Genomic DNA, 72089 nt, shown 5'->3' with positions numbered 1-72089 from the left:
AGAACAAACCAATTTACAAACTGTTAAAATATGTTAGAGAGCTTCATGCTAACCAGTATTCATCAATGACCCAACTTAATCATAACAACAGCAGTGACCAAAATCAAATGAATGAAAACCAAGATTGTTTGATATACAATCACGCAACCTGCTCATAAGACAATGTTTGGGATTTCAAATTTATGACAATTGTGATTGCCTTGCGGTCCAAAGGACATTCACACTAATGATAGTTTGGAAATAAAAGGAGAGCAACCCAAGCATATACAAAGGTTTCACATAAAACATTTGCATGAAAGCAATTCAAAAGTTTCTGAACTCAACCCCATGATCAACGAAGATTGCCTGGTGATCTAAACAGAAAAGAAGTCGCAGGAAAGATAATAAGAAGCTCACCCAAAGAGAAGTCAACCAGATTAGCAGCTACAGCCACAGCAGCGCCACTACTGGATCCACCTGGTACTCGTGCAGGCTCAACAGGATTGGTAGGTGTACCATAATGCTTGTTTTCTCCAGTGATACTGAAAACAAACAGCACGCAAAGCAAACATCATCATCATCATCATCATACAAAAGAAAGCATAAACTCATAGTATGCCCTAAGTTTGCAATCTGTAGAAATTTGAAACGAACAATAACACACCTATAAGCAAGCTCATCAATAACAGTTTTACCGACACAAGTAGCACCTCCTTCAACAAGAGTCGAAACGACAACAGATGTTCGAGAAGCCGCCTCGTGTGTCTTTGCCCAGTCTGGATGACCAAATCCAGTCACATATCCTTCAATATCAAATCTGACAATCCCAATATATTAGCCATTCACCCAGAAAAAAAATGTAAATTGAAAAATTAAAAACCACAAAGTTAAAACCCTAAAAAGAATATTGAACTCAAGACTAATCGCCAAATAAAGTTTATTTCAGTTACTCTCCAATAACTGATTCAAACAAAAATAATTAATGAAAGGAAGTGAAGGGACATACAAGTCGGAGACGGCGAAGGTGAGGCCGGTGAGAGGATGAGGAGCTTTAGGAGGAGCAGGCTGCGGCGGAGGAAGCAACTGAAGCTTGTGGATAAAAGCGCCAAAATCTTCTCTGAGAACTTTCTTAAACTTTTTAGTGAATAAAAAAATACCAGCTAGTCCTAGTCCTAACAACACCCATAGATTTGCAGGATTCGACGCCATCTCACCCTCTCCCTCTCTTCTCTACCAGTACTAATCTTTACCTACCACTGCTTTGTTTATTAAAAAAAATAGAGTGGATACATTAAAGGAAAAAGGAAAAACCCTAGCAGAGGAGCAAGCCAAAGAGGAGATAAGGGGGAGAGAGAGAGAGAGAGAGATTTGTATTTATGTGTAGTGTAGACGGAATTTTGGATTTTTCTTGGTGTTGATGTGCATTTCTTCCCTATCTTTTTCTTCACAAAAGCTGTGAAATGTGAACAGTTTTTCTATATAATACCGTAATGAGTAATTTTTAGTTTTTCTGGTTTTTGGTCCATTCATTTTACCTATTGTTGTATTTTGGTCCTTTTATTCACATTTACAGCCAATGTCGGATAGTTTTACGGTGGAGTTTGGTATGTTTTTGCATTTTAAAAGTGTTTTTAAAAAAATTTAAAAATTTTTTATTTTTTTATTTGCTTTAAATTAATATTTTTTGGTGTTTTTAAATTATTTTGATGCGTTGATATCAAAAATAATTTTTTAAAAAAAAAACATTATTTTAATATATTTATGAATAAAAAATAATTTGAAAAACAACTGAAACTGTAATTTCAAACAAACAAAATATGAAAAGCCAAAATCCCTTCTCTTCTCCTATATATTTTTGGAGAAAAAGTCATAAAATAATAGAGAAATTTTAACTGTTTTTTTCACTTTAAACTATTTTTTTTCTTTTCTCATCCTATATAAAATACAAAAAGATTTGTTAAAATATTATTTTTCATTGGAGTGCCCCATAAGAAAAAGGCTAAGTTACAGTGTTAAAATAGTTACATTGAAAAATTTAACTCTTTCAAATGATTTTTGGCATAAAGGGAAAGAGAGAATATGATATTTGGACCAAAAAATAAAATTAGATAATATTATATTAGTTTATTGTCTATACCTCCTAATGTTCACCATCTCACAGTTAACTCTGAAATGTAATAGTGTTTTTTTAATAAATTTTTATTTTGATTTATTTAAAAAGTATATTTTAATCTGCTGCAAAAATACCAAATTAAATGGAGCCTATATGTATCCTGGAATTCATGGATCCCTTTGTAGCAGGGATAGAATAATATAAACATACTTGAAATTGTGAATATAATTATTTTTTAAATTATTTTTTATATAAAAATATATAAAATAATATTTTTTTTTTATTAAAAATTATTTTTAACATCATATCATCAAAATAATCTAAAAACATTAAAAAAAATTTAATAAAAAAACCATAATAAAAAAAATTTTAATTTTTTCAAAAACATTTTTAAAATAAAAAAACAACCATATTAAATTCCAAGCTCTGAGTTGCTTCTCCAATGATAAAATGAAGATTTTTACTTGAGACAACGTAAATATGGAGGTGTTATTCAGCACACTACCTGTTCAATTCACCATCCATAATCCAAGCCAAGAAACGAAGAAACGTAAAAACAAAAATGTCCAGTCATAAATCCCAAGCTCTAAGTAGCTTCTCCGATGATAAAATGAAGATTTTTACTTGAGACAACGTAAATATGGAGGTGTTATTCAGCACACATACCTGTTCAATTCACCATCCATAATCCAAGCACACATACGAGAAAAGATTCATCTTGGTTAATTCTTTCTTTGCATACTAAAGTGTAGCTATCAATGATGAGCAAAACTCTCTAAAGCTTTGTTGCCAACAAACAGCACAATCAATGAGAGCATGAGGATGCTAAAATTGGGATCAAAATCTTGTATCCTCAATCCTCAACAGAGCAGGATAGAACTATTGGCTGGCTGAGCTCATCATGTTCATTAAAGTTAAAAAGGCAGGAACAAATAGCAATTCTCAGACTAGGTGATCCAAGGAAAAACACAACAGTGAGATCACGTTTTTTATATTAACCGACGAATTCAACTGAGGTCAATGTTATTAGGTGCTTCCATTTCATGGGGTTGAACCTATGTCTGCGCTATGCTAGTTTCGGACTTCTTGGTTCCAGCATAAGGTATACAATTCCAATCATGCAATGATTCATGCCTAGTTAATCAACTTTCAACATACATTGACCCTACCTTCCAAGTTCAAATATTGTAACATAACTTCAGCATTCTTAGTAGAAAAGGAAGCTGATATCATCATTTAACCTTCTCCGGAAAATACCAGAGTGGAAACCACTTCTTTTTGCGGTGGGGCCAACAAAATAAAACTTAAAACAGAAACAAAATGAAACAAAGTAGTAGAGTTGAATACCAAACAAGCAAGCAAGCACAGCAGTATCGAGCTCAAGCTTCAATAGAGAAATGACGGTGATAGAAGCCAAAAGGTGGCAGATAACGCAGAAATTTAGATTGATTTGCCCTTGGAGCTGCATTACAGAATCATGGTATGTTCTTGTATCCAACAAAATGGAGTAACACAACAAGAAGTTAAACCATCATGGAGTCGTAAACTGAAAAGTTTTCAACTATTAGATTTCCATGTCAATTTGAAAGACTAATTTTTCTCTATATAGCTTGAATAGCTGACGAGCTTCATCAAAACAATTACAAACTTCTCAAGGAGCTTCTAAAAATATTTAAACAGAACAACCAATTAGGGAAGCTCGTCAATCAAACTACTTGGTAACAGAAATGGTACTAACGAAGCCCTAGGTACAAGTCTCACCTCTTAGCTCAACAGCTATAACAATTGAATTCACCATCAAAAGCACACATGCTAGAAAATCTCGTCAAGTTAGATTTTCTTTTACAACGTTTCAACTTGAAGCCAAGCCATTGATGACGAAGAAACCTCAGCATGGGTTACTGCAAGAATACAGTCAACGAGCACAAGAGGCATTAAAAATTAAGATTAAATTTCTATATGCTTGCTCCTTCAAACAATATTCAACCAAACAGAAACATTCTTTGGAAAGAAAAAAAAAAGGGAAAATTTCATTACAGCCATATCATAAATAGAACTATGACTAGATGGTTGTAGCGGTGAAAACTCTCACCCTTTTCTTTCTTCACGAATTTGGAGAAAAGCTGAATATCTGATTCTCATTCCATCAAAAAGAAAAACAGAACAAATTCCAAGTATTTAAGTGGTAGAGACTGGTGCAAATTGATAGGATGGAAATACAAAAATGCGCATGTCCATCTGCCTGTGCACACAATAACAGCCAACGACAATTTATCTATACTTTAAACATCCAAAAGGAAGACTGCAGCAGGTACATATTGAAATTGCTATAATGCTTTTAATGTGAAAATAGTTGCCAGGTCTCATTTTTCAAACATGTTAAATTCAGTAACAACCAGTTAAAATTTTCAAACTAGGTGATATATTTGAAAAGAAAGGAATAAAAACAGTGAGGTTGAGTTTTAGATATGGACCAATGAATTCAACCACCGACTGAAATGTTGTAAGGTGTTTCCATATCAGAATATTTAACAAACCTGCACTATTCTTGATTCAGAAGCCTAGGTCTATCTCTAGCATATGGAATCTATCATACAATCATTCAAGCCTATTAAATAAAACTTCAATGTAAAGTGACTCGGTTGTCCCTTCCAACCATCAAATTTCGCTGTTCCAACATAACTTCAGCATTCTAAGTGGAAGAGGAAGATGACCTCATCATTAAATGGACCCATATGCCGGCTTAAGAAAACACCAGATAATAGAAATAGCTGCCTTTTGCTTTGTGACAGGCAAACAGAAATCACATGTGCAAACTATGTGAAACAAAGTAGTAGATTGCATACAAAACAACAAAGCAATGTTTGACCTCCGATCAAGAAAATAAAGAAGAGAGAAGCCAAAATTGCAGATAACAAGGAAATTTAAATTGCATTCCATGCATCAGAGTACAGCTTGGAAGAAAGCATCTAATAAAATCAAGTACAACAACAGGAAGGAATACCAAAATGGACCAATGATCTTAACAATTTTCAACTATTACGTTACCTCTCATTTTTGAAAGATTTGATTTCTTTTGTTATACAGCTTCAATAGCTGTGGGGCTTCATCAAAACAATTCACGAACTTCTCAAGGAACAACTTCTCAGAACACAAAAACAGAGTAACCAAGTTAGGCTTCCTTTTAATCAACTGTTTCGATAACAAAAACTGAGCAACTGAAGCTCTTGGTATAAATGTTGTCTTCAAGCCTGGCTTCAAAAGATAGGGGTTTTTCACAATAAATGAAGGCTCACAATCCATGTTATTAACCAAAAAATCCATCACTGCCATAATCTTATCATCCGATGTCATCATGCACCAAGGCTCCTTTATGAAAGCAGCAAGAACGTCTTCCTCGGACCAACCCCAACTCTTATAAACACCCAGCCTCCTTTCCCACCCAGATTTGCTCAATAGACCCATCACCATCACTGCCGTAGCAAAATGCGGCTTAAGAGGATCACATCCCATTTCTCTCACCGTCTCAGCGATGCTTCTCAAATGATTCGGAGACATCATGACAGACCTAGGAGAACGGTGAACCAATGTAGCAATATGCCTTTTGGGGACTCCATACTCTTCCAAAATGTCGATACAAGGTTTCAAATATGTATCGATTTTATGATAGAGAATAGGCGAGTATCTTTTAACAGCAGCAATTGTCTTTTCATTAGATTGAAGCAAATTGCCAAGGAAGTTGAAATTAAGAATTATTTGGTTTTCCAAGCTTCGATTCAAAATACAAGGATGTGCACATAAAATGTGGGCAATGTCATTGCCTGACATGCCTTTAGAGTGAAAAAACTTGAGTTTCGGCAAAAGGGTTTTCTCAGGTTTGCACGAAAGCACTCGTGGGTATTTTTTAACGAGTTTAAAGATTTGATCTTGAGAGAGACCATAGTGCTGGAACATGCGAATCACTGAGTCAGGGTTATCTGGGGTTTTAAAACTGAGATGTTTAGAAGCTGAAAGAGCAGATTCAGGAGAGAACACAAATTTGTTTATGAGATAAGAGGCTGCAAATGACTGTTTATTTGGGCTTTCGAGGGTTGAGATGAAGAATCTAAGAGTAATAATCGAAGGTGAGTGTTGAAATGAAAAGAGCTTGTGGCTGGGTGAAAGTGTGGCAGCGTGTCTCCCATGTTGGAGAAGGGATTTGTAGAGGAAATAAAACATGGGAATTGAGGGATGCAAGAAAGTTTAACTCTTTCTCTTCGTCAAGAGAATCTACAAGGAGGTTGATTCGCAGAGCGAATCTTGAACTTGCACCGAAGAAACCCTAATGTTTTAATTGCCCGTCAAATCACTGCTTCAGAAAGAGCTGGCCCGTTTAGCTGTTGTTATGTTTTAAAAGTATGTTTAAAAAAAGTTAAAATTTTTAATTTAAATTAATATTTTTTTTATATTTTTAGAATATTTTAATGAATTAATGTTAAAATTAATTTTTTTTAAATAAAAATATATATTATTTTTATACATTTTTAAATAAAAAATATTTTAAAAAACAATCTTAACCATACTTTTAAATATCCTCTTAAAAATATAATATTGTTGATGTAAAAAATACTAATAAAATATTATTTTAATATATTTTTCATTAAAAATACTTGTATAAAAACAGTTATTTTTAACTTTTAATTCTTGTAATTTTTTAATTTTAATTTTTATTATTTATTTTCAATTAATTATTATTATTATTATTATATATTTGAAGTTGTGAAAATTTCAGATGAACTTGGGCTTTTTAATGCTATTTAATAAGCTGAAATATCTAGTTTAAATTTTTCTCTTAGAATCTTCTACATGAATAGGAGATTTTTTGATATTTAATTTAGTAAAATAAAAATATATAGCAATGAATACTGGTGAATAGTGAAAAATATTGGAGGATGATTTTGAAAAGTTATATATATATGGATCTATTTCTTTATATCTAGTACTTGATAATCTTCAAGTATTTATACACCCTTGGATCATCTAGACCATATGATTTTAAGATAAGCTTGTTGTATACTCTAAGGAATCATAAAAGACATTTGTTTTATTATGGAGACTATGCAGCTCATAAATAAAATGAATTGTTTACATGACCAAACAATAACTTTTGGTTTGCTAGCTGATCAAATATCAATGGTAAGCTATTTAATTTTGGAGGTGTAACTTAATTGATTAAGTCCTGAATTTATTTTTTAAAGATCACTAGTTCGAGTCCCACAAATCTTAAAGCTACTAATTGATCAAATATCAATTGTCAAGCTATTCAATCTTGAGGGGTGTAACTCAACTGGTCAGATCCTGAGTTTGCTCTCTAGAGGTTACCAGTTCAAATCCCACAAACCTCGGGACTACTGAAGACTTACATAGTCGTTAACTTCAAGGCTCGTGAGATTAGTCAAGGTGCGCGCAAGCTGACCCGAACACCTACATTAATAAAAAAAAACAAATTGTCAAGCTATTAAGTTTTCTTTCCCCCCCCCCCCCCCAAAAAAAAAAAATAGTTGCCACCTTTAGTCTTTGAAATTACGTAAAATTTTAAAGACTCTTAAATGTTTTCTACCAAGTTGAAATTCAGGCCATCAGTGATGCAAACCCTATTGATATGAGATGTAAAAACTCACAAAGAAATTTGGGAAACTAAAAATCAGATTTGAGCTAGAAAGCATGGCACAATGATTATCTTGAATCGATGAACCAACATTATTAGAATTCAAATCCTCACCTAACGATTAGAAAATTGCAAATGAGACATATAAGGAAGACATCACTAGATAATTGTTCTTCGATAAGTCAATTTCAGTTCTTTTAAGAACTGAAAAGTATGAGTTTGCCTCATACACATAAATATTACTCTAAAATCATAATTTATAAGAGAAAAACCTAAATACAAGCTAAATAACCCCATTTATGATAGATAAAAAAGGTCATAAATAATGCTAGAAAAATAATAATAAAATTCTAAATAAAATAGAAAACAAATCCCAAATCAAGTAGGAAACTAATATAAATCTTGCACATTAGCTTCTAAACCTTATAGCAAAGCTTTACTTGTAAGCCCCGGGAAATAATAACAATAACAATAACAATGGAAATGTTTCATGATGATAGATTATGAAAGAAAAGTAAAGAATAGGAAGGTTAACTTTGTGAATTAATAGAAATTAAAGTCAAAGTGAGGTTAAATTGTAATATTTAAATTTTTGAAAATTAATGTAATAACCAAAAGAGAAATGAGAGATTTGAGGGGGGGAAAACATAAATATAAAAAGGTCAACCTCCATCTTTAATTGTAAGGGAGGCCGGCGACCAGCTAGTAGATAGAGGGAGGAGAAATTCTTCAAATCTTTTTGTTTTTCCTTTAAATTGTGAGAAGATTTAAGGTTTAAGAGTAGTAAAGTTAGGTTATGAAAAAGAGAAACATCTAAGCTTCAAATTAAGAGGGATGGAAAAAAGGAAAAGTGGACTTAACGAGAGAAAGCCGAGGAAGAAGAAATAAGAAAAGAAAAAATTTTGACTGGTTGCATTTCAAAGTTCAAATTATTGATTGCTAAGGTACTTGAAACTCAAATATACATGTTAGAGTAGAATTTAATTATTTTAGAGCATGTTGGGGGAAATATGGATTAAGGTTCTTAGGGAAGAATTAAGGGAAATGCAATTGTATGTGTAATTAACTTAATTAAGGTATTATGGGTTGTAATAGATGTGAAAATATAGAAAAACATTGAATAATTTATGGTCCCAAGTGTTGGATGGCCGGCCTAAAGTAAGAAGAAAATGAGAAATCTCTTTGATTGAAATTAATGATGTAAATTGCATCTTGATAGAATCATGGTAATACAAGATGTGATTTGATGTTTGTTTAATAATTTATTCCATAGAAGTATTAATTAAGACTATAAGGAAAAATAGCCCTAAAGAAGATTATAAAAATTTGATAGATCATTGATAAAATCTAGTATGAATATATATGTTATGTAATGGTAATAGTTAGACCTGTTCATGGTTCGATTCGGTTCGGTTTAAACCACAAAAACCATCTGAACCGAGTAACTTAAATTTTGAAAATTCAAACCGAACCAAACTGAATTGCGGTTCAAATCGAACCGGTTTGGTTTGGTTAAATTCAGTTTTTTGCTTTAAAACCGGGAAACCTAATCATCAAATTAATGAGATTTTTTTAAAAAATTTAGGCAAAGCATCATTATCTTTAGCTACGAGGCCATTCTTTTCAACTAGGATTTCCTTAGCATTTAGTGGCTTGGATTTGGTTTCCATGCTTGCCTCGCCCAAAAAGCTCTTCAAAGGAGTATGTTATGGGCTCTTTAGAGAAGGGTGTTGTTCCCTGGTGCTCTAGTTTGTGACCTTGGCAATAATCTCTTCGTTCTTCTTTCTCCCTTGTGACTGATTCAAAACATTAGTAATGGAAGGAAACCAACCAGCTTGTACAGAAGTAGCTTTTGGCTATTGTGGGTTCCGTTTTGTCTGGATTTTTGTTCAAAAGTGAAGAGAGAAGCCAAGGAGAAGTGAAGAGAGAAGCCAAGGAGATGGAGATGTGGGTTTTTGTTCGGCTAGAGAAGAGACAGATGCAAGGGGCATAGTGGATGAAAATTGAAAGGGAAAGGAAGAAAGCAAAAAATAGTCTATGGTCTAGGCGACGGCTTTTCGTGTTATGTTATTAGGGTTAGGTTAACTGTAGATTGTAGTATTTATAGCTCTTTTATTTTATGGTTGGTTCGGTTTGGTTCACCGGTTTCTGTTTTAAAACCGAAGCCAAACCGAACCGGCAAGATTTTATGGTTTTAAAAATCGATTTTCCATTTCGGTTCGGTTTTCTCCGTTAATTTTTCATCGGTTTTTTTGGTTTTCTCGATTAATCGGTTTTTTTGAACACCCCTAGTAATAGTTGTGTGATTAAAATGATTGGAATGTTATTTCTAATTTTAAAAAGTGTTGTTGATTATGAATGACTAAAGTGTAATGTGAAATTAAAAGAAAATTTGAAAAGGGATCATGTTTCTTTTTCTATATGTTTTGGCCAACATTAGGGAAAAGAAAGATGAGATTTGGTAATTTTAATATTGTGGAAGTTTTGTTTAATTGTGTTGTTAAAGGATTTTAATGTATGGATAAGTGATGAAATTTGCAAAATAATTAAAGAAAAATCATGAATGTAATTAATAATATGTTTGGCTTAATGGTTGAAATGTGTATATAATTGTGTTCGATTGTGTTCTTGAACTTATACAAAGAAACAAAAAAAAATAAGGGTTTAAAACAATGAAAAATAGAAGAAAAACAAATACACACACACCTTGGATTACTATAAGGCTGTTTCAGCTAAGAATGGAAATGATGAGAAAGAAAGTTTTCTTTCATATAGGAATCGAGAGGAGAAATATTTAATTGATGATGTGAAATGTATCATTAAGAAAATTATTATATAGAAAACAATAATTGTAATAAGTTGATTCTGTATTCATAGGGGACACCTCGATTATTGGGTCCATCACTTGCAGTAGCCTCCAACTACATTTGAGATTGTGAGGAGGATGGGTTAAAATATCCTTTTCAAATTCCTTCTCCATGTTGGCATTACACCTCTCATATGAAACAAAAAAAATCAAGTTTCAAAATTCATTTATATTTCATATTATTGAGATGAATAAATAATCTTAATTCAATTATAACTATCAAAACCCTTACAATGAATATATCCACTTTTTTTATTGGTAATGTTTTCTCCATTTTCCCTATATCCCCCTTCATGATATGATTTTCTCATATAATGCATTAGAGTCCGTTCTTGACCAAGCTTTTGTTCCAGCAAATTAAATAATTTGTTAAAACTCTCACCGATAGAAATGTAATTAAAACTTCAAGAAAAAAAATAAAATATATCATTATGAACTCTTACTAAACATTTTCATTATGGATAAACATAACTGCTCTTTCAGTATACTTGCTCATCAAACCATGAGTTTTTTTTATTTCAATTTTGTTTACTAGATCTTGAGTGCTTTGTAAAAATTTTCAATACCAAAAATTTAAGATGCATTGCCGAATCACTTACATGCGACATACTTTGGTTTATACCTTTTCCACATCTATATGCCATATGACCTAACCTTTTTCATTGTCATCGCATTGGTATTATATTAAAAATCATGCAACCTAGTTTAACTAATAATTAACTCATATAAGATTTAAATTTATTATATAGAAATTAAGAAAATAAAAAAATACAAGTTTAGAATAATAAAACATTAGCACAACACCTATTTATCAAAACATATAGAATATTGATTCTTTAAACTTCCCTAGTGGCATTATGATTTTTTTCATACTCTCCTCACGAGCACTTTATTACTTTTATTCCACCAAAGTTTCTTCTTAATTGATTTTATACATGAATTAGTTTTTATAATTTAAAAAACTAGTTATTTATATTTAAATTATTTATCTAATTTTAAACTTTTCTAACCGATCATCTACTATATACTAAAATTGAGGAGCACTGAAAAAAATGCTGGGGGTAGACGGTTCCCATGAAAATAAGATTAGAATTATTCTAGTAAAGTGGTGGGGACTGATTCAATAAGTTGAACATAATAATGCGGATACACAAAAATTGAGCTAGACCCTAGGCACGTGCAGACAGCCAGGGTCCTAGTCTTTTGTACCTTCAACATCTAACATCCTGTAAACGTTACTAACATCCTGTAAACGTTACTTCAATGCATCATAGGCAGATGCAATTGCTAATGAATGCTGAGATTGAGTTTAGATGTGGAACATTGAATTCAAAATCCTTAATCTATCTGCATTCTAGCATATGGACTCTCAATCATTCCATGGCTGCTCAAAATTCACCATACAGGTAGTGTTTTTCAACACCAATTCCACTACAGCATGACTTTGATATGCTTGAAATGGAAGATGAAGATAACTCCACCAATTAATGGATGCACATGTCTTCTCAGGAAGACACCAGAGAACAGAAGCCATCATCTTTTCCTTTGTGCTGGTAAACAAACTCACTTATAAAAGACACCAAAATAAATGTAGCAGTGGAGTTGCATAAGAGAGCGATGAAATACCACATTACTCAAATCGAGCTTCAATTGAGAAATTGAAGAATAAGGAAGCCAAAAACTGAGGTCAACTTACCCTTGTAGTTGCATTACAGTATCCAACGAAATCTGTAGGGAGAAAAACGATTCACAAAATGGTTACATTTCCATGTCATTTTGAAAGATTTGATTGATCTCCATACAGCTTTAATAGCTGAGGGGCTTCTTCAAAACGATACACGAATTTCTCAAGGAACATCTTCTCAGAACACAAAAACAGAGTAACCAAGTTTGGCTTCGTTTCAATCAACTGTTTCGATAACAAAAAGTGAACAACTGAAGCTCTTGGTATAAATGTTGTCTTCAAGCCTGGCTTCAAAAGATAGGGGTTCTTCACAATAAATGAAGGCTCACAATCCATGTTGTTGACCAAAAAATCCATCACTGCCATAATCTTATCATCCGATGTCATCATGCACCAAGGCTCCTTTATGAAAGCAGCATGAACGTCTTCCTCAGACCAACCCCAACTCTTATAAACACCCAGCCTCCTTTCCCACCCAGATTCGCTCAATAGACTCATCACCATCACTGCCGTAGTAAACTGTGGCTTAAGAGGATCACATCCCATTTCTCTCACCTTCTCTACAATTCTTCTCAGATAATTCGGAGACATCATGACAGACCTAGGCCAACGGTGAACCAATGAAGCAATATGCTTTTTGGGGACTCCATACTCTTCCAAAATGTCGATACAAGGTTTCAAGAATCTATCGGGTTTATGATATAGAATAGGCGAGTATCTTTTAGCAGCAGCAATTGTCTTGTCATTAGATTGAAGCAAATTGCCAAGGAAGTTAAAATTAAGAGTTATACAGTTTTCCAAGCTTCTAACTAAAATATGAGGATATGTACATAAAATGCGTGCAATGTCATTGTTTGACATGCCTTTAGAGTGGAAAAACTCGAGTTTAGGCAAAAGGGTTTTCTCAGGGTTGCACGAAAGCACTCGTGGGTATTTTTTAACGAGTTTTAAGGTTTGAACCTGAGAGAAACCATAGTGCTTGAAAATGTGAATCACAGAGTCAGGTTTCTCTGTGGTTGTAAAATTGAGATGTTTAGAAGCTGAAAGAGCAGATTCAGGAGAGAACCCAAATTTGCTTATGAGATAAGAGGCTGCAAATGAGTGTTTATTTGGATTTTCAAGGGTTGAGATGAAGAATCTAAGAGTGATAATTGAAGGTGAGAGTTGAAATGAAAAGTGCTTGTGGGTGGGTGAAACTGCAGCAGTGTGTCTCCCATACTGGAGAACGGATTTGCTGAGAAAATAAAACATGGGGATTGGATTGAATTGAATTTCACTTTAAGTGATGCAAGAAAGTTACCTTTTTCTTTCCGCCAAGATAATCTATAGGGAGTTTGATTCGCAGGTCGCCGAAGAAACCCTAATGTTTCAATTGCCCAACAAAACACCGAAGCAGAAGAGCAAGCCAGCCGTTTTTAGCTTTTAATTGCTTACTATTTTTATTTTTTTAAGAAATGGGGAAATATTGTTTCCAAAGCACTGTGGATCAAGGTTGTCATTCCGTTTCAGTTTGCGGTATGTTTTTTCAATTGGAACGGATTTTGGAGTGTCGTGGCATGCAGTTTTTGACGTGTTGTTTTGGAGTTATATATATATATATATTAATTTAACCAACATAATTTAAATTTAATAATAAATTAACTTAAAACTGTGAATTTCAAACATAAATAAAAAAAAGGATTTGAATCAATATAACCTGAAACTCAACGAATCTAAAAACAACCTGACTGATTGATTAAAATATAGTTCGACTAAAAAAAATTCAAGATGAAATATTTTCTTAAAAAAATATTGAGACAACAACATATTGATAAACTCGGGTTAACCTTTCAAATTCATGATCCGGATCATAAGACCACAATAACCTCAAATAAAACAAATCAAAATAAAGCATGAAACTCAATTCTCAATAAATTTGAATGATGAAATTGAAAAAAAAATCAATTTAAAAAAGAACAAAAAATAACCTTTTTGAAATAAAATTACAAATTTGAATGAAATTATGAAAATATCATTGACAGTTTCACAAGGCCTTTCTAAGCCCCGATTGTTTTAAAATTTTAACTTGAGATATAATAATATATTAGGAGACTCATTGTAAAATTCTAACTTGAACAAAGGTTGGATTGAGAGATATGATTGATACTGTAAAACTAGATAATATGTTTTTTTTTTTAAATTATTTGACTAGAACGGAACATTCAGAACAAAATCAGAACGTTCTAATTGGAATTTGGTCAAAATTTATAAAACGAGCTGAGATTCTGAGTGAGATGAAATCTGTTTTATTTTGTTTAATTTTTTAAACTAGAACGAGATATATCAAGTATTCTAAATAGAACGAAATAAAATTGATAACTCTGTTATAAACTGAGATTCATGGGCACAATGAATTTACCATGCCCATGAGATTTTATTTTTTTTTCCTTTCCTTTCTTTCTCTATTTCTTTTAATCTTGCTTCGTGAGGGTTTGATTGGAGTCTAATTTGGCTAAAATTGTTAACAAATAGAAAAATTGAAAGAAAAAAAAACTAAAATAAAACACACGAGGGAGACTGCAACATAAAATTTGGATGTCAGGAGGGCTCGACAAACACATGTTGTTAGAGCTGGTGCGACTGAAGGCAGCTATGATCAGTGAGAGACGCAAAAGCAAGCTCCCAGTCAGCCACATGCCAAGCAAAAACAGGTGGCATGGAGTCGAAAGCTAGCTAGTCTGCACAAAACAAGCAATGAATGTAAATGCAAGCTGAACACTACAGTAGATTTCTCAAAGAAGCAATGAACAAAATAAGAGGAAAAAAAGAGAGGAGATTGCTGTCTTCCTTAAAAAAAGGTTGATTGAAACAAAAGGCAGAGTCATGGCTGTCCCAACAAAACCATATTCAAGTTGTGAAGACCTAGCAATAATGGCACAATAACAACTCATCGAAGAGACCCCATTTTCCCATTCATCTTGAAGCTCCTATGCGTCACTGAAACCAAACCCACAACAGCCTTTTGATGATAAAAAAACATGCATAACATTACAGTAAAATGTGTAAAGTCAAAGGGAGAGCTTGGAAGGTGAAACATGAACTCAAAAAAAAAAAAAGAGTATTAATAAGCAATTTTCCTGCCAAATTTGATGAGAATTTTACGATACCAAGAGGGTAGCGACCATCAATTCTAAGATTTAAAGCCAAAACAATCTCTATGAATTACTTCTCATTCACTGTTAATCTCCATTTCAGGAATGAAGAGGTTGCCAACAATAAGCAGAGTCCAACTTTTGAAATGCTGGAAGATTCACATGGATGCCTGCACGGGCTCTTGGTGTCATTAACTGCTTTGATATCAAGAGGTTAATTATATATCTCACCAAATAATACAAACCATAGTGTTTTATTCCTTCAATTTCAACAAAAACAAAGAGTGCCTACGTAGATGTATATGGAAAGACTTCTGAATATGATCTTGAAAAGTTTATAAAAACAATCAAAACACTACAAGTTTTAATCAAATCCATCTATTAAGGCGAATTAAGAGAATATGATAGGTACTGTACCATCAATTGTGAACATCAGGAAAAGAGGGGTCCTTACTCATTTAGCCAACAGAGAACCTCTCACGTAGCGATGGATATACACCTCCATATCGAGGGTTTTTATAATCATGAAACGAGCTTCCCTCCAAGATCTTTCTCTGTACAAACTTTCAAAGAAAGTTCTTGATGAGAGGTGGTGATGACAATGACTTAATACTAAATGTTCCTTAGACTTGTTTTTGTTATGCTTGGAGTATATATCCACTTGGATAACGCTTTTTATAATGGCGAGAGTGGCTTTTATATGGGATGTGAGGATGGTAACACTCCTTTTATCTAGTGCACATTGTTTTGACTTGTTTCTTCTTTGAATTGGAGTTATATATGGGCAGTAGAGGTGCAGGTGGTGCAGCCAATGAGAGCCAATTGTGGAGGAAGAGGCAAGAACTTGAGTTCCTCAGGTTGTTAATAAAGCTTTCATGAGTATCCTCACTTGTTGTGTTAGTTGTTGTCGGAGATATGAAGAAGTTGATGTACCCATAATGTATAATGTGAAGTAGATAGAAGCTAATATTTTTGGTTTGGTTTGATTTTTACTTATAAAAACAATTAAACTGAAATTTTGTAAAATACAAAAAAAAACCGAAACCGGTTTAAACAGACCGGTTTCGATTCGGTTATTTTATATTAAAAACTAAAACTCAACCAACCAGTTTTTGTTCTGTTCGGTTTGGTTTTGGTGCGGTTCGGTTTGGTTTAGGTTATTTTATATTAAAAACAAAAAACTATATTGTTTTTTGGGGGTTTTTTGGATTTTTTAATGGGCTTAGCTTCGGCTTGGTTTGATTTTTTTATTTTTTCGGTTTCAAGTTTATGAAACCGAATCAAATTGAATATTTTTTAAAATATTTTAATCGGTTTAATCAGTTTTTTTATAGTTTAATTTTTTTAGTTATTTTTTTTATTTTCTCGATTTAATCAGTTTTTCAGTTTTTATTTACTTCTAACAGGGAGGTGTTACTCTCTCATGTCTTGGAGTTTTGGAGCCTTTTTTGTTTTGTTTTTTTTTGTTTTGACTTATTTTTTAAGCCATTTTTTCTTTGATTTTTAGAGCGCACATCACCAGCATTCTATGTGGATTGAATATTTCTTCTTAAATTTCTTACCACGACAATACTGCTCATGGTTTTTAAGATCTGAATAATGAAAACAATCATCGACACCCATTGTTTATAGGATCTAAAACCGTTTGTTACAGAATCTTGGTTTCTTTCGGTTAAGTTGTCCTATAGCATGGTGATACAGAAACTCCATAAGTACAGATCATGTTGTGAATTCAAAACCTTGAAAACTCCCTTACAGTATTCTCCATTATTATGTCCTCCTCCCCCATTCAAGCGAGCTCCGCCATATCTCCACCAAACATAAATGTGCTGATGAGTCTTATGACTCCAAGCACAGCAAGGTCCGGCAAATCTGAAGTCTTTGACCCCCCTTGTCCTAAAGACAATGAGATAACTCTATCCCGAAGACAGTTTTTTATGATTGTGCAAGGAAATCTCAAGTCCCAAGTCACCTGTCACTCCCATTGTCCCATGTGAAGAAGCATTTGTGATCCATATGGTTGTTTGTAGTTCTGTTAAAAAACCGCTGATGGCGAAGACCTGAAAGCAAATGCTTCCTATCTCAGTGCGCACTAATTAGTAGTCAAACAAAAGCATTGTTGTGAGAGAACTGAGAACAGCAACGTTTTCTTTTCTTTTGTTCTCAAGGATAGAAAATCAAAATCCTCCTCTCCTAGCTCAGGCTCAACAAAATATGCAGGAGTTTCAACCGCCAAATCAATTCAGTCCACCATCCAAGCACATACGCAAGAAAATCCAATTCCCTCGCTGGCTGCTTTGTAGGAAAAGCACACCAGACTGGGACACCCATCAAAAACTGGGAAGAGAATTGCATCATGGTGACAAGAAGATGCGCTCGAGCCTTCAAAACTTGATGTGAAGTAGGATCTTTACCGTAACTGCAGATATTAAGGTGATGTTGTGCCTAATGTAGTTGTTCTTAAAACAGAAAACTAGTCTAACCAAATACGCAGGGTGTTATTCAAGAGGCAAACCAATTCTATTCATCATCCGAGGGCTCGAGCAAGAATTTCACCTCATTAGTCTTTTTCCAACTTTCTAACACCCATGACAAACAAATCTGAAGTAGCTTTGCTGCCACCCATGCTATCAATAACAGAAATTGAACAGCCAAGGCCCCGGTAAAATAACAGAAATTGAACAGCCATAGCTTATTCAACAAACAAAAGGACCAAAATAGCATAAAGAATGATAGCTGTGTAGCGTACCAGTTAAGAATACGATGATCCATGGGTAGTTTTACAATCCACGTGTAAAATTTCTTTATTTTCCTATCTCTCTCCAATTATACGACAGTAATCATGTTTTTAAAAATGAGCTTCAGCTTCAAATTCTTCCATCACAAAATTGTTTAGCCATCAAAATCATTATCAAATCTTTTGGTTCGTGTTCATAATACCGTGGTTGTAGAAGCTGGAAGTTAAAATGAGTAGTGCATAATCTATGCCTTCATCCTTGAGGACTCCCCCACAGCATTCTCCATTCTTGTGTACCAATCCCCTATTCGAGTTTGCTCCACCATATCTCTACCAGACCTCAAATAGCGGATGGGTCTCAATACCCCAAAGACAGCAAGGTCAGCTAAGTTAGGCTTTGACCCCCCTGTGGCATATAAGAAAAAACATAAATATATCTGTCACACACAACTTTGAAAGGTTGTGCAAAGGTTTAAATCAGAATCTTAGCTTTAAACAGTTGTGAAAGTTATCTTAGCTTTCTATGGGATAAAGCAGATCAATTGCGCAGGATGGAGGCCTGGCCTTGGAAACCATCTGTTCTCCCATTACTTTTGGTTTGGTTTTTTTATTGGAGTTTACAATATAAAATGATATGGCAGCGTGCACATGTATATACATATAGTATGCAAGTCATGTGCATTAATATGATATTATGTCAGCTGCATACCAAGAAACTCTCGGCCATTTAGAGCATCCACCCACGTTTCCACAGCTTCATACAGGGCAGCACGTTCATCAGTAATGTTATATTTCTTCTTCAAATTCTTGGACACAAAATACATTGCAGCAGCTCCGGCATACTTGACTGTGATTCTTTCTGTAAAGCTAAAATTACCTGCATTTACAGGAGAAGTTTACAATGAAATCAAGATAAATGGACAAAATATATGCCATCTCACAGATAATTTTGAACAGAATCAGAGTGAACCTTAAAAGCATAATTCTATGAACAACATTAACTTGGAATAAGTTACCTAGAACCTATATGAGGATGAGTACAGGATGATGAAGTAATCATAAATGAAATGATAACTGTCACTTGCAATCAAATGAAAGGAATGACTAAAGGAAGTTGTGATCCCCGGATGAAACAATTCAATACAATTATTAATTTTCTGATCTTCAAAGGTTCCTCAAAATAACAAACTCACATATTTACATTAGACGAGAGACGGGACACAAAGCATTGAAAACAGAACAGCATGATTAAAGCTTGATGGAGCCATAGACCATTTCTGAAATATTAAAGACAAGTTAATGGGATTAATTATCTGACAACCAAAAGTATAATAATGTAGAAATTCCCAATGAAACAGAGGTGTCAAGTCATTTTGTTTCTAATATCCTGACATAATGTTCTACACCAGCCACATCAATGTTGCCCTCAAAATAAGATTGCTCTTGAAGACAAAATATTCTCTCCCTTTGCTCTTACTGGGAAAATGTTCTTAGAGACAAGTTTGTAATTATCAGTGGTTCTAAGACACCAACTCTAATTTTCTAAAGAATAGACTATGAGGAGAAACTGCCCAGGAACTTGGTCATCTTATTGCTAAGTATGATGAATGTCAACACATAAAAACTTGGTCACTATTAAACTAACTGAAAATCTTAAACAATGGTGCATTTAGTATATGCAGGTGACAATCTGTACTTTACTTCTTAACTATCAAACTTCGCACATCAATTCTTTATTTTTATTTTTTGGTGCAGATAACTTATATGATCATTGCTTGGCAATGTTTTATAGAAAAAAGATATTTAAATGGTCTGTTGATTTACAAAGTGTATGCATACTGTCAAGCATATCATGTTTTTCACCATAATCATCAATGCAACAAAGTTATGAGTAATCTAGGTAACTCATGTTCACGTTATCCAGCAGGGAATAAAATTGAGTGGAAAAGCCTTCCCGAGCAAATCAAATAAGGTGGCATATTATGTTTTTCAACATAATCAATGAAGTTAAGAGTAATCTACAAACAAAAGCTTTGCAAATGAACATGAATAGAAATATGTAGAAGAAAAGGGGACTCTGATAGGTAGTTAATCACAATGTTTCCCAAAAATATTATAATATTTTTTCAAAGGCATCATGAGCATATGGAGCAACTATTATAAGGAGAAACATACCAGACTTTCCTCGTTTAATGATTGAGAAAAAAATGGAACCATATACCAATAGGTAAATAATTATAAATCATCGCACAAAGTTATAAATGGAAAAAAGCATAAACTGAACCAAAGATCTCTTTCCCACAAGAGTCAGCTGTAGGGAAACTACTGTTTCATTCAGGTATGCATATCCATGGATCATCTTACCATTGCTTGTGATATAGTCAAAAGATTCAAGAGCCTCAGAAGTATTTCGATATATGTTTGGAGACAAGACATGAACCAAGTGATTGTCAACCCACCTAAATAAGCAATAAATAATATGTCAAGATCTAGCATTGGCATGCCAGCAACAACTAAAATCTAACCAGTATTGTGCTTACAAAGAAAGAAAAGAAACAAAAACGTGACAAATTGATAACTGTTTTACGAACATCAACCAAAAATGGCATAAACATGTTGACCAAATTATGTAAGCATGGCATGTGCAAGAGTATGAGAGCATTGATTTTCTTACAATAGAAAATTATGTATGCATCAGATCACAAGCATGCACGTCGCCAAAAACAATTCTACAAATGTTCCATAACTTCATCTATATGCAGAAGCAAAATTATAGGAAATAACTGCAAAAATTAGTCAGCCAGCTTTTTGGGAATTTCTATTTGATTTTCCTCTTTTTTCTATTTTTTGTTTTTGTCGATCAACAAGTTTATTTGTTGGTGGGGACACCAGAGACATTGTTTATGCCCTTGTATAATCATAAATGATAGAGGATAGCCTAAACCATTGAAAGATTGAGCTTTAGCTTATGTTTTTAGGTTTAATTTATTTGAATTTTTAGTTGTGATTTCTTAATTAAGCTTTATTTATTGGGATTGATTTAACTATTGTTATGTATTATATTTATTGGGCTATGAACCCAATTGTTTATTCTAGTTAGGATTTTAGTATTTATATCCTATTTTTCTAGATGTTAGATAATTTTGATGAATTGAATAAAAATTGCAAAGTAACAGATTTTTTCAACCCTCATTTAGTTTATCTTTTATATTGATTTATTAAAAAAAAAATCAAAAGTCAAAATAGAAGGAGAGAGAGAGATCCGTGACAAAAAAAAGTGGTCAAGAGAAAAAAAAAAGTGAAATAAATAAAACAGAGGGAAAAAAAAGAGGGAAAGTGAAAACAACAAAAGGACAATATTCAGGACATTATGACATCAACGATTCAAAGTTATTTGCAATCAAATTTAATGATTTGAGTCTCGGTCATTGAATTACTCTACTTTCTAATTCCTTGAATTTTAATTTTCTGCTTTTTACATTTGTTATTTCAAGTTGTCGTTAATATTACTTTTGCGCCTAAAAAAAGTTCTACCTTACATTTTTATCTTTTAATTTTTGTTCATCAACGCTTTCATCATTGATATCTAGTATCTTGTCCCCTTTGATAATTGTAAGCTTGTGCCTATGATATTGTGTTTGATTTTTTGTTTATACTTTGAATGTCTAGCATTGCATGCTTCTAATTTTCCCGGTGTGCTCCATTTTTTATTGATCTCCACAATAAGAAAAAAAAATGTTGTTATCTTTATTTTTATATTATGATTCCGCTTGCAAGAGCCATTTGTGATCTCAATTTCATCTCTATATTAGTATTACATGCATTTGCGTCATGGTCATCTAGTATCTAACTTTGAATCTACACTTATCATTGACCTGACCATTAGTGATACACTTAGGGAATTACAGCTTATGCAAACTCAGGTGACCAACATGTTTAAAAGAATTGAACCCCAAGAGAGTTCTCAAATAAGGTACCCAAAGACCAATACATATCACAACAATAATCATTGTAGACAAGTTCACCTTGAGCACCACCAACATGACTATCATTTAGGTTACTTTAAATACGAATACCTTGATGAGCGAGTCATGAGTCCTAACAAAATAGAAGCCTCCACTTTTGAGGGTCGTCATGACCCTTTGATATTTGATATGTGAATTCATGACATGGATCAATTCTTTGAGTGGCACAACTTGTCTGATAATAAAAGAGTTAGATTTGCTAAGATGATACTTATTAGTGAAGTCCAACTTTATTGGAGAGATGTTGATGATTTGTTTAGAGATAAAAGGTAAACCTCTTATAACTGATTGGACCAAAATGAAACAAAAACTACAAGATAAGTACATATTTCAGTCTTGTAGAAATAAACTCTAAGACCAATGGAACAATCTAAGACAAAGGAACAAGTCTATCAATGAGTATATAACATAGTTTAACGATTACATGATGAGATGTGCCATAAAAAAATGAAGTCATGACTTTGCGTAGATTTTGTAAAGGTTTGAATGATGATTTTAGAAAAGAGATCTAGCTCATAGGTGATTTCACTCTTGACCAAGCATATATTGTAATACAAGATTATGAGTTGCTTATAATAAGTCAATTGATAAAATGTTAAGACCCTCATAGTACCCTTTTTAGATCTCAATTTAGGAATGATAGTTATTTGTTAGGCAACCCATCATATAGACATAATCGCAGTAGTGCTCGAATTTATAAAGAAGACAAGGAAAAAGAGTCGTTAATGAAATGTCTAGAATAAGTTCAGAGGTTCAGTGTGCTAACTGTCAAGTTTTCGGTCATATCTTCTTCAATTGCACCTCTAAACCCTAGTCATCCAAGAACATAAGGATATAGGTGAAAAGAAAAACTATTGTGTGCAAGTGTATGAACCTAATCTTAAGGACTTTAGTGACCTAGATGAAGAAGATGTGCAAGAAGAGGAACTTAACATTATAAATACAAATGAGTATGAAGATGAGGTTAATAAAGAATATAGTAATTCTATTTTAGTGGTAGAGTCATAAGTTTTAGAAAAAAAATCAGTGAAATTGCTTGAAGAGTTAAATATAATCTTAGAAGAGTCTCATGATATTAGTCCTCTTAAACTACCTGATTCCCCACTCACCATGCTTGACGTCCAGCATGTCAAAAGTTTAGAGCCGCATGCTCCTCACCCCCCTCATGCTTGACGTCTAGCACGTCATAAGTTTAGAGCAACATGTTGAGCTCTACAATCCCTTACCCCTGACACGTGATGAGGAAGATAAAGATAATCTTAATTTACTATGTTATGTTCAAGCTATATATACTAAAGTTTTAAATAGTGTTTGTTTCACTCCACATTCTCAGTCATTTAGTGTTCATAGTTACAAACCTAGAAAGCCTCTAGATCTTCTTTCGATGTCTCCTCACTCTAAAAGGTCTGATTCAGCTAAGGTTTTTGCATATAGAGTTCATAATTTGCATGTTAAGATCATAAAACATATTTAAGCAAGTAATCAACGATACAAATTTAGAGTTGATTTACACAAGTATTATGATGCACTTAATGTTAAATATTATTTCATAATACAGATTAGACCTATACAGTGTCCTTTGAAAACTAGTCATAAATTTCAAGTGAGTAATGCTAGACTATTCAAAGTATTGCAAATGATTGAATCAAATAATGATGTCATTAAATTGACACTAAACTTTGATATTAGCTCTACTTTTAACATGGAGGACTTCATTATATATAAAACACGATAGCCTATTCCCAATGCTCCTTTTAATATCACTACCCTTTTATCCTTATCGTTGGCACAAAAGGAACATATTAATGCTACTTTGAATGCACAAGTTGTTTTTACCAAAGATTGTAAATTTCAGCGAATCACAGTATATGAGCTAGATAACCAGATTCAGACTATACCTAGATTATTAGAGAGACATCGCAACAACTTGATCATGATCTTTGGAAGTATTATTGGAGCCGTCTTGAACTAGACTTGACGAAATCGAGTTTGTCCAATCCCAAGATAGTTAGTGGGGACACCAGACCCAAGATATTGATTATGCACTTGTATGATCATAGATGATGGAGGGTGGCCCAAACCATTGAGAGATTAGACTTTAACTTATGTTTTTATGGTTTAATTTATTTGAATTTTTAGTTGAAGTTTCTTAATTAGGCTTTATTTGTTGAGCTTGATTTAGCTATTGTTAAATATTTTATTTATTAGGCTATGAACTCAATTGTTTATTCTAATTAGGATTTTAGTATTTATATCTTATTTTTCTAAATGTTAGACAATTTTGATGAATTGGATAAAAATTATAAAATTGCAAACTTTTCCAACCCTCATTCTTCTCTTCTTTGGCCTTTTCTTCTTTTTCTTTGGCCTTTTCTTCTTAGCTAATTACTTCATCTTCAAATCTCTTTTATCCCATATCATTTGCACATTTAAAATTTTCAATTCAAGTCTAAAATGAGATGTTAGTTAGGAAAAACCTAGTGTAGCTGGCAAATGCTGACATTCAAGGTGTACAGAGTTACAGCACGTGAGAAGCACCAGTTATATTGGACAACCATCAACATTGGGGAATAAAAAAAGAGTTGGTTCTTCTATTTGAAAATATAAACTTTTAAAAACACATAAAATGACCAAAAATATTTTGAAAGAATAAAAAACCAAAAAGAAAGAAACAAAGTTAACCTTTGATTCCAATGACGAAGATGCCATAATTATGAGAAAATCTCTCCCTAGTCTTAGAAATTTAATGCTTGCAATTGGATAATGGCCTACGTGTGGGATATGAATTTTTGAGCTACACAATTTTCTATCACCTATTTTAAGAGGTCACAACTTGAGAGAGGTTAAAGAACTCATGGTCAAGTGAGAAAATGTTGGTGGTTTAAACCAATCACAGATAGAATATGGCGAGCTGAACAACCTACCCAACAGCAATCAATCTGCTACAGGGCTAAGTTTTCATCCAGCAAGGCAGCCATAACTAATGCATCAAGATCGAACAGCTCTCATTCCGTATCTTCTGTATGATTAGATTTACAATTTGATACAAATAATGAAGAACCATTGCTGAAACTGATATAGATTACCAATTCTGAGACTTTGGGAGGGAGACGTAAGGCTGAAATGTAAACGTGTAGGTTTTGACTGAAGGAGAGAGGAACTCATACCAGGGACCCATATAAATTGAAGAGATATCTTGGATTCAGATGGAAATTTGACAAAGATATATGAACCCAAAGCTGAGTTCATGAAAATCATGGAAAACTAATCTACATTACTTATATGCTTTTCCTAAAACACCAAATCCAAAACTTAAAGAAAAAGGTCTTTTTAACCAAAAGAAAAGAACAAGGTTACTAAGGTTAAGACATTGCCAACAAAATTAACTTGCCCTAAATTTAAACATTCCCATTTTATATGATAACAATAAATAATAAATTCCCTTTTTATGACACCGGTAATGCATCTCTGTCTTCATTGAAACAAAGAAACCAAAATGACCGGAAAAAAAAACTAAGCTACAAAAGTGAGGCACCATACCTCCGCCACTTTTTCTCTTCATCGTCATCCTTGTCAGAAGCAGAATCTACAATTTCCTTACCATGGATCTTGTTTCCCAACTTATCAATTATAGCTGCTCACATTCAATTGAACATAATCAATAACCGGAATTTACACCACCAAAATAAAATCCATCAACACAATTCAAAATCCCTTTTTAAGAAAAATCACAATGAAAATAACCTGAAGAATCAACAAGCTGTTCGCCATCTACCAACAAAATAGGTACCTTCTTATAATCAGACCATTTGATCTCTTTCTTACTAATAGGATTCACTTCCACCACTTTGTATGGTATATCATAGTAATCCAAATATGCTGAAAATTTTACCAAACAAAAAAAATCAACTATTTTAAGAACTGTAAAGCTAAAAAGCTCTATATTCATAAAATTATTTCTAACTTGCATATAAAAAGGAGACCTTTAACTTTATTGCAGAAAGGACAGGCCTCATACTGATAAAGAACAACTTCCTTGGGCACGAGCTCGGCCGGTGGTGGCTCCTTGGCGAGGACTTCTTGAGAGAGAGAAGCGGCGGCGGCGGCAGAGACCAAGGCTCCCGCGACACCGAGATATGTGGAGAAAGGATTGAAGATCCGGCGAGTGCTGGAACTGCCAGTGCTGGTGGTGGTGCTAAAGAGTGCAGCATGGAGGAAGCGGTGGTTGATGGTAGCAGCTGAGGTGGTGGAGAGGCCACTGCAATCGTGGAGGGTGGAGGAGAGGGTCCGAGAGAGGACGGAAGACGCGAGAGTCGACGCTCTTCTCATGATTGTGAACAGAAAGAAGGAGAGATCTGCGAAGAAGAGAGGAGGTTTATGTGGGGTTTTTTATTTTTATTTTTATTTTTATTTAAGAAAATGTGGGTTTTATGGGAGATGATCGATTTATTCATTTTATTAGATGTGAGAATTTAATTTTGACTTTATTATTATTATTATTATTTTATAATGTCAGAAGATTATGTTATTGTTCGTTATTATAGTTTTTAAAGTATTTTTTATTTAAAATATATTAAAATAATATTTTTTTAATTTTTTAAAATTTATTTTAAATATAAATACATCAAAATAATCTAAAAATATTTTAAAAAATATTTTAAAGCACAGTAGTGTCCTTATAAATAACTAGTCTATTGATTAGTATTAACTGATATAACTATATTATTCGATAGTTTCACCCACATCTACCTAATGTTTTGTCCATGTTTTATATATAAAATGTCTTGATATTCTTTATTTTATGTTTTGAAGGCATTTTTGAATGAAAGATACAAAAAAGAGTAAATTGGAGGTAATTGACAGATTTGACGTTTAATCGATGTTTTGTGCAGAGCGTGAGTTCTAAAGATCAAAATGAAGTGATTCCAGTGGCACTAAAAAGCTAACATCCATACCTTTTTGGAAATGTAATGCAAGAAAAATAAAAAGAGAAAGATCATGGAAATCACATCCTGTAAAAGTCAAATCTCGCATTTTGCCAGTGTTGACCTTTGACCATTCAAAAATTAATATCTGGAGTTACAGAAGTCCAATTGATGCAAACTCAATTGTTTTGGATTCCTAACTCAATGACCTATCAACGCGCCAAATTTCAGCCAAAAAAAATGTTATATGAGGGAGATATGATTTTTCAAAGATGACAACTAAATTCTACCAGCAAACAGGTTTTGTGAAGAAACGAGTTCAAATTACATTCCGAAGCATCTAAACCGACATCCAAGTTTTTATATGAGCAATTTAGCTCCTCTAAGTCAGAGATTGAAGACTTTATGCAAGGCTATTTCTTTTTTTTAGGGAAAATAATTATTGAAGTACTTAAATGTAAACTGCCAACTTAATAAAAGACTATTTTGTAAAATAGAGACTGGGGTTTCTTAGCATATAAAAAGAAAGTGAGAAGGGGCTAGCAGCCAGCAGAGAATAAACACAAATTCTCTCATCTACAAACCCAAAAATCATGCTCTTTTCATTCTTTAGAAGTAATTGTTCAATAGTTATGCAAGGCTAAGCTCTTTTATTGGTTGCAAGGACACAACAAATCTTCAGATTTCAAGAACCGTGAGATTTATTCTTCATTTTATTTTCAGTTTATGTTATGAATGAGTATGATTGTTTTCCTATGCATATTTCCTATGATTGTTGTTGATGAGTGCTAGAGCGGACTCTAAGTTATTGTTGTGAACAATCTGTTGTTAAGTTTAATATCAAAACCGGAGTTGTGATATATGAACTTGTGAAGCAACTAAGCTTGATAATTGTGGCGGAACTACGTTATTGAACTTAGGGAGAACATTTGAACAAAGTGACACAAGCTGCAGAAAGCTTGTATGTTAATCTTGATGAAATTATCTAATTCTTAAAGCTGCCATTAAATTGAATCATTAGTGCGGACACTTTGATTGTTTGTTGGTTAGGATAATTATACGGCGGATCCGTTAATTAATCAACGTTAAGAAAAGATAAAATTTCAGAACATAAACTGCAATTTTCGTTTCAAGGATCGGTTCTAATTTCCGTAGGTAAATGTGTGCTTGGGACCAAGATTTGTTTTCTTGATAAGTTTCGGTTTTAATTGATTTTGTTTGCTAGTTTAATTGCTGCCATAGTTTAGATAATCACAAACCAAATCCCCCCAATTACATAACATACAACATAAAAATCTGACTTGAAACTTCCTCGTGGAGTCGACCCCTTGCTTGCTCTATACTATCTTGTGTGTTGTGTTTGAAGCTAGGGTAATTAATTTATGCGACCGCGACGTCGCAACAAATTTTGGCGCCGTTGCCGGGGAAGTAATTTTAGTTGATTCTTGTGCTTGTACTATTATTTTTAGTTGCTGTGATTGTTATTTATATTTCTAGAAAAAAAGAGAGATAGTATAGAGCAAGAAAAACAAACTAAATTGAAAATAAAATTTATTATTTTGTTTAACAAAATTTTCTTTTCTTTTAAATCTTTCCCCATTATCTATTTTTAAAACAAGAAAAACAAACTAAACTGAAAATAAAAATAAAAACATGGAACCGACAAAAATAATTAATTTACAAATAAAATTGAAACACAAGGACTAGTTAATTAATTTTTGAACTAGAAAGATTATTTATTTTATTTTATAGAATTAGAGGGACTAATTTAAAATTAATTGTGCACTTGGGACTAAAAAAGTATATTGTTGCCTCTAAAAAATAAATATTATTCACTTCATAACAATTAAATAATTACAAATATTAAATAGATTCACTTAATCTACTATAATACATTATCTAAACTTTTAGTAATATAATTAATTATTTCATAATTATGATAGTTATTAACAATTAAGTATAGCTTAAATAAAAAAAAATATTAACTTAAAAAAGAAATAAAGTAATTTTTAAATTATATAAAAAAATATTCTTAAGAGATTACGAACTAGTAAATATTCAATTCAAAAAAAAAAAAAAAAGAGATGACAATCAAAATTAAAACAGGGAGAGGCTTCGTACAAAATCCGAGCCGTGGGTGCCACAAGTCTCCAGTGCTTGCTTGCTGCCATTTGCCTAAAACCCTGCAAAACCCCCAGCCTCCATCTTTCTACCTTCCACCAATGTCATCAGCGTCAAGATTCTTACTCTTTGGCACTTCGCTCTTTCCCCGTACAACTCATTATAGCCATCCCCACAAAACTCTCTCTCCATTTTTCTCCTTTAAACCCTTCCCTTCCCTTCAATTCCACCTCTACTGTTCTTCCTCCACTGCAGCCACCGCTGCTACAGCCACTACAGATAACACAGAAACCTTGAACTCCCTTCTACAAGAAAGGAAACAAAAACAACATCCGTGGCCTGAGTGGGTCATTTTTGTTGATAAATTGAAGGCCAGGGGTTACTTTATGCAAACTTCTGCAAAAGAAGAGGATGGCGATACTACTAGTGAGATTGCTTACACTGACATGAATCAATTAAAGAATGCTTGTCTTAGCTTTGCTCGTGACAGATATGATATTTTCAAGTAAGCCACTTTTATTTCCCTTTCAGTTGGATTGAAATTTGATTAGTGGTTTAAAAATGAAGGGAAGCTTAAAAGATTGAGAATTTGGATTTTCAGATATTTGAGAATTAAGAAATGTTTATTGGGTCTTGAATTTGTTTTGTTTTCACTTTTGCAGATCATTGTCTAGACCTGATATTCAAACAGTTGTGGAGAGTGGATGTCCTAATCTGCTTCGAAAAGTTGTTAATTCAGCTAAAAGAATGAGAGCTTACGTGCAAAAGGATGAAGGGGATGTATGTTTCTTTCCTTTCTTAATTTCGTTCATGATTTGTTAGTGATTAAAAAGATGCATTTCAATAGAAATTTTCAAGTGCCTTCTGGCATTGTGTTTTATGAACTGTTAAGACTCTTGCTTGCAGGCTTGTGGTACTTGTACTCATCGGGGTTTTTGTGATAGAGCGTATGTGACACTAAAAGGTAATGACGCAGAAGGTCGTACCGTGGACATAGTGCGGGTCTTAATGTTCCATGCACTAGATCCATTTGTTATTTCAGGAGGACAGAAATCTCCTGGTAGTGAGCTCATTGAAACGTCTGCAAGGAAGCTGCTTTCTGAGTTGACTGAATTAAGTGAGACACCCCAAGATCCAGCACTACCAAAGCATATTCCCAAAGCCTCCCATAAGAAGGAGCGAGATGTTGATTTTATGGATGGCCAACTGTGTGATAATGTCGAAACGAAGAAAGAAGATTGGATGTGTACCAAGTAAGTGACAATTAGAAAATTATTAAATATATCTCTACAATTCTTTCCGTTATAACTTGATAAACTCTGCATATTCTTGAATGATGTGATCAGAGGGGAACTTTTTCTTAATGCAAAAGGGATCAAAGTTCGGATCATTGGATAACCAATCCAACTTTATGATCCTTAATAGCTTAAGTAGATGCATGGCCTCATTGGGAATTGTTTTTGTTGGCGTGCATGTTAGAATTGTATTTCTTTATTTTAATGTTTGTGGGATTTTCATTAATACCACCGAAGATTTCAGGAGGACTTCTTTTTGGAATTTGGGAAAAGGCTCCTTTGTTCTCAGTTATTCTATGGAACCCCAACCCCGCCATGTTATTTTGGTTTATAACAATTCCTTGATAATATAATTATATTACATCCATTTTGGATTGCCCCACAGTTCAAGCATTGCATCCTTGCTTGGAATACTAATTTATTGTTCATTATTGTGCGTCTTACAACTGCATCATGAAGGTATGTGCCCAAAGAGAAAATATGATGGAATCATTTCATTATTCGAGGATATTGCTTAGGCTTAGACTTCAACTTTTTAGTTGTTGAGAGCTTGAGGTCGAAAGATCAAAAGGAGTTAGTTAAGGGGTATTGAGAAGGAACAAGATTCATCTCTTCTGTGCCATTCCCTTGCATCTATTGTGTCCTATGAGAGGCCAGTTCTTTTTCAGTATTTTACCACTAATCACCCCAAGTCACTTACAATTAAATGATGTCCACGGCTGTCTCCAGTAACAATTCAGTCATCTAATAAGACTAAGCCTGAAACAGAAGGTCCATTGTCTCTAGTACCTTGATGATGTAGATTATAGGAATGTTACATTTGTGCTCAAATGCGTGCATGCTAGAGCTTTCTTCGTCTTTGCACAGGGGAATGCCCATGCATGTGGATGTTCAATATGAATCTGAAGCCAGAACTTATTATATAAGTGTCAAAATGAGATGAACATCACCAATGCTCCTATTCTTTTTACTTTTTTTTCTTTTCTTGGGAAGGTGGTCGCTGTTGGGAAAGTGCAGCTCTGTATTAATCCCTCATTTTTCTCTTGCTTTTAATTGTGTGTTTATATGCTTGTGCAGACACCAGATACAGTGTGACACCCCGTTAGAAAAATTTGCATTTTGTTTATTGAAATCCTTGGTATGTTCTTGCAGATGCAACTTTATGAACTTCTCAAAAAATAAAAGATGCCAAAAATGTGGTGAACAAAGTGCGAAGAAGGATGGTGATAACAATATTGAAGCTAAGAAAGGAGATTGGATATGCTCTGAGTAAGCTCCCTATCATCTTATTTTCTTTACACTGTGATTGACCTTTTTAAGTTTTTCACTCTATCGACAGTATTAGGGGAAAAGAACAAATGTTTGAACTTCGAACCATGATTGATTTTACAATTTTAGCTGTTATATTTGTGCTGTATTTTGTTGGTCCAGTTTCATTATGCCTTTGGAGTTCCTTTGCTAGATTCAGAAACCATTTATTTATCCAGTTTTTGCATGATTTTTGTCTCTATTAAAAGCCAGTTTTCACCTAAATATTAGGGCAGAATGCCATTTGCTATTTTTTTCGGGTAGAAAACTGTTCTCACACTTGTTGAAAGATTGGTCTAGAGCATTTAGTTCAAGGGGCATTTGATTTTCTTATAAATGTTCTTGTGACTTTTAGGATCTTTTGATGCATTTTCTGACTGTTCTTTTCTTTTTTATAGTTTCTAGTAAAAACTTTGATTTGTCAATTCTCAGGAACCTATAATGTTGTTCAATACAGACGAGGGTAAATCTCACAGTATTATGAGATCACAGGGCCCTCTTCTCTAAGTTCAACAACTGTAATGGCGATTCCATGTGTGAGTTGTAAAGACATAAGAGCCATCGTGTTAATCAAATGGAGTAATTTGTAAATCTACCGGTCTGATTCTAGAAACTAGAGGGAGTTCTTTGTAATTATATTATACTGCAGGGGTGGCCCATGGTAAACAATATTTGAGGAACAAATTCCTAGCCTTTCTATTTATATCTGTTCCAAAAACCCAAGGAAATCCTTTTGATGCTTTTTCTTTTTTGAATTGTAGAGCAATAACCTACAAACTCCAGTTTCTGTAGTTGAGTCGATGTTATTACTTTCATAGTGGTCTAACATAATCTTCTCTATGTTGTCATAAACCTGTTGCATCTCTTATTACATCCTTTGTCTCATTCAATCCATTAACTGGCACATTCCATTTCTGTTGCAGCTGTGAATTCGTGAATTTTTCTAGAAATATAAAATGCCTAAAGTGCAAAGCAGAGGGCCCAAAGAGGCCCGGTGTAGATGATGTGAAAATGAAGAAGGGAGATTGGAATTGCAACAGGTAAACCTTATTTTTTTGTCCTAGTAACAAGCGCAATGTAGATATATACAATTGACATTGTGGTGGGAGCATTTGAGGAGAAAATAATGTGTTCTTCACCCTAATGAGATTTTTATTTGATTAAATTTTGAAAGCATGAAAGCTTGGTGCTTTTGAAGAGGGGGTTGTGGATGTTATGACAGAGCAGTTCTTTGTACCTTTTATGTTAAACACAAGATGCGTGTCTGCCTTTTTATATTGGGGGCATATTGTTGCCCTAGTGAATCATTTTTGTTACCGTATTGTGAGGCTTCTTGCTTTATGACATCCAACATAATTTCATTGATAGTTCTTGTCATCAATAATTCTATCTAGGATTTTTTTGGGACGATGTTTAAAGGAAATTTATCTTATGAAGAATGCACAAGTACATTAAAAAAATGTAATAAATGCTATTCTCCCTACGAACCACTACCATTAAATCCCTTGTTTAGTAAGTATTATGTCAGTAAAAAACACATGGAAATATAAAAGAAACAAAGAGGAAGCCTATGAAAGATGTGTTCCAGCTTTCATATCATCTTTATTTGTCTATCTTGAAAGCTATCAACTTTTTATGGAAGTTTAATTCGATATTGTTTTTTTTTTTTTTTTTCATCTTATTGTCTGCTTTTGAAATACTTCTGTCCATGTCACTTGGTTTTCTGTTTGCAGCTGTGGGTTCATGAATTTTGCTAGCAATAAGACATGCTTACGTTGTCGAGATCCACGCCCTGAAAGAAAGGCTGGAGAGTGGAACTGCCCATCGTGAGTCTCCCTCGCTCCTGATTGATTTGTCTTTCAGGATAAGATCCATCTTACTCTTTGCTTTCTGTTTCTGCAGGTGTGACTTCCTGAATTTCAGTAAGAATAAAGTCTGCCTAAAGTGCAATTGTGTGAGCCCCAAAAGAATGGCCGGAGAGTGGAACTGCCCATCGTGAGTCTTCCTCACTCTCATCATTGAGTGTCTTTCATGAAAAGATATGTTTAACTCTTTTGCTTTCCGTTTATGTAGGTGTGACTTTTTGAATTTCAGTAGGAATAAAGACTGCATCAAGTGTAAATGTAAGGCGCCCCAAGGAAGCAACAACCGAATATGAAGAACAGATATGGAAAAGCCCTTGTTAAGTTATTAGTAGATAGAGGATGCATGATGCAGGAGGATCTGAATAGTAAAATATGGATATGTTGCATTCACATCACGTGGAAAGAAAGCCTGACATATATATATTTATGAACCAGATGGACTTCTACAAGCTCAAGAAAAGGTTTGATTGTGCCAAACGACCTGTCTAACAGAAACAAACATAACTTTTGATCTGACCATTGTATTGTGCTGAAAGTTTTTTAGAAGATTTTGCGAGCCAATCGAGGTCAAGAAGGCTTTCAAATTAGATCGAAAACTTTTTTTCTCTCAATTTTGGTTTTTTTCTTCTTAATTTCATACTTTCAGCCTTTATTTTTTCATGTTTGATTAGGATTATTTTTCCTTTCCGGTTAAGGTCGGATATAGGTCTATTTAAACTATTATAATCTTTATTTCTTTTCAAGTTAGGGATTGACATGATAATTTTTAATTAAAATAAATAGTACATTTATGGTTCCTTTTCAACCTTTTTCGTGAATTTTGTCTTATTGTTCCTTTTATTCTTAATATACTTAGATTCGGTTGCGTTAAATAGCATCAAAGCCTAGTGTTCTTAGTTGTTTTTGTTATTACATTGTTGGAATAGTCATAACTAGAAGAGGACACAGAGCATGATGTAGTAGTGTGGAAAGGGAATGGTTTTTGATAAAGAAGGTTTCATTTTAGAAACAAAACGTTCACAAACTAGTGATCGAGAACTTATAAAGGCAAGTTATAGAATTAACTTGTCATTTGAAGGAGAAAGATTTTAAGGATCAAAAGACGAATGATCACGAATTTATGACTAGTGTTGAGAACTTGTTTAATAGGTGTGAGTAAAGGACATAGCCTTATGATTGAGATGAGTACCATAAAAACTTGTGTTTTGATGACACTTCATGAGTTTGCAAACACCTTACAGGCTGGGGAATTCAATTATTGGTTACATGAAATGGAGATGATTTTTTAATATAAAAAGGTTCTAAAACAAATAAAAGTGAAGTCAATCACTATCAGATTTAAGAGGTAAGCTTTTACATGGTCGGAACAATTAAAGAGAACTCGTGAGTGAAGGATAAACCCATGATTTATGACTAGGAAATGATGAAGAAAAATATGAATGGTCACTTTTTTCTTTTTGAGTATATGTCAACTACTGATCAGAAACGACCTGTTACAAATAAAATATTACTTGGTGACGTGATACTTAAATAGGTTATGACAGTCCATATAAGATGTGCTTTGTTTGCAATTGTTGTGGACAATTTCGGAAGCTTATCATAGGGCTTTAATAGTGGAGAAATAGTTAAGGAAGCCAATAAAGACACTCAAGTATACCAGAGTACTAGAGGTGTGCGCACCAATTACTAGCAAACAATCAGTCAACCTAAATCTATTCTTGAGCAAACCATATGTCATAATTTGGTGTTATAGATGTGGTGAGCGATGTTATTGTGCTAATGGGTGTCATAAGCCAAAGATTCACACGAGTAAGAGTCTTTTAATAATGATGAGTTCGAAGAAAAGAGTGAAGCCATTAGATAGCCTGTTTATAATGATAAAGGTGGCAATGAGATTCTATATAGAGATGATAATGCTACCTCAATCATCCAAAAGAGTTCGCTAACTTCTAATGATGATTTAGGTGAAGATTGGTTATATACTAACATCTTTCATACAATTTGTACGATTAAAAAAAAGTTGTGCAACCTAATCATTGATGGTGAGAGTTGTGAGAATGCAATATCAACCTAGGCAATGTAGAAGTTTTAACTTAAAATAGACAATCATGTTTGTTTTCATTTTTCATTTGCACAAAGTGTTTTAATAATATTTGGTGTGATATAGTGTCTATTGATATATGTTTTATATAGTTAGAGACATGTCTTAGCAATATGATAAAAGTGTAGTGTGTGAAAAAAAATGATGCAACATGTACACCCTTAGCATTAAAGAGAAATATATATTGGTGCTCAAGAGATATGGGTATTTTACATGGTTCAGATAGATAAAGAAAAGAGTTTGTTATTCATGTTTCAATTTTTTAAGAAGGTTAACAATGAAGGAGTGGTTTTTACGCGGATGTCTTTAAATAGTCTTATTGATGAGAATAGTGATGTTTTTACTCCCGTATCCATGTCATCTCTAACTTGGCTACAGGTTGGACTGACAACAAAAAAAGAGTCAAGCTTTTCTTAAATGAAAAAAATCAAATTAACTTACCCAAAATCACCATTGGATGTTGGTCGATCTATTAGAAGTTACAGGGACTGGTCTAGCCCACTGATGGTGGGTTGTTGCAGTCTTTGTGATGGAATTGACGCCGCTAGCTCCATCGTCAAGAACATTGTAAACCCCTGTAAAAAAAACATAGGATCAAAGTAATGAGGTCTCGATGAGTAATGAAGATTTGGTATGAAAGAAATGAATAAATAGTGGGAATGATAATAAATGTGTCATGTAAGAAAGAGAATGGTCTCCATAAATAAATTTAAAGGTATTGTTGAAGACTAAATGAGGGTTATGATTTTTAGTTTAAAACTCGTAACATTGTCAAAACCAGTGATAAGTTTCAATGGATACAAGAATAAGAAAAATGAGAAGATATGTAAACCCGATCAAAAAACTTATTTTGATAAATTAGTGATAAATGGTTAATATTGCATTTATTGAGTATAAATTAAGGTGAAATTTAATGATGATCTAAGTAAATAAATTAATGCATGAAATTCAAATTTTGGCGTAAGAAACACTGATTGTCTAGTCTTACGGTATTGATGATATATCTCAATCCGATCGTTGGATCAGACTGAACTTTTATAAGGAATCTCCAGACTTATTGCTTTATCTTAGGTTAAAATTTCATGTCAATCAAAGTTTGGAAAGGCCTTACGAGAGTACTGAAAATCAAGTAAATTAAAGAAGATGACACACGAGCCATTAATAAGGGTATTTTGGTAATTTTATCAAAACAAATATTCTTCTCTCCTCCTTTAAAGACAGCCCATATCCTATGCAAAAGGAAAACAAGAGGGAGACCATTTGTTCTCCCATTTTCTTCATCTTCTCTCCATTTCTTCAAGTTAAATCAAAATGGAGTGTTCTTGGGAGGATTATATCCAAGAAAAAAAATTAAGTGACTAAACTTAGAGAGTTATAAAGCTTGAGAAAAACAAAGAGAAGAAGCTGGAAATTGGAAGAGAAGGACATGATGTTTTGTAGAGTTTTGCAAGAATTCACTGAAATAAGTTAAAGTAGTAAAGGTAAAGAACATACCCTAAAGTAATTTCGTTTTTCTCTCTTGTTCTTACATGAGGAGAAGAAAACCTCAAAGCTTAAAATTCTAGGGTTCATGTAAATATTTTAGGAGAATAATTGTTCTTGTGGATTTTAAAGTTAATTGCATGATAATGACTTGATTAGCATAAAATAGAAGGAATAAATTGATTTGTAACTATGGGTTTTGGGATGGCAACAAGGCAGAAACTTCAGCAACCATATCTTGGCTTTCCAACGTTGGATATGTTATTATGGTCAATGTTACCTATATTTTTACTGGAGGGATTGTCTAACAGACTTCGTTTGAGATCTGTCACCTGAGAAACATTCCTAGAAAATCACCTTCAAGACAGTCTCGTTCGTTGGCTATTACTCATCTTTCCACCATTGCATTGGTTTGGATCTTGCATATATTGTTCATCCAAATGTTCTATAAATTCTAAACGGTTGAGATCAAAAGCAAACACTCTCACCAGAAATTATACTTCCTGATCAGTAGGTCTCTAATTTTCAGGTCAATTTGGTATTGTTCTGATATAGGGAGATTTAACCGTTAGATGTATGTTAATTTTGGATATGTTATTCTAATTATGATGATGTATAATGTCGCCGTTTGGATTTATTGAATTTTGAGTTGAAAGAATAGTATTTTAAGTTTGGTTTGAGAAATATTGAATGAGAATATGATGTTTAGCATAAAAATTATGTTTTGGGCCTAACGATAATTGTAATGGGTTTAATGATGATGGAAGTGTTTGAGAATTGTTTGTGTTGTGTTTGAGTCATGTTTGATGTGTTGATAAGTGATGTGTATAGTTAAATTCTATATATAAAAAAATAATGATTGATTTATACTTTGGTTGTGTTGGTATAAGAAACATGATATGGGAAAATAGTTTGGGATAAATTGAAACTAACTTTGGAAAATTAACCCCTATTGTGACTGGCCATGTTAGTTAAATTGGTGCTGAAATGTTTGGTAAATTACGTGTTTTGATGAAGAAATGAATGGGAAATCATGGTAAGGGATGTTGTAAATTGAATTATGATATAAGAAATCATTTGGAGTGTGCTTTGGAAAAATTTGACATGTGTAGTCATTGTTGAAATCTAAGCTAAATTACATTGTTTGGCGATAGATTAAATGTCTTGGAAAATTAGAAAATCACTTATGAGAATTCATGTCTCTAGACACTAGAAAAAAATCGGTAACGAAAAGTCATGTTTTTTGGACATTGAAAATCATTAATAAAGAATTGAGTTAATTGAACATTTAATATTCGGGTAAATAAATTCTAATGTAAATGAATTTAAATGAGAAGCATTAAAATAAAATACATCCATAGAAATTGTTTATGAAAGTATTCAATTTTGTGAATTTATTTACGGAAGTATTTGATTTTGTGAATTTATAAATAAATTGGGAAGATTTGAATATTGATTCAGGATGTTATATTGAAATGTAGGAAAAGCTTTCGAAGGGGGGTCCAACTTCTCAGGAGCTTGTATGGTAGGAGGGACCACAGGAGGGGCACAACAACAACGAGGAAGCACGAGCCGAGCTTCTGCAGCAGGTAGGTGTTTTATACTTACACTTTTTACGTAACGTTAATTTTACTAACTTGTTAAATTCTCGGTCTTTGCTTTTATGGGTGAAACCACGAAGAGAAAGGATAAAGTGAAATAAACAAGAAATTAAAATGGATTTGGGTACTTGATTGATTTAATAATATGAATTACATTAATGGACTTCGTTGATGATCGTTCCTCAAACTTGATTAACTGGTCCCGAATACGGAGACTAATGATGTTAGTAAGGTTTATTAACATTGGCATGATCATCCTTGAAAATAAGAGATATTGAACTTGATTAACTATTCGGGTGAGAATAGTTAATGACATCGACTAGTAACGTCGATATCAACAATCCCATAAAACTTGATTAGCTATTTCTGAAATATAAGCTAATGATGTCAAGAATCTTGACATCGGCATTTCTGGAAATATTCCAAGGTATTATAGAAAGAAAAATTTGATTGGCTATTTCGGGTTGGAAATAGTCAATGACATCAATCAGTGGCATTGATGTTGGCATTTAAAACAAACTTGATTAGTCGGTCTTGATATTGGCGACGACACTAATGAAAATTCATTAGTGTCGGCATTCCCTTCCAAGTTTTAGGGGAGAGGTGTTATAACGGTATTCACGATAAGGAATGATTAAAAGTGTTAATGAAATGGGGATTGACATCTTGAAATGATTATTCATTCAGCCTTAAAAAGGCGGATATTGATTGGAAATTGTGGAATAAAATAGGCAGAGGAACTAGTTACCCGGTAATGGGCTGGTGACATTAGTTTTTCTAATGACTGGACTTGTGTGGTGTTAATATTATCAGGATAACTACTTTGTCAGATTATAAATAGAATGTTGAATGAAACCTAACTGTTAAACAGAAGTGGTAAATTGTGTTTATGTTGTGGATTATTGAAGAAATAAAAAAAATTAAATTGATGAAGATCTAATCCTTGTGAAGGATGTAGGCAAAGATCGTATCGCTTGGAACGTAAGAATAGAAGTTTATTGACCATGGTAGGTGTTGTACAATTGAGGTATATATTATTTTGAATTATTTGATGAATTGTAATTGATACAATTTGAGAATCGTGTATTGTGCACATGGAGGATGTCAAAAAAATTATGACTCGCAACGTAAATATATTGTATTAAGGTTTTGTGTTGTTGTTGACATGATAAGAATTTGATAGTAACTATAATAGTGTAATAAAATGCTAATAACAGTGATGAAACGACGTATGACAATGACTACCAATTGAGGTATAAGATCATAGAGGGCTTGGTTCAAACATTGAAGACGCACATAAATAATTTGTTATAATATTTAGAATTTAAAGAAAATGAATTACCAGGGTTAAAATTTTCATACGCTAGATATGCGGTATTCAACAACAAGTAAGTTGGTTACTATTTAGAATGATATGAGAAAGTAAATGAAGAATTGTATAATTAGTCATCCATATGAGTGATGGATAATGAAATTTGGCCTTAATTCTAGTGGCCAAATGAGATTAGATTGATGAATTAAATAGATTGATTAATTGATGTATGTATGATATTCATATTATTTGAAGATGGATTTGATATGAATATTGTGAAAATGATGGTAGGTTCCATGACAAAGGGAGATTTTACTGAAAATCTAAAGAAACATTGGAATGTATTAAAATAGACACAAGAAATGTATAAGTTGAATATACTTATAAACAAAAATTGAGCCAAAAACATAATGAGTTTGATGATTTATATGAAAGAGTCATAATGGGTATAATAGATTTTAGGATTAGCATTGATATAAAGATAGAGAGAGAAATCATATGGTAGATGTTATAACGAATTAAATGCACTTGTGAGATGAAACAAGACACAAAATGAAAATGTTGAACGATTCCAGGAATGATGAATAGAGACGTAATAATAGAAAGTTAAATAAGAATTTCAAATAACTATGATTGCATATCGTTGAATATATATTTAATTACATGTGCATGTATTGTGTGATTTTCCTTCCATGCTATAATTTATTCTTACTATATTTATTCTATACATTATGATATTGAATGTCCTTCACATTCACACTAGGAGTAGTGTTTTAGATCTTTTAGTCTCATTTTGTATGATTAGAGAAGAAAATGAACATTAATATATTGTCTTTAAAGAACTAAATGACTTAATATGTAATAGTACTTCTTTTACAGTAAGGGGGCGTTTGTTTGCTCGAAAAGTGGTTTCCTGAAAATCACTTTCCAAACTTTCATGTGTTTGTTTACTATTAGAAAAGTTGGTCAATGAAAAACACTTTCCAGTCAAAGAAAAATTTTGCTTGATTTCCAAAATAGTGTTTTCCTTTTTATTTTGGATTGAAAACACTTTCTAGAGGTTGTGAAAAATTTAGAAATATCATATTATTTGCTGATTATATCAAATTTGGTCCTCAAACTTTTAAATTGATATATATTTTGTTTGAATCTTTTTTTTTTAATTTCATCCCTTAAAATTTAATTTAATTTTATTTTTATATTAACTTTGGTTCTTATTTTTATGATTGTTATTTGCTTTTCTCTTATCATTTTTTTAATTGAAATATTTTTTCTATCAAATTTGATCCTCATTCTTTTGATTGTTACTTATTTTATTTGAAATAATTTATGAAATTGTAATTATTATTATTTTAATTTCATCATCTTTTAATTTTTTTTATTTGTTAGATTTGATCTCTATTATTTTGATTATTATTTATTTTATTTAAGATAATTTATGAAATTAAATGTTTTTCAATTTCATTATCATTCAACTTTTTAATTTGTAAGATTTGTTCCTTATTATTTTAATAAACTTGAAAAAAAAAAAAACATTAATAAGCTATTTTCCAGCTCATTTTCTATAACATAATCAAACACTATAAAGTGTTTTCCAACTTATTTTTCATGATTCTACCAAACATCGGAAAATAATTCACTTTTCAGAAATTCACTTTACAAGAAAATCACTTTAAAAAAAAAACTACTTTCCAGCGAACAAATGAGGCCTAATTGTAGGACATAAATTGTATTATTTTGTATGTGTAATCTTAATGTTTGTTTACTTCCATTTATTATGAATTATGTGTGTTAATGGGAAAGAAATGAATATGTGAAACGTTATGCATGTACCATGAATGATGTGTTGTTGAGATTCAACATGATTATGACATAATTGAGAAATGAGTATAAGGTGTGTACAAGATGATTGTCGATAACTTGGGATTTCTCGGTATAGGGAAAACTCTACCAAAAATTCGGTAAAATGTTTGGCAAGTCCTAGATAAGTTCGGCAAAAAAAAAATTATTTTTCTTAAGTTAAGGCTCAAAGTTCATTTACGAATGTATTAGATTACAGGGTGTTACAAACATGGTGGATTTGTGTGTTGGTGACCCAAGTAGCAACAACAACTCCTCCCAATGGATCTCTTTCCTTAAATCAGACTTGTGACTTTTGAAAGTTAAATTCTTACCAGGTTATATGGATTTCTTGAGTTGATTTTTATGAAACCTACAAATCAAATATTGCTTTAATCATTGTTAAATCTATGAAAACTCACCTCCTTTACATCTTTTCTCTCATTTATTGATCTAGTTCATAAAAAGGAGATGAATTGAAAAAACATAATCTTAGGTGCAAAAAAGTTCAAAAAAAAAGAGTAAGAAGAAATGTGGTTGAGGAGAGGACACGAAGACAAATAAAAAAAAGAGTAAAATAAATTTTGTCTTCTCACAAAAAGAAAGATGAGAAATTAAACTTGAATTACTGTATGAATCCATAATAAAAATAGACATGGTTCACAATATTTTTACTATCTCTTTTAGTTTTTTTACTGGAACTTTGACCCGCGGTGCGAGTCAGATTTTTTTAAAATATAAACAATTATTTAAATATCACTAATAAGTTTTTAATAAAAAGAATTAAATTATATGAAGGTTGATTCGATGTGATCCGGTTGACTTTACAGGTCTAAAAAACAACCTGGACAACTCGTAAAAACATAATTTAACTCAAGATTTTTTTCAAAATGATATCTTGTTTTACATTAAGATAACAACATATTGGATTGGCTTGGGTCAACTCGGGTTAACATGTCAAATCCGTGATCCAGGTTATGAGACTATGATAACCTTATAGAAAACAAATCAAAATAAATTATAAAGCCTAATTTTCAATCAACTCAATGTTGAATGATGAAATTGAAAGAAAAAAACAATTAAGGAAAGATAAAAAAAAGCAACCCGGGTTAACCTGTGAAACTCGCGACTCGGGTTATAAGATCGAGATAGCCTCATAGAAAGAAAATCAGAACAAATTATAAAGTTTAATTCTCAATCAGTCCAATGTTGAATGATAAAACTAAAAAAAGAAATCAATTAAAAAAATAACATAAAAAATAACACAAGTCATTCCACCAAACCCATGATCCGAGTCATAAGACCGAGTAACCTCATAGAAAGAAAGAAAGAAAAAACTATTTGATTTAACCCGAATTAACTTGTTAAATCCACGATATTGATCATGGGACTGAGATAACCTCATAAAGAGTAAATAAAAATAAATTATGAAACTTAATTCTTTATTGATCATGTCGGCCCCAATGTTGAACAATGAAATTTATAAAAAATTGAATAAAAAAATGATACAAAAAATGAGCAAAGTCAATATAGATTAACTTGTTAAGCACTATTCTCAAGTCATAAGATTAAGATAACCTTATAAAAAATCAAAACAAAATAAATCATGAAGCCTAATTCTCAATAAAACACGATATTAAATGATGAAATTAGGGGGGAAAATCAATTACAAAAATCGAGTCAACTGGATTAATCTGTCAAACCTGCAACTCTGATCATAAGACGAGGGCAGCTTAATAAAAAATAAATCTAATGTTGAAGAATATAAGACTGAGATAACCTTTTAGAAAGAAAAAAAAATGACTTGATTTAACCAAAATACCAAAACCTGTAACCTTGATCATGAGACCAATATATCCTTATAGAAAACAAATCCAAACAGATTATGAAGTTCAATCCCCAACCAATCCAATATTGAATGATAAAATTGGGAAAAATCTCAAATACAAAAACACAAAAAACAACTCAAGTCAACTCGGGTTAACCTGTTAAACACTATTCTTGGGTCATGAGACCGAATTAACCTAATATAAAGCAAATAAAACAAATCATGAAGTCTAATTTTTAGTTAACTCAATATTAAAGGATGAAATTGAAAAAGAAATTAAGAAAAAAACCCTAACCAACCAGGTTAACCTGTCAAACTCATGTTCCATATCACGAAAGTTAGATAACATAATAAAAAAACAAATATAATATCAAATGATAAAATTAAAAAAAAACATGAATTAAAAAATCATAAAAAAGGTAAATACGTTTTTTAGAGCCCACCAAAACATGATGGAAAATATTATTCATTACTAGAGTAATTTTCTCTTCATATGTTTTAGTGTATTACTTTTTCTTTTTAGTGTATTGTTAATAATAATAACAAAAAAATTAAATTTATTTGTAGATTGCTATATATGTCTTTTGAGATGTTCATAAAACTAGGAATAAGGTAGATTACTGGATAAAAACTTAGGATGTGTTTGAGATTATGATAATAGTTGTGATTTAAAGTATTTTTAGTTTAGAAATGTATCAAAATAATATTTTTTTTATTTTTAAAAAAAATATTTTTGATATTAGCACATCAAAATAATTTAAAAACATATAAAAAATAATTTTTAATAAAAAAATTAAAATTTAAAATAACGAGATTTGCATAATCTTTTGTAAACAATATCTTAATATATTGTAATTTGAGTAATGCTTGCTAGTGTTTCCGGTAAAACTATCCTTTTTTTCCGTAAAAAAAAAAAGAATTCTTAAAATATATAAGCAACAATATTTACAAACTTTATCCAATTTTTTTTTAAAAAAAAAACAGAGAAAAAAACTTTATTCGAAAATCGACCTTTTATTTTAGAACAAAGAAAGGGCAAAAAGGTAAGAACGTGCTTCAAATGAAAAAACAGTGTGCGCCTCCTTCCCTTCACAAAAACCCTAAATAAGTCGAGGGAGCTCAAGATGATAGTCACAAGTGAGAGAGAGAGATGGAAGAGGGAGACGACTACAAGTTTCTGTAAATAAAGGAGGCCGTTTCTGCTGTTAACTAGCAAAAGGAAATCTAATCGGCGTCGTTCTCGAGTTCGGGTACGGTATTTTTTTTTTAAACTCTCCTGTTTCAGCTTTTATTTTTTATCGATTTAAAAAAATACTGATTTTTGAGTGGCGATGATGATAAAAAAGGCCGGACTTACGGCTGCTACCAGAAAACTAATTAATTTTTCGTGGTCGGTAGTAGATTGATGAACTTCTCATATAAAGGTGTCTGTTCTGAGCCACTCTCTTATATATGCATACGCGTGTGTATTTAATTTTTACAAATTTTTATATTTTTAGGAATTTTTTGCACGTTATTTTTGCACAGTGAAAATAGTTGATGAATCGTATCCGAAACCTGGAATTCGGCTGAATATTTTCTTGGAAAGTGTGGGAAATCTGCCTAGTGTTAGGTCATCTGGAGATATAATTAAGCTTTCTCGTGCCGTGGTATACATATGACCTTATGTAGTATAATAATACTCCAACGTTGTTTTGTTCATCTGTATGAGAATTACATATGGTATCTTTTATCGCAAGTTGTTTTTCTCTCTCGAGAACATTTGATTAAATTGGCATGCGGGGAAGGAGATGAGGATTTTTACTTGTTTCTTTGTAATTCTCTTGTTTCACGGTGATTTGTGATATTATCAACCTTCAATGATTCAACAACTGGCTTAAGATGCTTATCTATGACATTTGAGATGTGGGTTCTTTGTGATTTCTTCTTTCGAGGCTGACATTGTTTATTAAACCATCCTCTCTAATAGCTAAGTGAACCTGCAAAGATCTGACTTTGGGATTTCAAGTGCTGTGATAAATTATATGTTTGGTTTGGTGAAGAATATTTCCTGGAATTTGTTTCTAGGGAATCGAAACTGTGCTCCTTTTAGTTTTTGATAGATACCCCATGTTGGAGTAGAGCGAAGGCCTATCATTTGACTTCAATTTAAATGAAAAACTTGTCTCTTTTTTTTAGTTGTTCTAGACATTGGTTGTCTTTAGGTTAAACATGGTGTTGTTCATGCTTGTAGCACCTCTAAGGAACCTAATGATGTTTAACTTCAAGTATGCTGCTGCAATCTAGGAGATTTTTTATGCAGATTAAAACTCACAATGATGGTGTCTGTTCTCTTTTCAATAAAAAGTTCTCTTCTTTTCTTTATATGATGGAAAAAATGGTGATGACTTCGTAACTTATCAATGTTCTTCTATATTTCGCCCAAGGGACCACAACTTGAAGTTTATAGCAGGCCTGAGAAAGTTTATACCAGGCTTCTGGATTAAGCAGTTCAACAGCTAAACAGCTACTGGTTTATGTGCTGGCATTGTTTAATGCATTGTGCATGTATTCTCATCAATGTAGATTAGGATTCCCAAATTTAGGATTCTAACACTGTACTGAGCTCTATGTATATGTAAATAGCTAGGTATATTTACCATCATTACGTAACTTGACAAGGGTTTGTAGTGCTGGGTGGAGCTACTGCGACTCTGAGCCAGTAAAGTGTTTTGTTTTTTGGCATAAACAACTCACCAAAATTAGCACCTACCTTCATCCTCATGAAAATGTTGCATTTTTTATCACTTATTTTTCTTCTGCCGTCGATGTTTGATTGATGTGTGTTTATATTGCTCGCTGCTATCCGCTTCAATGACTTCGCTTGTGACAACTTCAAAGATTTCTGTTGAGATGCTGGTGAAAACTTTCACTGTTATAAATAAAGAAATGAAGTGTTTTTTTTAAAAATAATAATGATTAGAATGGGTATAATTGACGAGTTGAAATTATGTTATAGTAACCAGGTTAAAATTTATTTATTTATTATTTAAAATTAATATTTTAATATTTTTAAATCGTTTGGATACGTAAGTCGATGTCATGGATGATAATAATGTAAAAATAGATTTATTTGATAAATATTCTGACTTAACGAATTGTAGATTATATTCTTGCAAACATAAAAGAAAGAAGCAGTATCAAACACTAATATTAACATTGGGGAAGAATAAGATAGCTTCTTATCACTTGTTAATGGAATTAGTAGATCTATAGTTTAATTACTTTAAGATAGCTTATAGCTTATAGATAATTATTGAGTTTCTATAAAGATCAAGTACCAAATGAACAAATGTTGGATTCTGAAACTTTGGGGTCATTTAATGACTAGGAACTAAAAAATCAAATGAATGGATGCATGTTTAGTTTTGTAAAGGATCAGTGTTTCTTTATTTCACAAGTATTTAGTATATTATTTGATGGGCCGAAGCCCAAGTTCAAAGTTAAAAAAATAATAAATAAAAAGAAAAATAAAGTTGAGTTAAAGACCAACCAACAATAGTAATAATAGTAAAAGGAGAAAAATGGTTAGTGACCAAATCAAGGTATGAAAGAGAAAAAAATGAAAAAAAAAGAAAGAAATACTAGGCCACTGAAACATTGCAATAGCTTTGATAAGACTGCATACCATACAATATAAAAATTTTAACGAGATAAATTTAACAATATCAAGAAAGGTTGTCATTGAAACTAGAACAGAGTCATACACATTGCCGCAAGGTGATAGACCTTTTCCACATACTAAGGTGTGTAATGCATGCGTCAACTATCTTTCCCTTCCCTTTCTCTACTCCAGTCCTTAGTTCTTTAATAAATTTTCAATTTAGTCCTTATATTTGCTTGACCAAATAACTTACAAGAGAGAATGGAAAAGGAAAAGAAAAAAAATTATCCTACACATTCTCTAACAACCCAAATATTTGGTACACACCTGCTTTGTTAAAGCAGTATCGCTCGACCACCTATTAGTATTACGTGATACATGCCTGATTCTTCATTACAAAAAATATGGAAGTTATAGGTGCTTGGCCTTGTCAGTACGACATTGCCATGCAACTATTTGGTGTTATGAGGTGCACTCCTAGTTTTACGTTGCTTGAATAATTAATGAGGATGCCTACAAGTCTCACCAACAACGCAATAAGACACAACAACCAATGACTTTGTTTACAGGTTACCTACCCAATAAGGGTAATTATTCTCCATGATTACTCCCAAGTGATATGCCTGTAACTTTACGCTCCACGAGGTAATTCCATGTGACTGAGGTGTATAAATACCTTAGATCATTAAGTAATCATGGACAACTAAACATAAACAATGATAATCACAACATCCACTCTTCTACACAACTTGTTCTCATCCTCTTTGTTGTGCATTATTTTCCTCTTGTGAATTACTAATTTAAATATCGGAGAGTCCCTTATCTTAATATGAGACTTTTTGTTTAGGTGTTCAGTGGCCAACCTAGTTTAACTTAATATAAATTCTTACAAAGCTCATTGCATTAGTTGTGGAAAGGCTCAATTCAATTTGATTTTTATTTTATTTTATTAGTGGTGTCATTTATGAGAATTTAAACAAAAACTAGTTCATTCTCGTTTTACACATCAAAAGTTCTTTCCATGGATAAAAACTTAGAACACCAAGCCATGTGAGAGTAATTATAATCCCCACCATATGTACAACAACTCCTTCATGTCTCTAATAAATCTTCTTTGAAATGAGTTTGCTTACTAAAGTTGTTCTAGCCACTTAATAACAATTTTGAATGCTACCACTACCTCAATAGATAACACAACAACTAGCTCAACTACATTCACTATTAAATGCACATAAACAACTCTAATTTCTTAAAGAAACATGATAGAATGACATGCAAGAAAGTAGGCATGAGAACACTAATACTCTAACCCTCTAAAAAAGTCATTCTCACCATGAAAAACGTTCTCAAACTGAATATTTTGAATCTCACTAACATAGACCTTATAAAAAAAAAACCATGATGTTAGATAAGATTCATACTGAACAAGCTTCTAAGAATGAATATCATCACCACCAAGTAGAACACATAAATAAAGAGAGCATATATAAAATGTATGAATTATCTTGGAACTTGTAGAAAAAACATTGATGATATAGGTAATCCTTTTGATAACACTTCCTAGATTTGCTCAGGCATGGTACCATAACATAGATCTTAGCTTTATCCTTGACTTGGGCGATCTCTACGCCAAACTCATCTATTGCTTCAACACAAGCATACTAACTAAAAAAATATAAATAATATATTTGTCATAATACAATAAGAAGATGAGAGCATTAGAATATATCTTCAAATGTGGAATGAGAAAATGCTTAGTGTAAAAGGTCTACTCTGACCTATTACCACTAAAGTCTTGGTTAGTAAGTCCTACAACTATTTTATATGAAATGTGTATATTTTTTCTGACCAAACTCTTCTTAAAGTGAAATAGGTAATGAAAAACTATATTCGAGTGGAAAAGGAAAGTGTGACAAGACAAGGACACTCTCGTTCTAACAATAAACCCTTAAACTCCGCAAACCCTAAAATAAATTAAAAGATAAATAAATAATAACTCAACTAATTAAAACAGGACTAAAGTCGAATTTTCTAATTTGCTGACAAAATCAAAGCTCAACTTCAAACAAATATCTCTCCCTCGTCTTGATGAATTATAAGGTCTACCATATATCATTAGAAATATATGGATGTCTACTTTCCAATACAACTAGAATCGCATCAAAATTTATTTTGTATCTCCATCTATAGCCAAAATAATAGCTAAATGTCAAAACTGGCAGATTTGAATCTTCTTATTCCAATCTTTCTGTAATGTATGGAAGCTCTCATACAAGCCTTTCTTGGACATGAATCAAATTAATCAAGACTTGTTCTTTATTATTTGATATCCTCTCAAATTCCACCCTAGCCCATGTATCTTAAAGAAATCCATTAATTGCCTTCTTGAATCTCTTTGCTCTAAGTCTTATAACTGAACACAATGAAACCTCTAATGAGTCTCTTTGTGTTGAAGTTATGATCACATCAACTCTTAACCAACTTTTCTTTTCTTTTTTCTACTTTAATCTATTATTCTTCAATAACTTTCCAATTTGATTCTAAATTTTCTTGATTAAATAACTTGCAAAAGGGGAGGGAAATTAGAGAAAAAAATAATGTTTTATAAGTGATCTAACTACACAAATACCTAATACACACTCGTTTTATCAATACGACATCTTACAACCACCCATTAGTGCTACACAAAACACACCTAATTCTCTTTTACAAAAGTTATGGAAGGTATAGGAGTACTTCTTGTCAATACAGCGCCACCACAAATCTCTTGATGTTACACAATGCACACCTAGTTCTTTATTACATGAATTATCAGTATATACGCCTACAAGTCTCATAAATTGCATAACAACACGCAACAACTAATAACTTATTTTACAAATTGCCTATGTGATAAATGTAATTATTTTATATGATTACTCTGGCATGGTATGCTTGCAACTTCATACTTTACGAGGTAATTTCATATGATCAGTGTGTATTATGTCAGGTCACTACAAACAACTGAACACAACATATGACATTTATAATATTCACTATTTTATACACCTCATTTTTGTTCTTGTCCTCTTTGTTGTACATTAATTTCTTTCTATAATTTGATAATTTAAATATTAGAAGGTCATCTATCTTAATATGAGACTTGTTTCGTTAGAGTTTGAAGATCACTCCAATCCAACTTAATGAAAACTTTTACAAAACCGATCACACTGGTTATGGAAAGACCCAATTTAATTTGAGGTTTTTCCTCAACTACATCAAATCTCAAGGTTTACGATCTGTAAAATAGGTTTTCCAATTTGAAATTAGAATCTAGTTTTAACAACCATGATTAATTCAACTAGCAATAATGTCAAGCCATAAAAATCCAGATGTCCACTTATTTTCCTTCATCACAAGTAGGTAAGATACGTGGCTCATGTTACATCGTTGGTCGGGTCGAGATTTTTGTCATATAAAAAGGATGTGCATGTGTTGCTAGTGTGTTTGAAAAACAGTAAGAAAAATCACAACTCGAGTCATAAACCCGAATGGGTCAAATATGCTAGTTTCATTTAATTATATGATAAAAAAAAATTACAAAACTCGATTCCTAGACAACCAAATGCTAAAGGACATAATTGAATTAAAAAAAAAAGGACAAGAAAAAGTAAATAGGTCTTGACATGTCATAAGGCTAGGATAACTCCAAAAAATAAATAAAACAAAATATCAAAGGATGAAACAAAAAAATATTCAATCTTAAAAAAATGACCCAAAAATAGATTCTGGTCAACCCGGGCTAATCTATCAAACATACGATCTAAGTCATAAGACTATGATAACCCTATTGAAAGGAAAGCAATGAAAATCATGAAGTCTAATTTTAAAGAAATTCAATGTTAAAGGATGAAATTGAAAAGGAACATAAGTATAAAAAAAGATCTAAAAAAAGGATGATGTCAACCCGGATTAATCTTTCAAACTCGTGACCTAGGTCATGAGGTCATGATCACTTCATAAAAAATAATCATGAAACTCAATTCTTAACCAATCCAATGATGAAGGATGAAATTAAAAAAAACTTGATTTTAAAAAAGGACCCAATGCAAAAATAAAAATAAAAAAAATGAGGATCAAATTTGAAATAAGAATATAATGACAGGACACCTCTCAATTTTAGCTAGATTAATGTGAATCCTAAAGAGAAGAGAGAGAAAAAAGGATGAGAATGAAAAGTGTCGCTAAAACATCACCACTGCTCCCCACCAACATGTGATGCCTTGCTTGGAATCCCTCGCCACGTCGTTCTTAACGCCACCAAGGAAGCCAATGTTCGATCGCTGAAGAAAAATGCACGTGCCACTTGCACATGATGACTTCCTCCACATTGGAACGTGTGATGCAAACGCTAGCCAAGATGCCTTACTTGTTGACTTTATCTCACCATATTCATTTTAGTTTTAATTTTGATCCTTTAAGGATTAATTAATTTATATCAACATAATTTTATTTTATTTTTTCAAATCAAGAACTAATCAAGCGCCCAAAGTTTATCTTGATATTGTGAAATCTTAATATCTAGGAAACCAAAACAAATTGCAAAGTCAAGTCTCAAATAAAAACAATGCGAAATGATCAAATTAAAAAAATAAATGGAGTAACCCAAAAAAAAGACATGACCTCTTCCCTTTCTCATGCAAATTAATCCTTAATGTTAGCTAAAAAAAAAAAGGGAGGGGGGGGGGGATGAACATTTTTTAAGCTTCAATTTTAGTACTCAAAGCTCTAATTCTTTTAAATCAATAAAATTAAATTGTATTTTGTCAAACAAAACATTAACTTAGCAATGAAACATTTTCTCAATGTTGTGAGATCCTAATACAAGGGCATAAAAAATAAATTACCAAGACTAATCCAAAATCAACACAATGTTAAATGACCAAATAAAAAAATTAATGGACTAAAATTGAAAAACAAAAACTAAGGGGCAAAAAAAAAAAGCAACCATTGTGTGATTCTAAAATGATTCATCCCGGAAGCTATAATGAATTATTGTATTTTTTTTCTTATAATGTGCACTCAAATTCTTTTTGTGATATCCTAAAAATGAAAAGAAGAGGAGGAAAACCATATTCTTTTTTTATATAAAAAAAATCTCCATCTTTTTTTTCTTTCTTTCTATTGAATCTTTTTTGCCTTTTTTTTTAATAGAACTTTTATCCTTTAATATTTCATTGGTTTTCTTAATTTATTTCAATTTGTTTTTTTATTTTTTTATAAGATTATCATAATCTCAAACAAATAACTCAGTATTTGACCGACGCTCCATTTTGTCACCGCTTATTTGTAGAATCATATTATTAAGTAAAAAATAATTAAAAAAACAAAGTTGTTAAATCTAATGGAGTCCATGATTTGGATTACAAGTTTAATGAGTTAAGTTACGAAACTAAAGTAAATCCAATATATAATTGTCTTAATATTAAAATAAAAACATCATCTTGAAATTTTTAAAAGTCAAACCATATTTTTCACCGGTCGTTTAAATTGCTTTTGAACCCATCAAATCAACTAAATCAAATTAACACAATTTCTACTTAGATTAATTTTAATTCCAACTAGAAAATAAAAATTTAAAGTTTAACTCGTTTAGTATAGTACTAAAATGATACCTAATCTCATCCTAGACATTTCTTTTCACGTTCAAGAAATTTTTAATCCAACCCAGAGCGGGGCGCAAGCACGGAAACTAGTATAGTACTAAAATGATACCTCATCTCATCATCTTGGTTTCAAAGAAAGATATAGCAGCAGCAATTCTCTCTTTAATTTACCTGTTTTTGATTGATATCGGACAATCGGTCAAGAATTGTCCACGAATAGATAAAACTGTCAGAGGTGCTTAAAGCCATGGAGACAAGCTGCTCAGCTCTTGGTGGATAAATTCGTTTGTATTATAACCTTAAGATGGTTCTATAAACATCAGGATACGCAAACTGATAAAAAAAGTTTATGGGAGGATGCAAAAAAGTAAAGGAAACTTGTACGCACAGTCAAAGGAAGCTAACTGATGCAATAACAAAGGAAAATAATCACAACGCATCCAGAGATTGGTGAAAATTGTCAGATAGATATTCATTTTGCAGTCAAGAGAGGAAGACACAGTGATCAACTTCGGCTATTCGTTGCACAAAATTACCCCTAAATCATTGCTCATCACAAGCAGAATTCTTGAATGAAAGAACGAACCTGCTGTATAAACGAATGTGACAAGTAGCACAATATATCTGTCCGCCACCCCGAAACAGGCATCAGATGATCCTATGTTAAATACATGGTCTTTTCACATGGGAGAAAAAAGCATGTCTTATGGCTGCCTTTTCCTTCTCTGTAATGTACAATGTACCAGAAACAGTGCAGCTGTTTTGAAAGAGATCTAAACATCTGTACATGCCATTGCAATGTGAATTTTGTCTCTCCCAGATGACTGCACAATTGCAACATGAACTTTACCTTTCCACAGATGAGCACTAACAAAGCCTTGTGTTTTTGAAGATCATGGTGAGCTGCCAACTAATTAGGTGCAGGAGGAGCATGCTCGATAGGTTGGTCTGGTATGCCAACCTCACCAGCAGCAACACCAGCATTCCTGCGTTGCCTTTCACGAAAATAGAGAACCGTAAGAAGACAGACAAATAGAGTAAGTATTGTTGCATTCCCTTCTTCCAGGATAACATTCTCCACCCATGCTTCGATTTTTGGATAGAATTCAGGCAATGAATCAATCACGTGTACCTAAAACAGAGACAAAGAACCACTGGATCTGTTAGTGGAAGTATTATAAAACAATTCTGAAACACAACCCTAAATACCAAACTAATTATGCTTGACTACAGGTATCATCTTTCCCCCATGCCCTCCTACAGAAAGCATTATCTGCAAGTTTCACATTCATTGGATATGAGCTGTGAAACATTCAATGTCTTCCCTAAATTTTTTGCCTGATTTTCATTTTAGCCCTCCAAAAAGTATATTTTAGCTTTAGAATCCTCACAGTGACCTAACTCCCCCCTCCCCAACCACAGAGAGGGGGGGGGGGGGGGGGCATAGATTCACAGAATCAACTGCACTATAAAGGAAGTCACATGAATCCCATTATACATCAAAAGGAACTTGCACCCTAAAACAGATTAAGAAATTGAGGGTCCAAAAAAGTTCCAATTTTAGCATATTTAAAAATTAAAGGTCCCCAAAATTCCAATTGTAGCACATTTATTGGTGGAAAAACAAGGAGGAATAATATTTTGTATCATTTCCTATACTACTTGCAAGAAAGAAACTAAACAAGAGAGAAACAATCTTGCACCAAAGTTTAGATAGAACGGAAATTAAAAGATTTCAGTTTCTTATTCTCCTCATTATATTTTTTTGGTAAACTCACTAAAGATTTATTCTGTTGTCCAGGACACAATAAAAAAAAATTATTTTCTCCCTCATCTAATTGCTCAGCAAACCAAGAGCAAAAAAATTTTCCCATTATAAACTGACTGCATTGGTGGGGTGAACTTTGCATGAGATAAAAGACAATTTCTAGCAAGAAGGATCACCAACAGAAGGCAAAAGTTTTCACCAGATGTTGTAGGAATTTGAGAAACTAAGAGGAAGAAAACAAAAGAACATCTATCCTTGTGATAATATGATTATTGCATCAACATTCTAATTTTCTGCTACAGAAAACCCCCAGAGACCCAAGGGACTGTAAGCTTCTGATCAGCAACAAAAAAAACATGCTATTTGAAGCAGTAAACTACATGATTTGAATAATTGAAATAAAATGCATATCGAGTCCTAAATATTCATTCAACTTTTCAGAGAAGTTTTAGCAAGTTAGGACTGAGACTTTCCAGTGGTTATAAACTCGAAACATCAAAACAAGCACTGGGTGACACAATTAACAGGGAAATAGTGGAATATGACCGGCTCATGTATACAAAGGAATTCTGATCAATTGATTTTTTTATCCAATTTATAGAGTTGAATTCTGATAAATTGATAGAAGCTGATGTCTAATTTGCACCATCATCTAATTTTCACATCTATGCTTATAGAAGACAGCATGAAAAGCAGATAAATAAACTAACCATGACACTGTCTGCGTAGTTCTTTCTTATCCACAAGCTTGTGAGGGCCAGTGTGACAGGTAACTTTGCTGCAGAATCGATCTCTAGAGCTTGGTCATAGTATCGCTTGGCAAGATGAAGGTCAAATGGAAGTCCTTTACCATGCTCATGCATGTAACCAAGATTGAACATAGCTTGTGCATTAGATTGAGATTTGGCATGCATGTAAGCCTCTGCTGCTCGTTCATAATCCCTCACAGTGCCCTAAAAAAAGGAGAAAAGAGTTTGGGAAATTTATAGGATGAAAAAACAATTCAGAAACTGAACAAAAAAGCACCAAAAGGCATCAAAATTGTGAAAGACATCACATACCCGACCATAGTAATATGCATCACCAATCAGCAAAGCAGCATGTTCATTACCCTGCTCTGAAGCTTCCCACCACAAAGAATGAGCCCGCTGGTGTCTTTCTGAATCTGTACAAAATCCAGATTCTCCCACGCACATGCTATGCTCTGCATATTTGTCAAGAATCCATGCAGCATTACTTTGTGCAATCTCATAGCCCAGCTCAGCCATCCTTGAATACAACAAGGATGCTTTGCCTACATTGCCTTTTAGGTATGATTCCAATGCCCATCTAGACAAGGAGTTCCATGGGCCTCGTTCTGCTACTAGTTTGTATAATCCAGTAGCCTGAACAAAGTAAAGCTCTCTAGTAAACGAATGGGATACAGATGTTGATACATTTTAAAACTGTTTGCAAACATACACCAATCACTAGAAGTGCAGGGTCAAAAGGTGCGCGCGCGCACATATATGTTTCTCAAAGATCCAAAAATATCTAATCTCAAAATCTCACTTTAATTGTAGGGTGGTGGTGGGATAGCATTCATACTCTAGGCATGATTGTCATTATTAGCCTCTAATTAAAAGAAGCAAGAAACATAAAATAATTTAAAGAACAGAAAACAATGAGCTACTGTTACAATTGTATTTGGGATCTTGCCAAGTTACATTAGTTAGAAGATTTAGAGTTCAAACCAAACTCATTCACTTGATAGAAATCCAAATTACTAGGTTCCTGTAGATCCCAAACAAAATACCTTGGCAATAGAGATTACACATTTGATTAAAACTTATTAGACATTCAAAATCTTCAGAACATGGGTCCGATACAGATTTATGGATCATCTGTCAGGAATCAAATCAATAACCTGATCTATTAACAAATTACCACCCGGGACTCTCAATAGCTTGGAAAAGAGATATTCTTTTGAATCTATTTAGTATTATGTCACTAGATTTTCCTAATATAAGTGCTCTGATGAACCTGGAAATTATCAACAAAGACAATGTCCAGGAGATGCAAGGATTCTGAAAGCAGTGAGAAAATAAGTGAACAACCACTAAGGCAATTTGATTGATCCTTCACTAATCTGACAAAGCGGGAAATAACTGAATAATAAGATATGGAGTTATGGGAGCAAGAGGAAAAGGAGAAAGCACATAAAAAGTTTGAGATGCATATTGTCATAAAGAGCCTGGGTAAGAGCATTGAAAGGTAAAGAAACCAAATTTACCATAGGAAGATTCTTTTTAAGCCCCACACCCTTATGAAACATCTTTGCCAGCTGGTAAAATGCCTTTGGTTGACCTGCATTAGCAGCTACTATAAAATATTGGCATGCTAGCTTTACATCTCTCTTTACCCCAATCCCTTTAAGATGTATTACTCCAAGGTTATAGTGCCCACCAGCATCTTCATTGTCAGCAGCCCTCTCAAAGTATTCTTTTGCCTGTAAGAAAAAAAAAGGATTAGCTTTGACGCATATTCTAAAACTATGCAATAAAACATGACAACATGCAGGCAAATACAAAGAAGATAAATTTTGAGAGATTTGAGATGTGCATACATTGCATTGATACAGAATGTTCAAAGGCCATCACTTAATCATGGTCAGATCCTGTATTTTTTCCTAAAGTCACGACTCCCAAAACTCAAACTTGCACCCTTGTGGTTGCAAAGTTGAGACTTTTACCATTGCATGTAACAATAGACATTATAGGTACAAAAATTCTCATGTATGAAACAGCTAAAACCACAACAGGAACCTAACCTGAAACTCTTGATGTAATTGGATAACCAGTACAGAGCATCCAATCAACTAAATCTTAACACTAGTATTTAGATAGCAAAGGAAGCCAAGCTACACAAATAACACACTGAGGATTTAAAACAAATTTATGCAATATAATCAGGGATAAATTCACAGCTTGTTAGAAACTACAAACCAGGCCTCCCTAGCAATCTCAATCTGATGAGGCAATGATCATATCGAAACAAATTTATGCACTATAATCAGGGATAAATTCACAGCTTGATTAGAAACTACATACTAGGCCTCCCTAGCAATCTCAATCTGATGAGGCAATTATCATATCAAAGAGAAAACAGCACATGCCATGTAAGTAGACCAAAACAGGTAAGCAAGCAATCCAGTCTTTAATTCACAAAACAATAACAAGAAACGCCAAATTCAGCCAATATGATGACAACGAAGACAAAATTAACTTACTTTAGTGTAGTTCTTCTTTTCCACTCCATAGCCCTTGACATACAAATACCCCATGCCATTATAAGCCGAATAAAGCTGCTGTTTTGCTGCAAGTGTAAGCCATTCAAGCGCTTTAGTATAATTCCTCTCAACTCCAGCTCCCCGCGCATATATTTCACCAAGAAGTTCCATTGATCTAGGTTCCCCTTTCTCCACAGCCTTTGAGAACCATGCCAATGCTTTAGCATGATCACGCCTCAATCCTCTTAATCCAAAGTAGTAAAAATACCCAATTTTATACATAGCACCTGCATTCCCTTTTTGAGCTTGATATTCCAAAATCTGGAACACGTCATCATCCTCCCCTCGTGATTTCCTCAAGGCCTCCTTATTCTCCTCAGCCCCATTATGTATCCTAACTGGTTCAATCACGGGAGAATACTTTGAAATCAAAAAACTATTTACTGCTACTTCTGCTAATTCCGCATATAATTTAACTGCCTTTTCATACATCTGAAAACCAAAAAATAACATGAAAACATTATCAAAACAACAATTAAACAGTACATCAAATAAAAAAATATTAAAACAACTCACGTGCTGCCGGTAATAAGTGTAGGCAATAGCCAGTTTAGACTGCAAATTGCCTCCCTTGGCCGCGAAATTATGATACAAAAAAGCCTTAGCTTTATTCCTCTCTTTAATTTGCCCTAACCCATACAAAAACCCTAAAACCGATTGGGCATGCGAATTCCCCTTCACACTCGCCAATTCCTCAATTTCCGCCACTGATTCCTCAATAACTCCAACCTCGCCGTCACTCACCGCCGACAACATCTTCTCCACGGCGGAGTAATACTGCTCCATCTCCGTATCGAGTTTCGATTCGGAGGTGGAGGAATTGACGGCGTCGGGTTCAAAGATCGGGCGCCAGGAGCCAGGTTCGAGTTCGTGTTCGGGTTTGGAGTCGGAGTCGCCGAACTCGTCCCACTCGGGCAGTGACTCAGCGGGGTCAGCATCGGTGGTGGTGGCGGAGGAAGGGATGTCTTTAAGGTCGTCTTGTGAGAGGATGAGAACGAATGGGCCGGCGAGGAGAGATGGGGGGAGGAGAGAGAAAATTAGGAGAGAGAGAGTGAGATTGTATTTCTGCATTTCGATTTGGATGCCGAGAGAAACGAAGGGGTGTTTTTTTTTTTTCAAGTTGAAGTATGTATAGGTTTCCTTGGCAGTTGCCACGTCATCTGGTGTTGAATAGCCAACGATTTCGTGCCATGTTAGCATTTCCTCCAAAGGGCAACAGAGTTTTTTTTTTATCTATTGAAATTTAACTTGATTTCTGAAGATATTATTTTTATTATTGTAATTATCATAATCATGGAGTATTTGATTGAGTTATGAAAAGATAAAACAAATTTTGTATCCACATAATTAACTAATTTACCTAATATTTTTCAATCATTTACTAATTTACATAATAAATAATATTTTATTATATGTATTTTATTTTTTTAAGATAATTACATTACATAGAAAATAAAATAAATAAAGAGGGAAATCAATGTCTCTTTTATTGGTGCTTGAAAATTTGTTCGGTGCTAAATATTTTTTTTTTAAAAAAAACTATTCTCTTTTATGTTGAAATAGTTTTAAGCCTTTTGGGGGCAAAAAAATTGAAGTTGAAATGGTATTTTCAAGTAAAAAAAAAATTGAAAATCATATTTTTAGCGTTTTAAAAATTGATAACACAAATAAAAGTAGTATAGAAAAAATAACAAGGACAATAACACATAATACATAATTATACCGAATAAAAACTTCATGAAAAACTTAATTAAAAATTTTATTACTAATTTTTTTTCCAAGTAGTCTACTTATCTAAGAAAAGGTTATAACCCCTTAAATAAACTTAAAAACTTATATAACTAATAAAGTAACCTAAAAATATAAGAAATGTAATAAATTTTTAAACAAACTAGGAAAAAAAAGTCCTATATAAATTTGAAAAAATAATAAAAGAATTTTAAACTAAATAGAAAAAATAATTTTAGGTCAACTAGGAAAATATAGCAAATTTTGAATAGTAACTTCTGAGAATTATCAAAAGACCTTTATCATATCTAATTGCTGTGAAATTTTAACTCTGTACGAAACAAGTCCTCTAAAATCTCCTTTAAAATTTATAGTCTAATCCAATGGTTGGATCAAAATTTATGCTCAATAACATAAAATTACATATTAAAAAAAAAATCTTATGCATCAATCTCTTCAGATTGGAAAGAACTCTTCCTTGAGTTCAAGTTGCTTTTATTTTGATCTTGTGGATATCTAGTCAAAACTCTTCGATCCTTTTTTTTTTTCTCTTCAAGTATATAATAATTTTAGACATCAACTCTAGTCCCTTTATCTTAACATTTATACAAGAAATAACAATCAAAAAATTATTTCTCTTTCAATGACTTTTAGAGTAATAAATTGCAAATCTCAAACCTACTTCATGAATTTGTGTTATATTCATATAAACCTCGAATATATCTATTTTTGTGATAACATTAAACTTGTAATCAAAAGGATCAACATGATTTAAATCAATAAAAAAAATTTATTGAGCATCTTCCATGTTTTTTTTGTACTCAACTTTTAACTCATCAACAAGAACACCATCAATAATATCATCACTATTATTATTACTGTAATTATTTTTATATAATCATCAATGGTATGATCATCAAAATAAAAATCATAAGTTGATAGGGAATATCAATCCACATCTATATCAAAACAAACAAGATCACTAAAATCTCCACAATACGTATCCCGATCAAGAAACTGCATCCTCTACTCATGCATTTGAAATAGGTTCTCAAAACTGGTCATGGATTCATGATCACTCATCTCACGATCCTCCAATATTCTCTTCTTCATCTCTGCTAATCGACATGATATTTCTTCTAATTGCCTTACATGTTTGTTATCTCTAGTTAACGAGTTAATTTTGTAATTTATCTTTTTATGTCTTCTATCACCAGCACCTAAATATTTCTCTCCCGGGGAGGGGGGGAATCTCTTCACCCTCTATAAACTAAACACTTTATGCCCTATGACTTATTCAAACCATGGTTATTTAATAGCACATAACAAACAAAATAACCTGGAATGTCTCACGATCCTCCAATATTCTTTTCTTTATCTCTGCTAATCGATGAGATATTTCTTCTAATTGTCTCACATGTTTATTATCTCTAGTTGACGAGTTAATTTTGTAATTTATCTTTGCATGTCTTCTATCAGCAGCTCCTGAATATTTCTCTCCTGAGGGGGAATATCTCCATCCTCTATAAACTAAATACTTTATGCTCTATGACTTATTCAAACCATGGTTATTTAATAGCACACAATAAACAAAATAACCTGGAAATGCATCACGCAACAAGCAATAACTCGGGATCATTTGGTTTTAATATCAATTGATACAAACGTAGGCAATAAAGAAAAGACATTAAGCATAAGAACATATAATTATGCTGAATAGGGATCACACAAAAACCCTAATTCGAAACTTTATTACTAGATATTTTCTCTTCAAGTAGTCTATCTCTCTAGAAAGTTAACAATCCTTTAAATAAACTTTAAAACTTACAAAAACCAATAATGAAACCCATAAATAAAGAAAAAGTAATAAATTCTTAAAAAATCTAGGGAAAAAAAGTCCTAAATAAATTTGAGAAAATAATAAAAGAGTTTTAAATCAAATACAAAAAAGATTCTTAAAGCAATTAGGAAAATATAGCAAATATCCAATAGTAACTTCTGTGAATTATCAAAAGACCTTTATAATATATGATTGCAATGGAATCTTAACCATAAATCAAACAGGGCCTTTAGAACTGCTTAGAAAAATTACAGTTTGATCCAATGATTGGATCGAATATTGTGCTCAATAACATAAAATTATGTATTAGAGAAAAATCTTCGGCATCAACTAGGTTTGACTTTCCAGCTATTGGAGTTGGTTTAAAAGTGAACTAGAAGACAATGTGTTGTCTTTATAGGCAGGCGATGCATCATCTATGTCATAACACAATTCTGGGTTATTCCTAAAAAACTTATATTTTTCTTGAAAAATAAAAATAAAAATAAAATAAAGGCTGGTAACGTAGAGACAGCAAGACGGGAAATCAAGATGCAATTTTGAAAGAAATTTGAGATCTAATTGTACCCCATTATGCTGAAAATAGAGAAATAATGCAAATTCAAGGTCAAATTAAATTATTATTGAATGAATTTGCATAAAATTTAAGTTAAAGGACATAATTAAATTTTTAATAGGCCAATTTGATTTAATCATGGGTCAAATTGAATTTTAATTATGTTTAAGAATTAATTTTGGTCCAATTGAAGGATTTAGTTAAGTGCAAGGACTTCATTATTCTTGAAATGGGTCAAATTAATTTTATTAGGGGCTTAATTAGTGAAAAATTAAGTTTGGGAGCCAAATTTGAGCTTAATTAAGAAGATTGGAAGTTTAAGAGATCAAATTTTATTTTTACCACGTTAATTGATTGAAATCATGGGTAAAATTGCAAGAAAATTGAAGTTTTGGGGTCAATTAATGATCAAATTGAAGAAATTTGCAGCTAAGAACCATTTTGTAAGAGGTGTCAAACTATAGGGGCTTAATTGACACAAACCAGAGGTGAAATTGAAGAAATCTGAGACCGAGAATCATATTAAAAAAGACGCGTCAATCTGGGATTCAAATTCAAGTTCTACAATGGCTAAATTGCACTAAATCAAAAGTATAGGTTCAATTAGAGGTAAAATTAAATCAAATTTAAAGGGGGAGGACTGAATTGAACTTTGGCCAAAAACAGAACTTTGATATTGTTCATTATCTTTATCATTATTTTGCTGAAAAAGCTGTTTGGGTGGCTATTTTGCAAGTGCATTTAATACCTCATATGTCCACCAAAATTGACAACACATGAACCAAAATGGTCACTTGACATCCTTTTATCCCCGAGTATGGTTCGTTCAGGCATATTATCATGAAAACGGCCCCGGCGCCGACCTAATATAGACAACTCAAGCAACCTTGAACTGTGAGATTTAACAGTTTATGGTGCCTACTTTAAACAAACGGTTGGGATCATTACCAACCGAATTAAGGGCTGAAATTTTTTCCCCGTGAAGAAAAGATTGCCCTCTTCCAACCCCTATAAATAGAGGTGGATTTCATGGCTTGAGAAGGAAGAAAATCGGGTCCAAAATTGGTGAAAAACTAGCCTTCCGCATTAGTTTTTCTTCCCAGCCGACACCTCTCTCTGTTTTTTTCTCTCTCTCCGTCGTCCCAGCCACCAACCGGAGCCACCACTAGCCTGTCTGCCACCAAGTCCACAACACATCATCAGTGCGACCGCCAGTAGGCCTCCACCATGCCTTGAACAGCCGCCGCTCCTCCCTCTCTTCACTTCTGCAAAATTATTCTTCTTCCTCCACCAACGACTAGCACTGGCCACCATCTCTGCAACAGCTTCAGCCACCGTCCTCACGTCAACCCCTCCCTGTCACGACCATCCAAGCCTCCAATTTGGCACTCCAGCGTTAGGTAGCGCCGCCCCTCCATTGCTGCAACCAAGTTGCTGCATGCAGAATGAGAATTCGTTCTACATGCAGCATAATTAATTAGCATGGTAGGTGGGTTGGGCCAGCAACCATGTGGGCCTGGGCCGAACCATTTGGGCCCGACCCCAGCCCATAAAAAGAAAAGAAAAGGATCTATTGGGTTGAGATCGGCCCAACCCAACATTCCTATGCTCGACCCAGTCAGCCAGGCCAGCCTATGTATATTTAGTGTGTGTGTGTGTGTGTGTGTGTGTGTGTATTATAATATTTTAAAAAAACAAAATAAATAAAAAATCATTTCATAAAAATTATGATTTTCTCAAATATTTTTCTACCAATTTTGCATAATATCGGGTTGTATATTTATACTATAAAATACAAATCCGGTATTAAAATACCCGGTTTTCTCCAAAATATTTCAAAAGAAATTCAAAAGATTTTTTTTTAAAAAAAGAAAAAACTTAAAAACTTTTAAATTAATTTTCCCTTTAAAAAAACAAAAAACAAATGTTGAATTTTCATACATACGATCAAATACTAAAAATTTTTCCAAGCATATTTTCATAAAAAATTTCATCTTTTTCATGTTTTGAAAATCCAAAAAAAAAAAAGGATATCATAACCAGTTTATGATCATCCCTTAGAGTTTGGCTAAAATATCAAAAACCTTTTTTCCAAATTGTTTTAGGGTCCAGATGTAGACTTTAATATCTGTAGGCTGTGAAAACTACACGATAGAGTACACCCTTAGGTATTAAAGATACAATGTATAAATAAATGTGATGTTAAAATTCAAACTTTAGAATGGTTAGGATTTAACCCAATAAGATAGAGATTTTCTCATGAAGAGATATTTACCTTGAATCTTAGAAAAGACCAACGAATAGAAACCTGACTTAGAAAAAAAAACCAAACAAACAATAATGCAGCTTACCTTAGGTAGGATGCACTGGGGGTAATGCGTCTTCCCCTTGCACAACCTGTCCCTTACCTAGACTCTTACAAACCATAGGTTTCTAGTGACCATAATACTAGGTGGCGACTCTGAACATTAATCATAATATCATGATTAAACCGAAATCATTTCCCTTCCTAATACACCCACACCTCATCCGGAGGCACGATCAGTAGCCTCCGCCGTCGTCAAACGACGTCGTGGCGCTCACACCCTGTAACAGTCTAATATATATATATATATATATATATATATATATATATGTGTGTGTGTGTGTGTGTGTGTGTGTGTGTGTGTGAATAATATGTCGTTTGCTTTTAAAAATAAAGGTGCATGGATGTGGGCTTCTATGCCCATACATCTTGATTGTTTTATCAGCCTAAGCATGACATTTTTGGATATCCCTATATTGTTTTCTTTATTTTTTAGTGTTTTTACTAAAAAAATAACTTTAAATCAATTTATTATTTAAAATCATATTTAAGTGATTATCCAATTATATCATTGTTTTTTTAAAAGACAATCAATTATGCCATTGTTTTTAAAAAGATTAGGGCTTTTTTATAATGATATCATCAATTGCTAATTATGTATTATCCTAATATGTAAAATTGTAAAAACAATTTGCTCGTTAATATCGAGTGATAATAAAATATCTATTTTTCATTATTGATATATATATTCCATTTTAGTTCAAACAGTTATAGTTTTCATGAATATGTTTTTTGATTGTTATTACTTTTATTCAATAAAATATGTTGCTAATAAGAAAATCATTTTATTATCAAAATAAAAATTACACTAATTAGAAAAACTCAATTTTGATTAAAAAATATATTTTTTCTTCATAATTTTATTCGTTATTTTTTATGTGAATGCAACTTTTTATTATTGCATGATTAAGTAAAACATAGATTTCAAAAAGTTTCCACAATAATGTGCTAGCAACTATGTTAATTACCTAAACACTCTAAAAGAACTAGGATTTTTTATGATGTTTTATTGTTATAATGACCAATAAGCACCTTCATATATATTTTTAATTGTGTTATAACAATTTTGTGTCGTAGCTAAGTTTGTTAGTGCATGGGATAACCTTGAAGTCGCAGGTTCAAGTACTGGATGGTGCAAACATTTTTAGAATTGTGACAGATAATACATTTTTTTTTCAAAAAAACAAAGGGTTGATGACATATCATCCTTCCCTTTAATAAAAGAATTAAAGAAGGGCTAGGCATGCGGACCTAGCCTACAAGTACGCTCGTATCTGGCAACCACATGGGCATCAACTAGGCGTTGGGCCTGGGTCTTTACTATCTTTTTCTTTTTTACTCTTTTTTTCTTTGTTTTTTGTTTTGACACTTAATTTTTTTTATTAGATTCACTTACTCTTTAGAAACATGGTTTTTAAATACTATTATATATTTTTATTTGACTTTTAATAATTTTGTTTTTAATTTGGGAAAATTACATGTAACCTTTTATACTTTGTTGATTTTTCGCTTTGCCTCTGTATTTTGAAAAAGACATTTTAAATCTTAAACTTTAATAACTTTATAACACTTTATATCCTTCTAATTTGGCACCAAAATAAAATTAAGGTAGAACCTTTTCAATCCAAAATCTATTTTGCCCAAAATACCTAGAAAACATTATAGAGAAATTGATAAACTCATTTATGACCTCAAAAAACATAAAAGCAGTTTCAAAATCCGAAACCAACCAAAAACAAAAAAATCTTATAGAGATATATGTTTTTCTAGGCAATTTGAAAGTAAATAATATATAGTATGAACTCTCCTCATCAAATAGAATAATTTGACACTAATATCGATTGATTTTCTCTAACCACTTTCAAATCAAAAACCCTTGATTAATCTCAAAGAACTCTTGGTATTTCTACTAAAGGAACCTTTAATTTTTCTAGATTTAATTCTTGATTTATGGTGCTTAATTAAAGATTGATAATGATGAAAATTAATTATTCAACTTTTTAACTTCCAAAACTCACTATAAAATTAGGGTGAAAGAAGAGTTTCTAACATGATTTTTTTCTTTTTTTAGATTTTTTCATTCTTTGTCATCTCATTTTTAGTGTTTTCATTCTCTTTTATGTTTTTGTTTTTTTCTCTCGAATCTAGAGCTTAGGTTAATATTTTGTTAAGAAATATTTAAGTTGTTTTAATTTGATTCAAAGACTTTGTTTAGAAGTGCATATAAACTAAAGTGGTGGTGTTGAAATATCGAGAAACATATTACATACATTTTAATTGCACAAGTAAATAGTAATAAAATATTAAGAATAAATGATTTATTGTTGACAACAACAACAACAACAACAAAATAAAAGTTTCTTTCCTTAAAAGTGTTTCAACAAATAAGTACTTTTATTTGTTTTAATTTAAACATTGCTATTTTTATTATTAGTATGCATGCTAATTACTTTAATCTTATATATTATAACTTTGAATATATGCTTAATATACATTCTAGTATTCTTTTTATTATATTTAAGGTTGAAAGCATATTTATCTTTGCATGTTTATAGATTTTAAATTATATATACTGTACGCTTACCTTGAATAACATTTTATGTTTTGTATGCTCTTGTTATGATAAACTAAAAACCATTGATTATTAGTCTAATATAATACAACATATTTCGACAACAATATTAGTGCTTTAAAAAATTAGAAGTAATTAAAAATTTAATTTGAATATGTATCAAGAATTTTCATTTTATTTTATGATATGATAGCTAAAATTCAATAAATTCTTATATAAATATTTAATTATATTAAATAAATGTGTGAATATGTTTGTAAACAAACTTCTGTTGGGTATTTATTGACAAAATAAATAGTGATTTAACTTATATCACCATTTTCAAAAATTGAGAATAATTCAGAATTTAAATTGAATAAGGATTGAGAAGTTTCATTTTATTGTTTAAATAAATTTAATAAATAAATAATTATATTGAACATTTCATTATTTAAATTCATCAAACTATTCAATAAATGATAACGGTCAATTCTAGTTAATGTTTATTATATATATATATATATATATAAACAGCATGTCAAATTAGAGTCCTTATCAGTAACATTATAAAAAAATAATAATCTGAAAGGCCTACCAACAACAATAATATGAAAAACAAGGCAAAATAAACTTAATCGTATTCGAGCATTCACCTTCAATTTAAATAATATTATAAAAAATAAATACCATTAAAAAACTAAATAAAAAAACATGCCATCATTCATCCTCTTCCTTCAATCCTTAAAATATGAAATAAAAGGTTGTTTTGTGTGTAAAATTCAAATTTATTTATTTATTCAACAATAATAATTTTTTAAAAAATACTAAATAAGTTCATGATTTTTTTTTACAGCGAACATAATTTATTTGTCTGTTTATACTATTTAAACTAAGGATGTAAAGTAATTTATAGATAATTTTGTTTTTAATTTAAAAAATTTTGATATTTTTCTATCTAAAATCCTGATATTTAGAAATTCACTAGATTTCAACTAATCCAGTTAAACTGGATCGGCCTTCTAAAAGGTAAAACTTTTTTAATGATGGTGTACTTAATTAACAAGACTCGAACTAAAAATTTTGTTTAAAAAAACCAGCGCCGAACTATTTAAACCAACAATTATTAGTTTTTTTTTAAATTCAATATTATTAAAATTTCAAACCTTATTAATTTTTTTAGAAATATCTATATGAAAATATTAACAAGACTAATAAATACAGCATAGAAATAACAAGGTCAGGTCATATCTTGTCTCAAGTGGGGCCGAATAAGACATGGTATTTTAATTTGAAAAAATAAATAAAATGTGTTGATGTTATTTCAGCAAAATGTGTGTCGTCTGAAAGGGTATTGGCTATCAGCACGTAAATTGCATTTACATGCTCTTCTCTCAGGATTGAGGAAGCACAAAAACATACACAGACGGGATATGAGATACCAATCATGTCAATTTGTTTTTAGAAATTAGGATCCCATACTTATGAATAAGCTATTAAAATATTGTTTTATTATTTTTTAAAAAAAATAGAAAAATAATAAAAGGGTACAATAAACCAATTTTAAGAAATAGAAAATCACTATTTAGTTGGAATAAGTCATTTTGATTTTCTCTAATAACATACATCGCCTGTTAATTAAAAGAATTTTTTTAAAATAAAAGTTGATGTATCAATAGAATACTTGATTGATATAAAAAAAAATTGGTGTGCTTAAATGAAAAAAAGAAAAGTCTGTATACTCTATTGAGAAAAGTTGTAAAGTTGGTATACTATTTGTATAATTATTCTTTATTTATTTATTTATTAAATTAGGATATTTTCGAGAAATATCCAGTGTACGAAATCTAAATTTTGTATCATATACAACCGTAAAGGATTTTAAAGTATTATAGCTAAACATAGTTATTAAACTCAGCTTGAGTTTGATTCGGCTAAGAGATCAGATCTCAGGTCACATAGGTTAACTTAGATTAATATGAAAAAAAATTTAAATTTTTTTTGAGATTTTAATATTTTACGTGAAAAAATTTAAAAACTTTTATGTATATATAAGCTATATAGAACTATTCCATATAGAAAAGTTAAAGAAATATTTCATGTATATATATAATCATTCCATAAAAAATTAAGAAATAATCATTGTAAATAAAAGTTATATATAACTATTTATAATTATCTTACATGAAAAAATCAAAAATTTTTTTATATTAATGAAGACTATATATATATATATATATATATATATATATATATATAAAATTAAAAAAACTCCATAAAGATATAGACCATAAAAAATATGTTAGATGAAGTATTTATAAATTAATTATATATTTTTTTGGGTTTATAAAAAAAACATAAAAAAAGTTGACCTGCCGAGGACAATTTCAAATCTAAATATTTACAATTTGAAACCTGCCCAATAACTCGAGGAGTCCAGGTCACATGTTTACCTGTTAGGGCACGTAGCTAAGGATGCATGCTTTGCGAAATATTAATGTGTTTCTTGAACAAAGTACACATCTTGGTTTGGTATTGTAACAATGTATTGTACTTTAAGTATTATACTGTGTTGGTATTTTACGTTCTATAAATTGAAAGAGATATTTATAAAATTAGTGTTTGGTAATTAATAGTTCTTCTTTTAAATTAGATTGGTAAATTAAAAAAAACAAAACAATTTTCTCTTATGTTGCCTTATAAAGTAAATTTCTCTTTACAAGGATTTTAACAAATTCATAGAAGATGATAAGCCGTATTGTATATTTATTTTTGCTGTATTTGTTTTTAGAAATGGCTTCACCGCTAAAAATTAAAAAAAAACAACAATAAAAATAAAAATTTATTATTTTTACTTTTATATTTTGTTTTTTTTACTGGGAAGTAAATATAAAAATGAAAACAAAAACAAACACATCCTTAAATATCCGATGTTAAATGTTGACAAATCCTCACCTCATGAAGGTATATATATGTATTACACTTTTTCTACTTCCCCACCTTAACACCACATAACCCAAAAAAAAAAAAAAAAAAAAAAAGAGCAGCAAAGAAAACGCTACCACCCAAATGGCGGCAGCAGCCTCTTCTCTGACAACACCAAAACTCACCTCCCCATCTCTCCAATCCCTCTACAGAAAACTCCCCCTTTCCTTCCCTCTCTCCCCCTCCTCTTCCTTCCTCCCTCTCCCCAAAACCCCAACCACCACCACCACTTTCCTCTCCTCCCGCCGCCCTCTCTCTCACCACCAGCGCCGCCATCTCACTACTCGTGCGGAGGCCGAAAACGGCGCTGAACCTTCCCGACACTATGACTTCGACCTCTTCACTATCGGTGCTGGCAGTGGAGGCGTCCGAGCTTCTCGCTTCGCAGCCAATTTCGGCGCTTCTGTTGCCGTGTGTGAGCTTCCGTTCTCCACTATCTCTTCGGAGACAACCGGAGGCGTAGGCGGCACGTAAGTAGGGACACGTGGTTGAGAACTTGATTTGCCAGCTTTAATTGAACAGAAGAAAATAAGAATTCAGTCGAATTATGTTATATTTTTTAATTTTTAATATATTTAATGTAGGTGTGTGCTTCGTGGATGTGTACCGAAGAAACTGCTTGTTTATGCGTCGAAATATGCTCATGAATTTGATGAGAGTCGGGGTTTTGGATGGAAGTATGACAGCGAACCACTTCATGATTGGAATACTTTGATGGCTCACAAAAATGCCGAGTTGCAGCGCCTGACCGGTATTTATAAGCACATTCTCAATAACGCTGGTGTCACTTTAATTGAAGGCCGCGGGAAGGTAAATTAATGCTTTGAATCCGTACAAGTTTGTGTAGTTGTGCTTTACATGCTGTTTGGAAATAAGATTTGAGTAGAAATGAAATCATTTCGACACCATTTATCCAACTCTAGTGTTTGGAAAGCTTTAAGCAACATAAACGAACTCTACAACCAATTAAAATTACAGATTTTTGTGGATTTGCTTCATAATTGACCCACTTAAATTAATTCCACTAACACCCCCTTCACGTATGCTTGAATAGGTTTTTTAGGGACGAGGGCAAGTTGGGTAAATGATGTATTTTCACTAATTCAAGTCCAATGAATTTCGCAATTTCAAAACTTATTCCAAACCAAAGAATTCAATTAGCAAATCAAATAAATTCAATCTACTCAAATAGTTGAAATCAATTTTAGTGTAGAATTGGTTCCAAACAGGCTATTAATGTTTTTTCAATTGCTGAGTTGATGTTTGTAGATTGTCGATCCGCACACAGTTGATGTTGATGGAAAGCTCTATTCTGCACGGCACATACTTATTTCTGTTGGAGGACGCCCGTTCATTCCTGACATTCCTGGGAGTGAATACGCGATTGATTCTGATGCTGCACTTGATTTGCCATCTAAGCCGGAGAAAATCGCCATAGTTGGTGGAGGGTATATTGCGTTAGAATTTGCTGGAATTTTCAATGGCTTGAAGAGCGATGTTCATGTATTTATAAGGCAGAAAAAAGTATTAAGGGGATTTGATGAAGAGGTGATGAATTGTTAGTAATTCTAGTTGCTTACTGGATACATGCTTGCATTTGCCTCACAATTAATCGGTCTTTGTATGTTCCTGTAGATCAGAGATTTTGTTGCAGAGCAGATGTCTCTAAGAGGAATCGAGTTCCATACAGAGGAGTCACCTCAGGCTATTATTAAGTCAGCTGATGGTTCATTGTCACTGAAGACCAACAAAGGAACAGTCGAAGGCTTCTCACATGTCATGTTTGCCACTGGACGTCGGCCTAATACAAAGGTTTGAAATTTC

At 32.4% G+C, this 72089-nt stretch overlaps 7 protein-coding genes, 1 long non-coding RNA gene and 1 other non-coding gene across 16 annotated transcripts in view; 4 read left to right on the top strand and 5 right to left on the bottom strand.

The window, feature by feature from the left end:
• The window catches only part of LOC7462499 (outer envelope protein 64, chloroplastic), an 8565-nt gene extending 7134 nt beyond the window's left edge, over positions 1-1431 (bottom strand). The window contains exons 1-3 of the mRNA XM_002322069.4: positions 986-1431; positions 644-796; positions 397-521 (exon numbers count right to left, since the gene is read on the bottom strand). Coding sequence (XP_002322105.1) covers positions 397-521; positions 644-796; positions 986-1188 — 481 coding nt within the window. The 5' untranslated portion in view covers positions 1189-1431. The remainder of the gene's footprint in view (positions 1-396; positions 522-643; positions 797-985) is intronic.
• A 2082-nt stretch (positions 1432-3513) lies between these two features.
• LOC7462500 (uncharacterized) lies at positions 3514-6454 on the bottom strand. Of its 2 annotated transcripts, XR_002978027.2 has the most exons (3): positions 5141-6454; positions 4185-4334; positions 3514-3993 (listed from the first exon to the last, which is right to left on the bottom strand). XR_002978027.2 is itself a non-coding variant. In XM_002322070.4 (2 exons), the coding sequence occupies exon 1, from the start codon at positions 6308-6310 to the stop codon at positions 5144-5146; it is 1167 nt and encodes a 388-aa protein (XP_002322106.4). In that variant the 5' UTR covers positions 6311-6454; the 3' UTR covers positions 3514-3993; positions 5141-5143. The 2 variants fall into 2 exon arrangements, 1 of the variants encoding a protein (XP_002322106.4); XM_002322070.4 differs by lacking the exon at positions 4185-4334.
• Positions 6455-11680: 5226 nt separating this feature from the next.
• LOC7462501 (transcription termination factor MTERF4, chloroplastic) lies at positions 11681-13839 on the bottom strand. The gene has a single exon (XM_024586175.2). It carries the CDS (start codon positions 13538-13540, stop codon positions 12377-12379), a length of 1164 nt encoding a protein of 387 aa, XP_024441943.2. The 5' UTR covers positions 13541-13839; the 3' UTR covers positions 11681-12376.
• Positions 13840-18112: 4273 nt separating this feature from the next.
• LOC18105559 (uncharacterized) lies at positions 18113-26595 on the bottom strand. The gene is made up of 6 exons (XM_006374134.3): positions 26166-26595; positions 25927-26061; positions 25723-25816; positions 20522-20616; positions 18867-19034; positions 18113-18563 (listed from the first exon to the last, which is right to left on the bottom strand). The coding sequence occupies exons 1-6, from the start codon at positions 26509-26511 to the stop codon at positions 18403-18405; spliced, it is 999 nt and encodes a 332-aa protein (XP_006374196.2). The 5' UTR covers positions 26512-26595; the 3' UTR covers positions 18113-18402.
• Positions 26596-29191: 2596 nt separating this feature from the next.
• Positions 29192-34501, top strand: LOC7462503 (uncharacterized). The gene is made up of 8 exons (XM_002321478.4): positions 29192-29733; positions 29891-30008; positions 30135-30481; positions 31676-31792; positions 32755-32871; positions 33565-33657; positions 33734-33826; positions 33905-34501. Exons 1-8 carry the CDS (start codon positions 29192-29194, stop codon positions 33987-33989), a joined length of 1512 nt encoding a protein of 503 aa, XP_002321514.2. The 3' UTR covers positions 33990-34501.
• Positions 34502-44854: 10353 nt separating this feature from the next.
• LOC112324291 (uncharacterized) lies at positions 44855-46692 on the top strand. Its single transcript, XR_008057409.1, has 2 exons — positions 44855-45109; positions 46162-46692. It is a non-coding gene; the product is annotated as an uncharacterized LOC112324291 (long non-coding RNA).
• On the top strand, positions 45186-45301 carry LOC112324403 (small nucleolar RNA snoR113). Its single transcript, XR_002978260.1, has one exon. It is a non-coding gene; the product is annotated as a small nucleolar RNA snoR113 (small nucleolar RNA).
• A 6902-nt stretch (positions 46693-53594) lies between the features above and the next one.
• On the bottom strand, positions 53595-59357 carry LOC7474823 (ERAD-associated E3 ubiquitin-protein ligase component HRD3A). Its single transcript, XM_002322073.4, has 6 exons — positions 58760-59357; positions 58184-58675; positions 57188-57403; positions 55977-56300; positions 55626-55868; positions 53595-54279 (listed from the first exon to the last, which is right to left on the bottom strand). The coding sequence occupies exons 1-6, from the start codon at positions 59312-59314 to the stop codon at positions 54058-54060; spliced, it is 2052 nt and encodes a 683-aa protein (XP_002322109.2). The 5' UTR covers positions 59315-59357; the 3' UTR covers positions 53595-54057.
• A 10926-nt stretch (positions 59358-70283) lies between these two features.
• LOC7462504 (glutathione reductase, chloroplastic) overlaps positions 70284-72089 on the top strand; it is a 5266-nt gene continuing 3460 nt past the window's right edge. For all 7 annotated transcript variants that reach the window (XR_002978206.2, XR_002978204.2, XR_002978205.2 and 4 more), the window contains exons 1-4: positions 70284-70735; positions 70850-71075; positions 71535-71813; positions 71901-72077. Coding sequence is in view for 4 of the 7 variants with exons in the window: in XM_024586750.2 (XP_024442518.2) it covers positions 70350-70735; positions 70850-71075; positions 71535-71813; positions 71901-72077 (1068 nt within the window). In the remaining 3 variants the exon portion in view is untranslated. The remainder of the gene's footprint in view (positions 70736-70849; positions 71076-71534; positions 71814-71900; positions 72078-72089) is intronic.

Source organism: Populus trichocarpa, chromosome 15, assembly GCF_000002775.5.
Source record: "Populus trichocarpa isolate Nisqually-1 chromosome 15, P.trichocarpa_v4.1, whole genome shotgun sequence".
Lineage (NCBI taxonomy): Eukaryota > Viridiplantae > Streptophyta > Magnoliopsida > Malpighiales > Salicaceae > Populus > Populus trichocarpa.
The sequence above is the reverse complement of the archived record's forward strand: the minus strand, read 5'-3'. Positions and strand labels throughout refer to the sequence as shown.

Bases quoted from the DNA above. Each gene is read 5' to 3' on its own strand.
- LOC18105559 (XM_006374134.3), bottom strand. From the start codon at position 26,511: ATGAGAAGAGCGTCGACTCTCGCGTCTTCCGTCCTCTCTCGGACCCTC. The intron at 20,617-25,722 runs GTATGGTGCCTC...TTGCTTATTTAG, and splicing joins GAAGAGAAAAAGTGGCGGAG to GTGGGTTGACAATCACTTGG. The intron at 19,035-20,521 runs GTAAGATGATCC...CTGTAAATGCAG, and splicing joins TGACTATATCACAAGCAATG to GTAATTTTAGCTTTACAGAA.
- LOC7474823 (XM_002322073.4), bottom strand. From the start codon at position 59,314: ATGCAGAAATACAATCTCACTCTCTCTCTCCTAATTTTCTCTCTCCTC. The intron at 58,676-58,759 runs GTGAGTTGTTTT...TTTGGTTTTCAG, and splicing joins ACACTTATTACCGGCAGCAC to ATGTATGAAAAGGCAGTTAA. The intron at 54,280-55,625 runs GTTAGTTTATTT...TCTCTGTTTTAG, and splicing joins ACTACGCAGACAGTGTCATG to GTACACGTGATTGATTCATT.
- LOC7462500 (XM_002322070.4), bottom strand. From the start codon at position 6,310: ATGTTTTATTTCCTCTACAAATCCCTTCTCCAACATGGGAGACACGCT.
- LOC7462501 (XM_024586175.2), bottom strand. From the start codon at position 13,540: ATGTTTTATTTTCTCAGCAAATCCGTTCTCCAGTATGGGAGACACACT.
- LOC7462503 (XM_002321478.4), top strand. From the start codon at position 29,192: ATGACAATCAAAATTAAAACAGGGAGAGGCTTCGTACAAAATCCGAGC. The intron at 30,009-30,134 runs GTATGTTTCTTT...TCTTGCTTGCAG, and splicing joins TGCAAAAGGATGAAGGGGAT to GCTTGTGGTACTTGTACTCA. The intron at 32,872-33,564 runs GTAAACCTTATT...TTCTGTTTGCAG, and splicing joins GGAGATTGGAATTGCAACAG to CTGTGGGTTCATGAATTTTG.